This window comes from Delphinus delphis, chromosome 15, assembly GCF_949987515.2.
Source record: "Delphinus delphis chromosome 15, mDelDel1.2, whole genome shotgun sequence".
In the NCBI taxonomy this organism is placed as follows: Eukaryota; Metazoa; Chordata; class Mammalia; order Artiodactyla; family Delphinidae; genus Delphinus; species Delphinus delphis.
This window is the reverse complement of record NC_082697.1, coordinates 60,524,187-60,596,275: the sequence shown is the minus strand read 5'-3', so window position 1 is coordinate 60,596,275 and position 72,089 is coordinate 60,524,187. Positions and strand designations below refer to the sequence as shown.

Sequence of the window (72,089 nt, the reverse complement as noted above, 5' to 3'; positions counted from 1 at the left end):
AAAGCAGGTGAGTCAGACATTGGGATTCGGCCCATTTCTGTCTTCATCTCTTTTTCTAAACGCTCATTCACATAATAACCGAGAGGGAGCCACAGAGGAAGGATGTCGCTCTATAAACACCCTGGCCGGGCACTTTGGCAGGTCCCCTCTGGGAATGGATCCTGGTTCAAGCTGTATTTGACAGAGCGTTCTGCTCTTTTAGATTAGATTGCAAACTCCCTAAGGGAAGCGACCGAATGCTCAGATTTCTTCTTGGTTTTCCCCATTCTGCCAAGTACAGGGATGACTAGGGTTTCAGACCTTGAGCCATGAATTAAAGGACCCTTTTTAAGCATGGCCAGCTTTACGGTGCGGAGTATGCGTTCCAGGACTGGTGAGGCTTTGCTCTGAATTGCATTGAGCTGTATGCTTGAAAGGTAATCACCTCTCCATGATAGACCAGTGGGGGTGGAAACATCTAGAATAACTGTGAATAAGCATCAAGCAATGTCAAATCACTATAGTAACAACAAAAGCAACCATGGATTCTGCATTTGGCAAGGTCATTTGAGACACTATTCTTATCATTTTGTAGGGGCTTCCCTGGTGGTGCAGTGGTTAAGAATCCGCCTGCCAATGCAGGGGACACGGGTTCGAGACCTGGTCTGGGAAGATCCCACATGCCTCAGAACAACTAAGTCCGTGCGCCACAACTATTGAGCCTATGCTCTAGAGCCTGTGAGCCACAACTACTGAGCCCGCGCTCCTAGAGCCCGTGCTGTGCAACAAGAGAAGCCACCGCAATGAGAAGCCCGCGCACCGCAACGAGGAGTAGCCCCCGCTCGCCGCAACTAGAGAAAGCCCGCGCGCAGCAACGGAGACCCAACAAAACCAAAAATGAAAAACAAAAAACAATAACAAGCGCTTTGTAAAAGCTCATGTAAGCTTTCCAAAAACCCTACGAGGTAGGGACCATTATTATCTCTATTCTACAGATGAAGAAACGGAGGCACTAAGAGATTATGGCCCCTGCTCCAGGTCACACAGCTGGTAAACTGGGATTGGAAATCAGGCAGTTTAGCTCCAGAGCCCGGTCTCCTGTGGTAGAAATTGAGTACTTGGAGTAAAATCTGTTGGTTATACCGCCTGGTGCTGGACTAAGCCCATAACTCCCCATCAACATGGGACCCAGGACAGGCCAATGACAATGAATCTCAGATGTGCAATAATATTGCACATCTGCTGGGAATGCTAGGATGAAGAGGTGCTGAATTTGCCTCTGGAGAGGAGGGCAGCCTCTGGCAGTCCCATGGCCATCCCGGTGCACTGGGGGAGCCTGGATGAGAATGAAAACAGCACTGAGCAATAGCAGAGCTGAAGAACAGAGCCTGCAGACATCATTTGAACCCTGAATCCAGCTGGACCTGATGCCGTAACCTACTCCTCAACTTTGCACTTTCATGAGCCAATATTTTCCCTTTGCCGGGTAGGCCTGTCAGAGTTGATTTTCTATCACTTGTTGTTGAAAGATCCCTCACTGAGAGACGCTTGCCCATAAGAAAACATCATTTGGGTAAACTGACCACCCAGTGCCATCCAGAAGTAAGAGCTAATCCTGCACTCCCTTTCCTCACCCTGTTGGTCTCTTCCAGAAACACATACCATCCTGTGATCATGCACGTGCTCAATGGCTCCATTCTCCGTTTACTGAAATCCCAAATACTGCTTCCCTGACGAGGCTTCCTCTGTCCCATCTCTCAGAATTACCTACGGCCTCACTTGGTTGTCATGCTACGGAGCTTATTCTGCCTTGCAATACAGTTAGCTATTTACAAGTCATTCGTTAACATTTATTGAAAGCTTCCTCCGTGTCATATCCTCAGCTCAGTGCTGGGGATTCAGGAGGAATAAAATCAGCATATATCTGAAATCTTTCTCAGTGCCGGGCACTGTGCTTAGCGCTTCACATGCATCAATTATGCCATCACATCTCCTAAAAAACCCCCGCAAGGTAAGTACAAATAACATCTCCGCTTTACATGTAACAGGATGATTAATTAGGAAGTTACGGAGAGATACAGAGATCAAATAGATAGGAAATTGCAAAGGGAGTTACCAGATGAAGATACAGATTTTCACAGCAAACACTTTAGAATTAGGTTCACAACTCTAACCTCTCCAATTTCACAGGTCCCTAATCCACCAAGAGGATAAAAAAGAATCGACAGGTATTCAGAGAGGATTTTACGATGACTTTTTTGGGGGGCGAATACCATGTTGTCCTTCACTTCCCAACGAACACACACACAGAAGGTGGGCATGCTTAACCCGTTCTTGCACCTCAAGTCTCGTGAGAGCAGCTTCTTCAAGATACTATGGAGAGTTTGGCAAGAGGTTCCTGTATCTGGGGAGATGGAGGCTATCCCCTGAGCAATCCAGAGGGTGAGAGATGTGGCTAGAAAGCCAAGAAGAGGATGAGTATTTCCTAAAGACTATCAACGGACCTCACAGGAGCGAGCTGACTGATGGATCATCTTAGATTTTGTCTCACAGGGTGGCTGAGAAGGGCAATGAGTCCTCATCAGAAGAGGCTGGAGATGAAACACCAGATTCTTGGGCGTGTGAAGGGGCTGGTGGTATGAGTTGCATTAACCCATGCTGGGGACTCTCTAATACCCGTGAACATGACCCTCGGCCATGACCCTGTGTGGTACCTAAGCATATCCAGAGGATGCAACATCTTCTTTTGATTCTAATAGTCAAGTAAGTACAGGCATACCTCATTTTATTATACCTTGCAGATAATTGCATTTTTTACAAATTGAAGGTTTATGGCAACCCTATGTCGAGCAAGTCTATCAGCACCATTTTTCTAACATTTGCTCACTTCGTGTCTCGGTGTCACACCTTGGTACTTCTCGCAATAGCAAAAAGATTATGACTTGCTGAAGGCTCAGATGATGGTTAGCAATTTTTAGCAATAAAGTATTTTAAAATTATGTGTGTATGTAAATTATGTATGTACTTTTTTAAGACATAGTGCTATTGCACACTTAATAGGCTACAGTATAAGTGTACACATAACTTTTATATGCACTGGGAAACCAAAAAAATTCATGTGACTCTCTTTAATGCAATATAGGCTTTATTGCCGTGGTCTGGAACCGAACCCACAATGTCTCTGAGGTCTGTCTGTACCTTCCTCCCCAACCCTTATTTGTCCTGAATTTTCTCTCTTCTACCCCCTTGTGTGTGTTTGTTGGGGGAAGATGGTGAGTGTCTATTTCCCTCTTCCCTGAAGGTCAGTAGCCCATTATGATGGGTGGATGGAGGAAGAGGAAAAACAGGTTTATCTTTAAATATAGTATGAGGTATTATTAATAATTGGATGGGACATTCTAATTTTGGAAATGAGACTAACTTGTGACTTAGAAATCATAGGACTTAAAAAAAAAAACTACGAGTGAAAGGAAAGTCATGGTTCCCCCCTGAAGTTTCCATCCAGTGCCAAGATAAGGACTTAACCCACTGAAACTGCAGAGAGATAAGAGGAGGCAAAACTAAAGTTGGCTTCGTGATCTCATCCCCTAAGTTCTCCTAGACAGAAGGCCAGGCAGGTTAAGTGACCTACTCAGGGTCCCAGAGCCAGTGAAAAAGGCAGAAGCATGTTCTTAACCACATTATTAAATTATTTCCACCCTCAAGGAAATTACTCTCTCTTCTGTTCCTAACGGGCCTATTCTTTTTTTTTTTTTTTTTTTGCGTTCGCGGGCTTCTCACTGTTGCGGCCTCTCCCGTTGCGGAGCACAGGTTCCGGACGCACAGGCCCAGCGGCCATGGCTCACGGGCCCAGCTGCTCCGCGGCATGTGGGATCCTCCTGGACTGGGGCACGAACCTGTGTCCCCTGCATCGGCAGGCGGACTCTCAACCACTGTGCCACCAGGGAAGCCCCTGTACAGCCCACTTTGCTGTACAACTGAAACTAACACAGTATTGTAAATCAACTATAGTTCAATTAAAATTTTTTTCTAAAAAGAATATGATTCAAAGACCAGCAAATCTGGAGAGTTTCCTATTTCCATCTACCAAATGCTTTCATGATGATTACGATGATATTGGTATTATTAGCATGATCACTGAGACTCACTCAGTTCCAGGCACCAGGATGAGTGCTTTTTACATGCTTTCTGATTAAATCCTAGCAACCCCAGGCAATGGATCCACCTGTGCGTTAGCCCCACTTACACGGGAGGGCACTGAGGCTTGGAGGAGCACCTCACACAAGGATGCATAGGCAGCTAACAGAGCCAGATTTCAAACCAGGCCTGATACTGGAGCAACACTTCTAGCCAGGGTCCCTGGAACCTCACAGCCACCCTCCCCTCATGGCTGGGAGTTACCTGCAGGGAGTTTCCTGCTGCTATGCCTTATTCACTAAAATGGACCCTCTCACACTGTTTCTGTTGGTTTCCAATTAAAAAGTTTATTTGATCAGACCCAGTCACACAAGGCTGTCAGATCTTGAATTTTTTGAGAGCAAAAACATGGGACGTGCTTGGGGAATGGGCAGAGGGATATGATTTGTAGTTATGAAGGTGGTGACAGGACTGAGGGTCTTCTCTACTATTCAGGACATGAGTACATGGGACGTAGTCTAAGGCAGAAGCCAACATTCAGTAGAACTTGGTGACCACAATCTGGATCTCTCTAGACCTGTGATCTATCCCACTGTGGGATCAAGCAAAACCAGTGCTGAAGTTTTTCACCTACACCCACAGTGGGGATGTCTCCAAAAACTATTTATCGACACTATCTAGATGACAACTTTAGTGCAGTAGTTGAGAACACAGCCTTGGGAGTCAGATTGCCTTGGTTCAATACCTTAGCTATGCACCCTCCATCGAAGCACTTAGGTTCTGAACTTTGGTTTCCTAACCTGTAAAATGGTGATGTAATATCTTCTTCTTGGTATTTATGAAAGTCGTTAGTCTATTCACAAATATTCCAACTCCCCTTCCCCTCTAGGTACATGATAAAGTTATTATTATATTTTTCATCCCCTTTGAAGTTAATCATGACCGTGTAATTTGCTGGCCAGCAAAATAAGAATGAAAGTGATTTCTCACTACCAGAGGAAGCTTTAAGAATTGATGACCAGTTTGATTTTTAACTTCAGGTGTTTCCAGTAGCCCCCACCCTGAGGGTCTCTGATGAGCCCTGCCCCTCCTCCCAGTTCTAATCACCACTGGATATGTAGCAGGAGGGAGAAATATATCTTTGTTGTCTTAAGCCAATGAAGTTTAAAGATTGTTTCTTACCACAGAATAACCTAGCCTATACTGACTATTACAGGGTTGGTGGGAGGATTAGATATAAAAAAAATGAAGTTTCACTAAGATACCTCTGTACACCCACAAGAACAGCTATAAACTAAAAGAGAGACAATAGCAAGTGTTAGCAATGATGTGGAGAAACTAGAATCCTCATATGTTGTTGGTAGGAACGTAAAATGGTGCAGCCACTTTGGAAAACAGTTTGCCACTTTCTTAAAAATTTAATCATAAGCTTACTGTACAACTCAGCAACTGAACTCTTAAGTATCTTCCCCAAAGAAATGAAAATATATCTCCACACAAAGACTTGTATTTGAATGTTCACAGCAGCATTATTTTATACGACAATAACTAAGAAGTTGGAACAATCCAAATGTCCGTTATACACAAATGTGGTATATCCATACGATGGAATACTACTCAGCAATAAAAAGGGAACAAAATACAGATGGTCCCCGACATGATGTCTGACTTGTGATTTTTCGATTTTACAGCGGTGCAAAACTGAAATGTATTCTGTAGAAACCATACTTTGAATCTTGACCTTTTCCTGGGCTAGTGATATGTAACATGATTCTCTTTCATGATGCTGGGCAGTGGCAGTGACCACAATTCCTGGTCAACCATGCGATTGTGGGGGTGAACAACAAATACACTTACAACAGTTCTGGACCCAGACAACCATTCTGTTTTTCACTTTCAGTACAGTGTTCACTAAATTACATGAGATATTCAACACTTTACTATAAAATAGGCTTGGTGTTAGATTTTGCCCAGTTGTTGGCGAATACGTGTTCTGAGCATACTTAAGCTAGGCCAGGCATGATGGGTGGCAGGTTAGGTGTATTAAATGAACTTTCCGCTTATGAGATTTTCAATTTATAATGGGTTTATTGGGATGTAACCCCACTGTAAAGTCAAGGAAGATCTGTACTGATATATGCTACCACACAGACAAACGTCAAAAACATTGCACTAAGTGAAAGAAGCCAAAAGCCAAAGACTACATATTGCATGATTCAATTTCTATAAAATGTACAGAAAAGAGAAGTTTGTAGAGAGGCAGAAAGTTCAGTGGTTGCCTGGGGCTGAGAGTGGGAGTGAGAATTAACTGTACACAGGTTTGAGGGAGTGTTGGGAAGGGATGGGATAGTCTAAAACTGGATTGTGATAATGACTGCACAGCTCTATGTATTTTCTGAAAATCATTGAATTGTATGCTTACAATGGGTCAATCTTATGGTATGTAAATTCTATCCCACTAAAGCCATTAAGAAAAAACTGAGCACAACATCTGGCACATGGGGAAAGCTCAGGAAATGTTTGTTATTATTCATCATTTTAGGGATGAAATGCTAGGACTGAGCCTCTACAATGAATTAATTAGGAGTAAAGATTTGCACTTAGTGAAGAAGGGAGGTCTGGCAATTGGGGCTTGTCAGGGAACCCCATTCTTATATCCCCCAATTTTGTATGTCCTCTATGCTGACCACCACCTGTAACAGGCCAGTGGATACCTACACTGTCCTGCACCAAGTTCCACTTGGAGACCAGGGGTCAGGGTCAGGTATCCTAGCCCCAGACTATTGCTGTCCTCTGCTGACATTCCATGATGCCTTGAAACTGAGCCTTTTCAAAATGCTACAAGCAGACTTAACCTGGCCTGGCTGAAAAGTGTTTCACTCTCCATTGCACCCTATCCTCAAACCTGTATTGTCAACAACAATTCCCTGGTGGTGCAGTGGTTAAGACTCTGCGTTCCCAATGCAGGGGGCCCAGGTTCAATCCCTGGTCAGGGAACTAGATTCCACATGCATGCTGCAACTAAGAGTTCTCATGCCACAACTAAAGAGCCAGAAAGCCACGACCAAAGGAGCTGGTGAGCCACAACTAAGGAGCATGCCTGCTGCAACTAAGACCTGGTACAACGAAAAAAAAAAAAAGTTGGAGTGGGGGAAGGGCAGGAAACCGGCCTGGTACACGCAGTTGTCTGTCAAGTGCAGCTGTAGCATTTGCAGACCAGCTGATGAAACTCCAAACAATTATGACTTAGGCCTTAGGGCTCCCCAGGTAAGACAAAACTGATTCAGAGAGGCCTTGAATCCTAGTGGGTTAAAGTTTGAAGGGTCACAGTTACAGTACCACTGATGGAAAGATGGAGTCCAGCACTTCACTAGTCTGTTCAGGCTGCTATAACAGAATATCACAGACCGGGTGGCTGATAAGTAACAAAAATGTATTGCTCACAATTCTGGAGGCTGGGAAGTCCAAGATCAAAGTGCTGGCAGATTTTGTGTCTGTGAGGACCCACTTCCTAGTTCATAGATTGTCATCTTCTCCCTGTAACCTCACATGGTGGAAAGGGTGGGGAGCTCTCTGGGGCCTCTTTTATAAGGGCACTAATCCCATTCATGAGGGCTCCACCCTCAAGACTAATCACCTCCCCAAGGCCCTCCCTTCTAATACCCTCACAGTTGGGGTTAGGTTTCAAACTATGACTTATTTTTAAACTTATTTATTTAATTTATTTATTTTTGGTTGCATTGGGTCTTCGTTGCTGTGCGCTAGTTTTCTGTAGTTGTGGCGAGCAGGGGCTACACTTCATTGCAGTGCATGGGTTTCTCATTGCAGTGGCCTCTCTCGTTGCAAAGCACGGGCTCTAGGCACGTGAGCTTCAGTAGTTGTGGCCCGTGGGCTCAGAAGTTGTGGCTCGCAGGCTCTAGAGTGCAGGCTCAGTAGCTGTGGCGCACAGGCTTAGTTGCTCCGTGGCATGTGAGATCTTCCCGGGCCATGGATCGAACCCATGTCCCCTGCAATGGCAGGTAGATTCTTAACCACTGTGCCTCCAGGGAAGCCCCCAAATATGACTTAACGGGATATAAACATTTAGTCTCTAGCAACTAGAGACCACCATGGCCCTTTGGTTAGCATTCCGCAGGAAGCAACAGTAGAAAAGAGATAATGTGTATAGTAGCATCATCTGAACAACTGGCATTTTGGACCCATAGCCAGGTCCCCAACAGAGAAATGTGTTTTTGATCTTTTCTATTTCCAGGGCCTCAGTCCTAGCTATGACATTCTCACAGTGCATCCATCTCTCTGGCTACTCACTGGAGAAAAGATAAGGTTTAAGTGGTTTTGTTATTCAATAAAAATAAAAATAAAAAGAGCAATTAACTAAACAACTGAGATAAAAACTAATAAATCTAAGGATGGTAGAAGGAAATAAGGAAAGATAAAAGCAGACATAAGCAAATTAGAAAACAGAAAAACGATAGGATTGGTAAGATAAATAAAAAAACGAACTCTTAAAAAACCAATAAAACAGACAATCCTCTGGCAAGGTTACATGAGAAGAAAAGAAAAAATACAAGTAAATAGCCCTAGAAATATGAAAGGGATGAGAAACAAAGACATGAAAGAAGATTACAGTTAAAAGCACACTCTGTTCAAATTTATACTAATAAAATATTAACCAAAATAAGACAATATAATCCACTCAAGAAGAGGTAGAAAAATTCAAGACAAAAAAAGTCACAGAAGAAGCTGATAAAGAGCTTTCTGCAACTTTGCTGAAATGAGAACTCAGATGATTTGGGTGGGGGTGGGGGAGTGGGCAAATTCTGTCAAATCTTAAGGGAAGAGAGAATTTCTATATGACTGAGCTCGTTCCAGAGCATAAAAAATGTTTAAAAGTGTCTCAGATGATTTTACAAACTAACCCAGCTTTGGTAACCAAATCCTGAGAAGAGAAAAAAAGAGACAGAGACAGAAAACAAGAGCCTTAGACCAAACTTATTTGGGGATAGTGTACTGGGTTGACTATAGTGTCACCCCAAAATCCATATCCACCTGGAACCTCAGAATGTGACCTTAACTGGAAATGGGGTCTTTGTAGATGTAATTATTAAGATGATATCATACTGGATTAGGGTGCACCCTAAATCCGGTGACTGCTGTCCTTCTAAGAAGAGGAGAGGACACACAGAGATGCGCTCGGAAGGAGAAGGCCACGTGAAGATGCAGGCGGAGACTGGAAGGATGCAGCCACATACGAGTCAACGAATGCAAACGTCGCCAGCAGCCACCAGGAGCTGGAAAGATTCTCCCCTGGAGCCTCTGGAGGGAGCATGGCCCCAATGACACCTGGATTTCCAACTTCCGGAACTGGGAGAGAATAAAGTTCTGTTGTTTGAAGCTCCCCAATTTGTGGTGCTTTGTTATGGCAGCTCTCAGAGACTAAGACAGATAGGGATGCAGGTATTTTCCTATTTCTTTGGTCATTTGAGTCATTTTGAAAGGAAAGAGAATACATGGGCTGAATTTACTATCTGGGAAACAAATGAATACGGAAGTCCCTACATTGCTCCCTCCTGTGGGTCCACCCCGGTGGCCTCACGATCACCTGGAGGACTTAGACTCAGCAATGCTTTTTCCCCAAGCAATTATGGGACCTGAGCAAGAGTTTGATGGGAGGCCTGTATACCATATGGCTAGAGTGATTAAGAGATGAAAGTAAGCTAACTGTGCTTAAAAAGTGTTGCACTTCTACCTTGATGGATATACTGTTATAACCACTTGGGAAGCCAAGTTTCAACTGAGAATTCTCCCAGTCTCCTTGGCATTCTAAGATATTATTGAGTGGCATAAGGACAGTTGAACACCCTTTCCTCATGGTCCCCAGCTCCGTCCTACATCATAATGGGCCTATGGGAATACTGTGGACATTTCAGTCCACTTGTCCAAGCTTTGTCCACCCTCTACACAAGCAGCTGTCCCTGGGACTTCCCTGGTGGCACAGTGGTTGAGAATCCTCCTGCCAATGCAGGGACACGGGTTCAAGCCCTGCTCCGGGAAGATCCCACATGCCATGAAGCAGCTAAGCCTGTGCGCCACAACTACAGAGCCTGCGCTCTAGAGCCTGCGAGCCACAACTACTGAGCCTGCATGCCACAACTACTGAAGCCCACGTGCCTAGAGCCTGTGCTCTGCAACAACAGAAGCCACTGCAATGAGAAGCCTGCGCACTGCAACAAAGAGTAGCCCGTGTTCGCCACAACTAGAGAAAGCCCGCGCACAGCAACGCAGCCAAAAATAAATAAATAAATATTTTAAAATTAAAAAAAACAAATGCAAAAAAAAAAAAAATCAGTCATCCTTGGTCATTCTTCCAGGCCTGGGAGTGCAAACACGTGCCGTGCTGTCCTCCACTGGAAGAACGGACATAGGAAAGAGGCCTGCACAGGCCCTGGGTGCAGGCTTGGGCCCTTTAGGTAGAAGGCAGGGAGCACAGGGCCCAGGCATTCAGTAATCCAGAATTCCCAACCCAAACAGGCCTGCACCCACTTGTAGGACCTTCACCCTGTGGTCTCCTTACCTTCTGCGGAGGAGTGTGGCCAAAAGAGGGACAGAGCAGGGCCCTGTAAATCAAAGGCAGGAGCTGCCCTTGCCTGGGTCCAAGGGTGGTTTTGCTTAATAGTTTGTCACATTGCAAAAAAAGACCCAATTCTACAGTACACTGAAGACAATGGATACTTTATTAATAGCTTTATGAGACATCAGAGAAAGGAACCAAATTACAAACCACAGCAGACACTGTGAGAAATCTCGGTCCCTTCCCCCCAGAGTTCTTTCCCCCTCCTTCTCAAAGAGCCTCTAAAAAAGCAAGATTTCTGTACTGAGAAGAATCGAGCTTGAACATTTCTCCCTCAGCAAAACAAAAGCCGAATAATCATCCATCAATCCTCTAGAATGTCCGCGTGGCCATGGTGAAGCTTTACCACCTCGCCCTTCCCTCTAAGTGTCACACTATTTACCCAAGAAAACAAGGAGGAGATAGCGGTGGTCGTGCGATGGAGGCAATAGGTGAGTTTTGCTGCAAAAACAAAACAAAATAGACCTTTTCCCTCCTAGTTTTGTAACTCTTCAATAAGACAGAAAGTGGAATAGAACTGTATAAGAAAAGAATAACATAATGTGACTAATTACAGCTTAGTTCCACACATCACAAAGGCAAGGATGGTTCAATATTAGAAAATGTATGGATTCACCACATTCATCCATCAGAGAAGAAAACCATATCAGCGAATAGAATTCAAAGTTCTCTCTTCATATAATATTCCTGTTAGATTGGAGAGAGACGGAGGCTTCACGTGATAAAGAATAACTCAGGAGTCTACAAAATAGCTAACTGGTCAAACAGGATGAGGCAAGAATGCCTGGTATTTCAACTCAATACATTCTTATATTCTGGAAGTTCTAGCCAAAGGGGGTCATACTCTGAGCCTGGGTTGAACCTGACCGTCAGATATTCTATATTTGACTTGCCTGTTGTTTAAAACGTTTGAATTCATTTTCAACACTTAAAAGACTTACAGATTTCACATTTTAAAAAACACCTGATTTTTGGTATATCTTTTTTAAAAATCTGACCACCTGTCAACACCTGGCCTGTTTCTCAAACGGCACAAAATGGCTGGAGCTGAGTAAGAACTTCTCCCTTTAGGTAAGACTTGTGCTCTCCCGTTTGCCAAAGGCCTCACCGGGCCCAGTTCTCTCATTTATGTCACTTGCCTGGGCCCCATAGGCATCTGAATTCCTGAACCCGTACTGAAGCCGAGAACTAGAAAAAGAGGTATAAATGTGGAAAGGGAGACAAAATTATCATTTGGTGGGGGAATGAGCTACCTGCAACATCCAAAAGAAACAATGAAAAACCCTTAAAATGAATAAGAGTTCTGTAAGATGGCCAGTTACAAAATCCATAAAAATTAATATAGCAGAATGACTTGGGGTTGGGGGAGGTAAGAGAGTTTAGTCACCATGTGCAATAACAACAAAAAACTTTGAATTAACTTTGCAAGAAATGTGCAGGATTTGTGTGACTCAAACTTCAAGATACTGCTGAAGAACAGGAAATACAAGTAAAGTAAAACACACCATTTTCCTAATATTGTTGTAAGGATGTCCATTATTACCAAAATAACATAAATTTAATACAATTCCAATAAAAATCTAAACAAAACTTTTTTGGGGAAACTTGACCAAGAGGGTCTTAAATATTTGTCTGGAAGAATAAATGCTTGAGGATAGCCAGCTAGCCAATAAAAATGTCAAAGAGCATAATAATAGGGAAGCATCTGTCCAACAAATAATTAAAATTTATTATAAAATGCTAATTAAACTTATAAGATGTGACTATAGGAACAATCAGCATAACAGGATGAGACTCGAAAGCACAAAAACAGATCCGAATGTGCACATAAATATAGTACAAGTTCTACTTCAAATCAGCAGGTAAAGAAAACATTTTTCATAGAGTTACCATATGATCCAGCAATCCCACTCCTAAGCATATATTGGAAAAAACTCTAATTTGAAAAGATATATGCACCCTAATGTTCACAGCAACACTATTTACAATCACCAAGACATGGAAGCAACCTAAATGTCCATCAGTAGATGAATGGATAAAGAAGATGTGGTATATATACACACACACACACACACACACACACACACACACACAATGGAATATTACTCAGCCATAAAAAAGAATGAAATAATGCCATCTGCAGCAACATGGATGGACCTAGAAATGATCACACTAAGCGAAGTAAGTCAGAAAGAGAAAGACAAATACCATATGATATCACTTACATGTGGAATCTAAAATATGACAAAAATGAACATATCTACGAAACAGCAGTGGACTCACAGACATAGAGAACAGACCCGTGGTTACCAAGGGGAGGAGGAGTGGGGAAGGGGAGGATTGGGAGTTTGGGATTAGCAGATGCAAACTAGTACATATAGAAAGGATAAACAACAAGGTCTTATTGTATAGCACAGGGAACTATATTCAATATCCTGTGATAAACCATAATGGAGAAGAATATGAAAAAGAATATATATATATGTACAACTGAATCACTTTGCTGTACAGCAGAAATTATCACAACACTGTAAATCAACTATACTTCAATGAAATTTAAAGAAAAAGAAAACATTTTTCAAGAAATGATGTCAGGCAACTAGCTAGCCATTTTGAAAAAGTTAGCTCCAGACTTCCCATCATAAACTGACATCAGTTTCTGATGGAACAGAGATTTAAATGTAGAAAATGAAATAAGAATACTCCCCTACAATTCAGGTGAATTTTACATATCCTCAAATGAAAAGGGAATTTTTAAAATACCAAAACATATCAGATTAAAAAAATCTGAAATGCAAAAGCATAGAAAAAAAGATAAAAGACAAATTCAGAAAAATGTTTGCAATGTTTATGAAACTGGTTAAAACCCTCAACAGATGTAGTTCTTACAAAGACATAAGAGAAAGAATATTGGGTCAGTAAAAGGGGAAATGACACCAGTAGACAATTCACACACACACACACACACACAAAGGGCTGGGGAGGGGAGGTGGGGGTTGGAGAGAGAGAAACAAATGGCCAAGAAACAGATGAAAAAATTAATCTCAATAATAATTGAAGAAATACAAGTTAAAATAGTGAAATGACATTGAACTTAAGAGTACTTTGATAGAAGTCACAATGCTGCCATTCTTAGTGAGTTTGTAGGAGAATGGGTTCTCACATCCTGCTGACGTGAATATCAATTGATAAAACCTTTTTGGAGAGCAAGTCCACTGGATATATCAAAAAGTGAAAACACGTTCTTACTCTTTGATTAGGAATTCCCACGTACCAGAATTTATTCTGAGAACGTTATCATGGATGTGCACGAAGGCTTAGTGTAAATGAGACGCATGTCACCATTTCTTCTAATAGGAAACCATTGGAAACGTAAGGGTCGACAGCACAGAACTGGTCTGATAAAGTCTGGGGCTGATACGAGTGTGGGAGAGCAACTTGGATTGGTTGGTGGTGCTGATGCACATTTGATAAATATTTTAAATTCCATCCACACAAGGATATACTCTGTACCGCTCAAATAATGACGTGGAAGAACATTTATCACGTTGAAAAACTATATACAATAGCATCTATGGGAAGATTCCAAAACAGAAAACAGCCTAGGATACACGTCAAAATGCCAGAAATAATATCTCTGGCTAGTAAACTTAGATGTAGTGTTTTGCCTACTCTTATTTTCTAATAATTGCACAAGATTCTTAGTTTCTTTAGTAGAAGTTCTTTTTTTTTTTTTTTTTTTTTTTAAGTAATTGTCAACCCTGGTGGAAGCTACTCCTGGGTCAAGGATGGTCACATCTAGAAAGTGTCCATGGCTAGGGTCAGGGTACTGGTAGTGAGATAAAGGGTTACAGGCTTTCAGGAGAAAGAGATATGTATATATCAGGAGATTAACATATGAATATGTATAGAAAAATCCCCAAATGAGGGGATTATGGTTGTTATTTTCTACATTCTTTTCTATAGAGCAAATATGATGAGATTATGTGCTGTTTATAATTGGGGGGGAAGGGATGAACACAGTACAACTGGTAAATATTATAAAAGCCTACCAGGGCTGGGCTTCCCTGGTGGCGTGCTGGTTAAGAATCCGCCTGCCAATGCAGGGGACACGGGTTTGACCCCTGGTCTGGGAGGATCCCACATGCTGCAGAGCAACTAAGCCCATGCGCCACAACTAGTGAGCCCGTGTGTCACAACTACTGAAGACTGCACGCCTAGAGCCTGTGATCCATAACAAGAGAAGCCACTGCACTGAGGAGCCCGCGCACCGCGACGAAGAGTGGCCTCCACTCGCCGCAACTAGAGAAAACCCACATGCAGCAACAAAGACCCAACACAGCCAAAAATAAATAAATAAAATAAAAATAAACTGTAAAATGTCATTAAAAAAAAACAAACCCTACCAGGGCTATAAATCCTACCAGGGCCTGGCCTTGCCACCCCCCCATATCCCACCCCCATCCCTCCTTAGGTTGCTGTGCACCAGTGCCTGGGGTTCTGTTGCTTCCTTTTTCCCACCTCTGCTTTCCTAGTTTCTTCTGCCAGGAGAGACTTCTCATTTTTTGTATAAAATACAGATAAATATCTTTTAGATATTGCAATAGGAAAAGATTGATTAGACAATTTCAAAAAAATTTCTTAAATTAAAAGCTTTAGTTACATCTTATGGTTACCAGTGGGGAAGGGGGAGAGGGATAAGTTGGGAGATCGGGATTGACATATACACACTACTATATATAAAATAGATAATATGGGCCTACTGTATAGCACAGGAACTCTACTCAATACTCTGTAATGACCTATATGGCAAAAGAATCTAAAAAAAGAGTGGATATATGTATATGTATAACTGATTCACTTTGCTGTACAGCAGAAACTAACACAACATTGTAAATCAACTATACGCCAATAAAAATTGAAAAAAAAAGAAAATTAAAAAAATGCATTAGCTCAAAAAGAGTCATGTACCACAATGTTCATTGCAGCACTATTTACAGTAGCCAGGACATGGAAGCAACCTAAGTATCTATTGACAAATGAATGGATAAAGAAGATGTGGCACATATATACAATGGAATATTACTTGCCATAAAAAGAAATGAAATTCAGTTATTTGTAGTGAGGTGGATGGACCTAGAGTCTGTCATACAGAGTGAAGTAAGTCAGAAAGAGAAAAACAAATAACGTATGCTAACACATATATATGGGATCTAAAAAAAGAAGAAAAGGTTCTGAAGAACCTAGGGGCAAGACAGGAATAAAGACGCAGATGTAGAGAATGGACTTGAGGACACGGAGGGGGGGGAAGGGTAAGCTGGAACAAAGTGAGAGAGTGTCATGGACATATATACACTACCAAATGTAAAATAGGTAGCTAGTGGGAAGCAGCCGCATAGCACAGGGAGATCGGCTCCGTGCTTTGTGCCCACCTAGAGGGGTGGGATAAGGAGGGTGGGAGAGAGACGCAAGAGGGAGGGGATATGGGGATATATGTATACGTACAGCTGATTCACTTTGTTATACAGCAGCAACTAACACAACTATGTAAAGCAATTATACTCCAATAAAGATTAAAGAAATGTATTAGCTACAAAAGAAAAGATTGATCTATTTTATTATCTTAAGAACTTTTATCCATCAAAAGGTACCTTAAAGAAAGTGAAAAGAAGTACAGCAAAGGATTAGTATTGAGAACATATCAGGGACCGCTTTTATAAGAAAAGCACCAGCAATTGTAGAAAGATGGGCAAAAAACACACAGACACTCTTCAGAAGAAAGGAGGTGTATTTGGCCAATCAAATTCAAAGGGATGCTCACCATCAAAGGTAAAAATGCGAATCAGAGCCACAGTGAGGTACTGTTTCACACACAATCAGTCGGCAAAAATGAAAAAGCCCGAAAACATCAAGTGTCGGACAGGGTGTGGACCCATCACTTCTCACACACATTGCTGATGGGGGTGTAAACTGGGGCAACCATTTTGGGGAACAGTTTGGCTTTGTACTCTGAAATCGAGCACATGTGCACAACCCAACTTAACAATTTTACTCCCAGGTACGTGCCCAAGAGAAATGTTTGCATATGTGTAAGACCCTTACAAGAACGTTCATAAAAGTACCGTTTACACTATCAAGGATCTGTGAATGACCCAAATGACCAGTAACGAGAGGGTTGCTGGATAAACTGTGGGATGCTTATATCATAAAATATTATAGAGGAGCCAAAACAAGCCAAAGGCAGCAACATGCAACAGTAGATGAATCTTAACAGTGTAAGTCCTAAAAAATTGCATACAACACGATGTCTTTTCTATAAAAGTAAGAACAACATATATACACACATATAGACACATACACTTTTCTGAATACATATAATATATATATAAAACTGTGAGGCTAGATAAAAAAGAAAGCAAGGGCATACTGAACACATAAATCAGGATGAGGGTTCGCTTTGGCTTGGGAGAAGCAGGGAAATAGGCTGGGGGTAGATCTGTGTGGTTAGATGTAAGTTATAATCTTATTGTCAATGTTCTAGCTTTTTGGGGGGGCCGGGCGGTAGCTTCATGAGTACTTTCTCATTATTAAAAATAACAAACTAAATAAAGCAGGTCATACATGGATCAATGGCGACGTGTTTCAGGAACCAAGGATTATTAATTAGTTATGCACTGCTGTGCACCGGAGTCCAACAAGAAATAAAAAACCTATGTTAAACGAAAGTTAGAATATGATAAAGGAAACACAATTATTAACCAGAGGAAACATAGGAAGCTTGAATCTGGATGACAGGTTGAAGATTCAGTTTGAAGGCATAGATGGAAGGTTTGAAGCACCTATTACAAACCACATGCAAAGGTATCTCCTAAACTGCTCTAAGGAGTAAGTTATAGAGACCTACCTGGGGCTTGTCTTTCATTTTATAAAAATTCTCTTCCATTTCAAAACCACCCTCTGACACCATTCAGCGAAACCAGGGAATAGTCCAGAGACCTTCAGCAGCTGAGGACATTGTTTCCTTGACTTTTCAAGACAACTCAGCTCTCTCATCGGCTGGAAAGACTCGTCTCATGCTATCTTATTCCTACAAGGCATTAAATGTGAAAGAAGGCCTAGCTGGGCAGTTTGCCACGAAGTCTACTTTTACAGCCTCTGTAACCTATGCTCACGGCATCCCAGAACTCTGTAATGCATATCACAGTGCTTGGAAGGTTTGGTCATTTCCAGGCAATGAGTGCGTGTGTGTTTAATCCAAGTAATATTTACTGTAATTCCATTATTACAAATTCAAAAGTTGGCTCTGCTTTTCAGATTCTTTTAAGATCTGGAAAAAACAACAACCTATAACTCCAGCCCCTGGGCTGTGTTCTGCTTACCGTCTGGCACACAGTAGGTGCTTCATGAGTGTTTGTTGAGTTAACTGGCATTGTTTTCCAAATAATGATTTTGAAGACCCTGGATTTCAAGAGTAAACACTTGCTGAGTCATCCTTTCTACAGATCGTGTTTACACAGGCACACCTCGTTTTACTGTGCTTTGCAGTTACTGCGTTTTTTACAAACCAGTATCAATCACGTCTATTGGCATTTTTCCAACAGCATTTGCTCACATCATGCCTCTGTGTCCCATTTTGGTAATTCTGGCAATATTTCGAGATCTTTCATTATTATATTTGTTGTCGTGATCTGTGATCTTTGATGTTACTGCCATGACTCACGAAAGGCTCAGATGATGGTAAGCATATTTTAGCAAAGTATTCTTTAACTGAAGTATGTACATCGTGTTTTAGACATAATGCTATTGCACACTTAATAGATGACATTACAGTGTAAACATTACTTTTATGTGCGCTGCACATAAAATTTGTGCAGAAAATTTGTGTGACTTGCTTTATTGTGATATTTGCTTTCTTGAGGTGGTCTGGAACCAAACCTGCGGTTGCTCCAAGGTGTGCCTGTATAGCAAAAAACAGTCTAAAAAGAATGAATGCATTCATGAGGGGTATGTCAGGTAAATAGATGAAATTTGGGACTGTCTCTGGAAATTAAGGACACAGCTAGTATATGTGAGATCAGCCTCTGTGGCAAGGACATACCTTCAAAGTATATGTAGAATCCAGGGAGTCAGAAAATACACACACACATACACACAAGCACCTCCCCCCGCCACAGATTTAGTAACAGAGAGATGAGATTAAAACAAAGCCCTCCTATATTAATGACCTTCTGGTAAAGATGACAAATTTTCCAAATCACTTTGTTGTGTCCCTTGAATTTGTTCACCAAAAGACAGCAGCCGACATACGGAACTATGAAAGAAATAATTAAAACCTTACCCACAAGGTTATCAGCCAGAAGTAGGTATTATGGAGAGAATCTCTCTAGGAGGAGGAAGAAACAGTCACTTTTCCTGTCCACCACGGGCATGTCATCTGAAAGCAGAAAAGTATCACATACTTTTCAGAAGAAGATCGTGAGCCAGTCCCTGCATAAACTCATATTCATATTTTCCCAATTGAGGTCGATCACATCTAAAAACATCTGGGCCGCCCCTCCCTTCATTGTGGCTCTTTCTTGATTAGCCCCACCTGCCAAACCACTTGGTTTTTCTTTTTTTGTCATCTAAGCACACATGTGTTCCTTTCCCCCTAAATTAACTTGCTCTCGGGTTTGCTGGCGTCCAAGTGTTAAGTCATTTCACCTGTGTGGGATCTGTCGGCACCGCCCATCGGCGAAGCTCCTGGACGCAGTTATGCTGTTGGCTTGCTCTGACTTGTATTTGCTGAAATGGGAAGGCACCCAGGGCATAAACAGACGTCTCCAGTCTCGAGGCTGCCGGGGAGCAGGTGGAGGCAGGTGCATGGCAGGTCCTTCTTTCTGCCTTTGCTACCCAGCATCTACCCCCTCTCCAAATTTGTTGCCAGTCTATGCTTTACCTGTCTGTGCTGTCTTGGGTCAGTAAAAATAAATAACTCACCTACCAGCACTACTCTGGGCGTGTGGGATCAGCACACCAGTGTTAGGTGGTATGACATCATCATCCTTTCATGCGTGTACACTTCCTCTGTGTTTGCATCCAAATACAAAGCAACAGATGGGTATGGATGGGGTAGTGAGGGCGTATACCAAGAGCTTAAGGATAAATCACCATAAAAATGGGTTGGTCAGGTCTTTTCTTTTTCCACCAAACTGTTAACTGCGTTTATTACTTAAAAAAATCTTTGCGGTGTAATTTACATACAATAAACCGCACACAATTAAAGTGTATACTTTGAATGATAACTGGCATATGTATATGTTGTGACACTGTCACTGCAATATTCCAGACATTTCCATCAACTCCAAATGAGTTTCCTTGTGGATATGGCCAGTTTTTATCTTCAATTTGGAAGCCTTTTTGGTTTTGAGGGAATCAGATCTCACCTAGGAGCCCAAGGCTTAGCATGGGGTCACTGATAGTATTGAAGAAATTAATAGCAAAACACAGCACCCCCACCCACCACCCCCCACCCCTCCACCTCCCCAAATCCACCACTTCCGCAGGGAAAACAATCCCTCTGACCAACAAAAGACTCGGGACTTCCAGTATGACTCACCCTCAGTCCCGGAGCGCATACTCAGGCTCTGATAAGAGGCAGTCAGTCTGTCCTCCGTTTGTTTATGAGTCATGCTGGAAATCAGGCAGCTCCTTTTTTCTCTCTCCCATGTCACGGTTCTCTCCCATGTCACGGACAAGAATCAGAGGCAGATACACCCCATTCAAACTGCAGTCCTCCTTAAAGTGTCCGGTGACTCAATGGGGACCCCTACCGGTGGAGACAGAGAGGGCCACGTCATGGAGTGGAGGTCTGCCTTTCTCCCCACACTTCAAGGCCAGATCTTAGCGACTTGCAGATTTGCAAGAGACTTGGGAAAAAGCAGCTGAGTTTTCTGTGCATCCTGTTCACCGATTATTAGTGACAGAGTGGGGCGTGAGTCACAGCCTGCAGCCGGTGCCCACACTGGAGCGATTAACCACGTAATTGCTTCAGTGATGAACCTTCCCCCAGCTGCAACCCGCCTCCCCTGGTAGAGCTTTAGGCTGTGAGCCAACAAGTCTCAGTGGTAGGAATAGTGAAGGCCGGGGTTTAAAACGCCCAAGTTGTGATTCCTTTAGCCAGTGCCTTCCTGGCCCCGATTTAAAGTTCCTGCACACAAGTCCTGACGGGAGCAGTGGGGATGTTTCAACTAGAATTAATGTCATGATCAAGTCAACGTAAAGTAGATTGATTTGCTGTTTCAAGGTATTGCGGCAAAGTGCTCTGTTTGGAGAACAAATCACCATAGCAACTCAGCTGCCCCAGTTACAGTAGGCGCAGGACGACCAAAATAAAAATCCTTACCAAGTCACAGGATTGGCTAGTGAGAGCTGCTGAACAGAATATCAGTTTCCAGACGGCATGAGCCAGCACGTATTTTGGCTTCCTAAATCACTGAAAGGGACGCTTTAAATAATAATAAAACTGTCCAGCCAGGTTACAAACAGAGGGGTTCTGGGCCATCCCCCCTCCAGCTTAAACACAAGCAGACTTCACCGCCAAACAGCAGCATTTGTCCTTAAAACAGACTTCGGGAAAGGGCTCATTGTTACTCATTGGGGCTTGCCAGTTCCGTTCCAAGTTGGGAGTAGATGGTACTCTAAATGCTGGTTTTTAAGAAGAGCCAAATCAGTATGAAAACAGGTTTTATGTAGGTGTGAAAAGAAGAAAAGCAAAACCACTTTCTTCCCTCCACCCCCTGGACCCCCAGCACCGAGTTCTGGTTCCATTGATTATCTGTTCTCTCTCTAGCATCTTCCTTCTCTCACTCGGCTCTGTTCCTTCCTTCTGATCACCTACAAAATCACCGTGGCCGTGGGGCTTGCCCATTGTTCTCTGCATCCCACCGTCCAGGGCTTCCTTTGGCCCCTCAGTCTGGTGTGTGTCCTGGGATGCCCAGAGCTCTCTGCCTTGCTGCAAACTGAGGCCACCAGTGTTCCTACTGTTCCACTCCTGATGCTGTGGGTCACTCCCTTGAAATTCTCTCCTGCTTTTGATTCTGGTTGCTGCATGATTCAGAATCTTCTTTTTATAGTCTGTCTCCTCTATTGTCTCACTTCCTAAATTTAGGCATTTTCTAAAGTCCTGTCTGTTTCATACTTGCTTTAACCATTTATCTGATGTCTTCAATTCTCATTTCTAAGCAGTTGTCTACCACATCTTCAGCTGAGACTGTCCACCTGACTATCGGTTATCTCAAAACCAACTTGGTCAAAACTGAGCTTAATCTCCCCAACACAATAGGATCCTTCTCCAGACTCTTTGTTTCTGTTAATGGCTTCATCATTTCCTGAGGCTTAAAGGCTAAGTGTTATTTAGACTCTTCCTAGGCAGATATTTTCTTTGCTATGTTCCATAGACTGTCCTTTGATGCTTCTTCCATTTATGTCCTTCTTTCCATTTCCAAAGCTATCATCTGAGTTCTGGCCATCGGCACCTGTTGCTGAGGTTGTTACAACAGCTTCTGAAATGGTGTTTTCACCTCCAGCCCTTCCTTTGAGGTAGCAAGGTATGGTAGAAGGAAAGCAGGCTTTGAGTTGGAGTCCCACCTCTGCCATTTACTTCCACTGTGACTTTAATTTCTTAATCCCTGAGTCTTAGTCTTCTCACCTGTAAAGCAGGTATAATCCGTATATTTCAGGGTGTGAGAATTTAATGGGGTAATATACATAAAATACCTGGTGCACTTTAAGTGCTCAACTGATGTTAGTTCCTTTCCATTTCAAACTCACTACTGCCAGACCGAAATCTTAAGACAGACTTCTTGGTCACGTCCTTCCCTTACTCAAGCATTCGTTTTTCTACTGAAATGAGGACAAACTCCTTGAGCCTAGCACTTGAGAGGCTCCTACGGTATGGCCCCCGTGTCTTGTTCCAACTCTGCTGTTCACGACTCTTTCTTTAAACACCATTCTATTTCCCATCTGCTTCTTTGCTAGTGCTCTGGACTGGGACTTAAGTGCACTGTCTGCATCTCCGTCTGATGAAATTCTAGCTGTTCTTTAAGAGTCATCTTGAATTCTATCTTCTCTCTGAGGCCATCCCTGCTCCCTACCATTGGATATGACATCTTCCTCTGGCCCCTGGAGCACCCTCTCTTGTGGCATTTTTATTATTCTACTTGCTCATGTTCTTTGTTTGACGTCTCTTTACTGCACGACTGAATGTCCTTGATGGCACGGACAGTTACAGCACTGAACCCAGGGAGAGCCCTCTGCCTTCTCTCTCTGCCTTATGCAATAAACGCTTTATGCCAAAACCAAACCTGCCTGGTCACGCTTCTCTTGGTCTACCGAGCTTTCTTCTTCCCTAAGCTTCTGCCGGGTGTCACTTTTCCCAGAAACAAAGTTGCACAGGGAAGCAAATCTCTTACTCAGTGAAAGGCATTCTCTCATTGACACCAAAATTCTGGAGGTTATCATTACAGGAAAAGTGTCCCCAAATATCATCTCAAATATACCGCGTCACCATTTCATCAGACCCAGTTTATTTACTATTTTCATGAACCCCAGGAAATTCCCTTGTTTGAAATCACAAGTTGATTTTGTTTACCTGTCTCCCAGGCCCCCAGGGAGCACTGTTCTTTCCGTGTAGAAATACCTGCTTCATGCAAATGGATCCTTGGGAATATCTGAAACTTCTCTTTTTTCTCATTCATGAATCAAGTCTCTTTAACACTGATAATACGACACAGAAAAGGAATTCAGATTAAAGATTCCATTGAGCTTTTGTAAACGGAATGAGAAAGCCAGGGCCACTGAACCAGCATGTTAAAATGTGTCTATAGTTCTTATTTAATCAATTTATAGTTTTTAATATTAATGTCTTAGTTCCAAAGTACAGTTCTTAAATATATATATGTATATATATGTAATAAAATCCACCTTCTAATTTATAAGGTTTCATTTTAGGATGAATGAGGCTGGAAATATGGATTCATCATTACATGGGAGCTCATGTGGCAACACCATTTGCAAAGCACAATTTTCAAAAGGTTAAAAACATGACTCTCATACAAATAGAAAAATAACAGAAGTCAAAGATTTTTTTCAATTCAATTAATGAGGAAACCAGTAAGATGTCATGATTGATTCAAGAGAAAATTCAAGGACCTGGAGATTTGTAGTTGGTCAAAGGAATTCAGAATAAATTTGCTAACAAATGCAAAACTGGTTAATGTTCCACTAGGCAATATTCTTTGTGGTGTTACTGTACAAGAATCATTTGTAATGCTATCAGTTTTCTGCAGATTAACCCCTATTCTTATAAGCTTGCAAAATAGCCTTCCTAATCAGTCAGCAAAAGGTTCCCAGCCCTAGAAAATCAGATAATCCCCGGGCAGCAGAGGTCCCTAGGCAACATCCAGGTCTACAGAGTAAGGGTACTCAGTACTCTTTTGGACCGCTTTCCAAGTTTTGCATACCTGCTCTTGACACTTCTGACAGGCATGGAAACAAACCAATCTGCTTTTTCTGTATTTGTCATTAGATTTATGAAAGGGGACACAAAGCACAGTCTCCCACTCTCCACCGGCCCTCCTTTGCCCCCAGTTTTTCATCATGGGCTGTGGAGTCAAACTGCTTGAGTTCCAATCATGGTTCCATTTACTACTGGGTGACCTTGGAAAAATTACTTAACCTCTCTGTGCCTCAGTTTCATCACTGTAAAAGAGGACTTTAAGTAATAGTACCTTTATGGCTTTACCATGAGGATTAAATGAGATAAAGCACAAATGCTAATACATGTGAGTTATATTACTACTGAGTAAGGGTTCATCATTCTACCAGAGTATTCGGACATTAAAACATTTTGAGAAATAAACTGTCTGACACCTTATGTTAAAGAGGGTTTCGGTTCTACATTTCAAGGCAGAAGCAAAATACTTAAATCACTGAAATGAGTCAATTAGTAAACTAATGATTAACTTGTTTAAGAGGCTACAACAAATTCGCAATGTGTTAAAAGAGTAATTTACTTCTTTTAACTTTAAAAGGAATGTTAAAGGAACAAAAATGTATGAGTCAGGGGTGGCAGGAAATTAATCTTTGTTGAGTTAAGGTGTCCCAGGCATATACTTACCCCATATTCATTACATTGTCAACAAATGAGTATTTTCAGAAGGAGAATGGTTTTCCCCCTTCCTTAAGGACACATGCTACAAAATGAAAAACAGTAAAGGAAAATAACCAAAAGAAAAATACTCTGATGCCTTAGAAAGTGGGTTTACCAAGCAAGTCAAATGCCAAAGCAGTGGTTCAAAGTGCATTTCAGCTTTAATCGTTTACTCTGCGTAAAAAAACCAATTAAATATTCTCTGAATTTTAAATTATATTTACCAACACACTGGTAACTATAATGTACTGGGAATATATTCCCTTTCACTATACATGGTTATTTTTATTTTGCCCAGAATGCTGAGGAGAATACTGAATAAATACACGTTATTAAAACACACACAAACAACTCTGTTACAAATTGATGTAAATGGTTAGGTCTCCCTCCCATACAAATTTTGGCTTATATACCCTTACATCAAAAAAACAAGAGTGGTGTAGGCCACCAAATACCCATGGATAAAGATGGTAACTTAAGCACTGAAGTCCAGAATCAGACAGGAAATAGCTATAAACCAAAATAGAAAGCAAAATAATGAAGAGAAGTGACAACTCATGTCAAAGTCTGGGTAAATTTTAATATGCCCAAGCCTGAGAAAAGAATTTTCCTAAAATGTTGGTTCTTAAGGAGACGTTTGTAGGTTAAACTGAACACAAAAGAAAAGGGAATTTCCCTAAAGAAGTTTTCTGAGCCAAAAGAAAATCAAATTATGCTTGAAAAACTAAAGCAAAGACTAATAATTCCTGTCTTTCTCCCCTCACCCACCTCTCCAGATTCGCTTCAGTGTAGGTTTTCCTGCTGGAGGCCATTTATTAACTCTATATTCTGTTATCTCAACACAACTGAATCTAGACTTAACCCTCTGTGTCTCAGTGGGTTGATAAATGAGACAATTATTTTCAGTCCCTCATGAGCTGGGAAACTGCATTCTGGACGTGCCCAAACATACGTAGACATAAAGACATACTAAGCCTCAGATTAAAGAAACACTAACTACTGCCAAAAGGATATTATTTACGGCCACTATTATAAATGATTTCTTCTTATATAACTTTAAGAAAGTATCAAGAGAGACACTGTGAGTTAAAACTGAAAACGACTTCTCACAATATTTCATATGCTCAAAGTTTTATGCAAAAAACTTTTAACCTAGAATAATGTTGGTCTCAAGTTTTTAAAAAAGGTTTTTAAAAAGCTAAGCATGAGTTCATAAGTAAACTGGATGTTCGTGATTTTGAAAGAAAAAGGCAAAGTTAATAAAATGATGCTAGAAAATAAAGTGATATAGTTTCTTGCAACTGCATGCATTTCTAGTTCTTTGCCAAAGATTCTTAGATTGTAAAAATTTTAAAAGAATTTGGCAAAAGTAAATACATGACGGTTGTATTGAGAAGGCTTTCCACAACTGGAGATACTAAAATATATTTTAGTTGGGAGAGGAAGTGGCAGTGAGAGCCTTTCAACTATAATGACCATTTTAGAGTTCATTAGACATTATCGTTCATAATTCAAACACACATGAGCTGGTGCACTGTCTTAAGATGTCTAGTAGGTACAACAGCAAATAACAGAATTTGGGAGACAGAAGACACTGGCTCTCTAAATACAACTAAGACTGTTTTCTATGTTGTAGCAGATAACAAGGACTGTTTAAAATGGTAGCTTTGAGAGCTTATTTTTGAAAACTTAACTTGGAGTGAAACCCTTACCAAAGAATGTGCTGTTAGGATTTTCCTTTTACGTAATGAAAGAATAAAAGGCAGGTGGAATTATACCAGGAGAAGAAAACAGAAATTACATCTCTCAAGCAGAAGTGCTAGGATAGAGTGAAGCAAAATTATAATAACCATGACTATTTGAGGTGGTATCTATTTTAATGTACTTTTAACTATGACTGAATGCTTAAATAAATAAATGCATACAAAAGTGAAAGTTAACATATGTGCCTGACATTTTTGTTTTCCTATTCTCAAGGGTATATTTTTCACCCTGGGACAAAATTAGTAGCCCAAATCTTTATTCTGCCTTAAACTAATTTTTTGTTTCTTCTCTCCTCTCCAAGTCACTCTACAGAGTTAGACAATAACAAATATGGTTCCTTGATACCCCTTAATTCATTCTTGTGGTATCCTTGTATAGAGTTCAAAATCCATATACTTCAACATATGTCGACATACCAAGAAATCAAGATGAAAGGTTCGGTTTGGAGATGACAGTTGAAAGACTTCTGTTAAAGTTGAAGACCATTTTGCGTTACATGGTCCACTGTCGACTCCGAGTTCCAACAGTGTAACAAATAAAAACACGGCCGACAAAATGTGACCCTATGTGATGTGGCCAGCAGAATTGATGTCTGCAGCAGCTCTTGAGGTAAAAACTTACTACACATCACTAAATATGTGAATAATACCTAAGTTAATAATGTTTCAATATAAAAGTTTAAAAACTGCACAAAGATGCTGTGAATGTCCTGTACATATACTTCAGTAAGGACCAGGAGGAGGTTTGGAATGAGACTGTTTTCTTTATGGATTTTCAAATATATATATATTTCTTTAGGATTTTTATATATTCTATGCATTGATCTTCCATCTCCTTACAACCCTTCTGACTCAACTCATGGAAGGAAAATCAAATCTTAAAGGCTGTGGGTCCCTCCTTTGCTTGTGTGCCAGTCCCCACACAGAGGCGCAGGAGGCTGCTCTGGCACAGGGACGTGGGGGGCGGAGACCCGGGAGAGGACCCGAGCTGGGGGTCCCAGGACAGGTGAGGAGAGGCTGGGAAGGAGGAAGTCTGAGAGACTCTGCTGGGACTTAGGAGGATAAACAGCTATAAAAACGGAGCATTTTCAGGGCTCCTTCACCCACGCCATCCAATTCCGTAAACTGGTAATTCATTTCATGTTTTAAAAATACTGGTTTTGAACAATCCAGTTATAGTTATAGTACGTGCCTCATATCTTCAGGTGATCAGAAGACCGACTGGCCGGTTTTAGAGGTGGCTGCCTTTCTTAAATTAGCAGTAGGAAGTCCCCATGAATTTATCCCAGAGGCAGACAGGTGGGAGAAGCACGCAGCTGAGGAAAACCTGGAGGGGAGAACAGGTCGGCAATGGCAGAGATGTTCCCTTCTCAGTGTCCTGGGAGCCCCTCTGTAGACAGAGGGTAAGAACACGATGGTGCGTTTTCAGTCTGTGGAGGAAACCTAAGTTTCTGCATGTTTCAGAAATGGCCTTCTATAAACACCTGCAGACACTTTCCCTGATCCTGACACCTCATGTAAAAATGGAACGTACTAGACCTGGCAAGGATGGTGCAGGGAAGGAGGAGAGCAGGCGCGGGAAGTAAAAATGATTCCTGAACGCAAAGTTCAGAGCCCAGCCTTGGCCTCTGGTCCCCTGACCCAGGAGACAGCCTAATCATTCAAAGACTGGCAGAGAATGAGCTACTGGGCTAGTAATTAATAAAGACCTGTGAGGGCAGGCAAGGAGCAGCTGAGAAGCATAGTCACAGGATAGGAAAACAGGCACCACTGTTCATTTTTCCATTTTCCCTTTGGAGATGACCTCTGCGTAGGAGGTGTGAATGAAGTCATAGAGCTGCCTGGCATTTGCCGCATTCCCCAGCAAGAGCACCAGCTTGTCGAGGGACAGGCTTGCTAATTCGGCGATGTTCTTAATGTTGGTCATCAGGGAGCGACAGTTTTTGGCATTTACCCCTGGCATTTTTAACAAGAAGTCCTGGGGACCGGGATTATACTTCTCTGCCTCGGGGAGGGTCTCGGAATCGGCTGTCACGGCCATGGCCGTCGCCGCGTCCGGCTGTGGCTTGTTCTGCTTCAGCCCCTCAAACAGCTCTGCGGTGGCGTGCGGGGAGGGGCACCAGAGGATCCGGAGCCTGGGGAAGTGCAGCGTGAGGAGCGTGAGCTTGGAGCTGATGTCGTTGCCGGAGATCTCCTGATGGAAGGCACCTCGGGACATGAGAGAGAAAGGCTTAGTGGGGTCGAACTCGATCAGAAGCACCGGCCGCTTGTAGTAGCGGGACATGGAGATACACTGGCTGTAGAGGCGGCCATTGTTCAAAGAGCCGATCAAATCACTGACGCTCTTGCGCTCCACGCACATTTCTGGAGTCAGAACGTAGTCTCCGACCTCTAAGGTCACTGGCTCAATGTCAATGCCCCGACGGTGGATCAGAGATGGGAGTTCGCTTCGAAACTCGCGCATGTCCACAACGATACTTTGCTGGGTACCATTCTGTTCCTGGCCGCCTATGAAGAAAAAGAAGCACTTTAAGTAACGTCACTGAGGAATAACTCTCAAAGGTGGCAGAGCACAAAGTTAAAAATCTATGTTTCCGCTGTTAATCTCCGATGCCTGGTTACACAGTATGACATGTTATTCCACACTTTTCCGTATTATAAAAAGGTTTATTTGCAGTTTAAGGCTATTTCCCTTAAACTAAATAGAGCTGGTAGGAAGTTGGGGTCTCGTGGTACTTCCTTACTTAGAATTCACAAATACCAGCATTTGCCATTATCTTCCCTCTGTGGTTCCTCTACGGCAGCGGTCCCCAAGCTTTCTGGCACCAGGGACTGGTTTCGTGGAAGACAGTTTTTCCACAGACGGGGGTGGGATGTGTGGGTGCGGGGGGGCTGGCTCAGGCGGTGATGTGAGCCATGGGGAGCCATGGGGAACTGCAGAGAAAGCTCCACTCACCCGCTGCTCGCCTCCTGCTGTGCAGCCCGGTTCCTAACAGGCTGCAGACCAGTATCGGTCCGTGGCCCAGGGGTTGGGGACCCCTGCTTTATGGTCCCTCACTGTTGCACTGACCACACTTTACTGATCATCGTTGTCCCAATTCCTAGGACACAGTAGATGCTTAGAAATGTTCTCTGCATAAACTGCCTTGTGGACTGCTGTGAAAAAATTTGGAGCTTTTAGTGCTTGTATCAATGAGTCCAGAGACGGGAAAATGCGAGAAGCTGGGAAAAACAAGAGCACAGAGCTTCTCCCACTAACGTGCATATGAATCACCTGGGATGGAGTTAAAGTACCTACTGTTTCTGTAGGTCTGGAATAGGGTCAAAGACCCTGCGTTTCTAACAGGCTCCCATGTGATGCCAACGCTGCTGGTTGAAGGACTCAAAAGTGCTGTTGTAGGCAGAATGGTGGCCCCCTGATGATGTCCATGTCCTAATCCCTGAAACCTGCAAATATGTTACTTTACACGGCAAAGGTGACTTTGGAAATGTGATTAAATTAAGGCTCTCAAGATTGGGAGATTATTCTGTATCACCCAGGTAGGCCCAAGGGTCTTTATAATGAAAGAGGGAAGCAGGAAGCTCAGAGTTGGAGCTGCTGACCTTGAAGTGGGAGGAAGAAGCCATGGGCCAAGGGATGCAGGCGGCCTGGATAACCTGGAAGAGGAAGGGATTCTCCCCTGCAGCCTCCAGGGGGATCGCAGCCCGGCACACACCTTCATTTGAGCTCAGTGAAACCCATTTGGACTTCGGATTGTAAGATAATAATGGTTAGATAATAAATGTGTGTTGTTTCCAGACACTAAGTTTGTGGCAATTTGTTACAGCAGCAAAGGAAAGCTAACACAAGCGCTTAGAGGACTGAACTCGAAAGCGCAGATTTCTGTGAACAGCTTTCTGTGTGGTACCTACTTGCTCCAAACTACCTCATTCATATTGCCTGACATCCTGCTGTTCTGCATGACATGTCCACAGCCTATTTGAGTTAATAGGAATCTTCTTCAAAAGATACTCTGAGGCAGTGTTTCCCAGTACGGTCCAAGGACCACGTCCATCAGACGCTGACCCCATTTCAGATCTACTGATTTGGAATTGCTACGGACTGGGGTCCGTGAATCTACAGTTTTAACAAGCATCAGAGGTTATTCTTAAGTATGCTGAATTCTGAGACCCACTGCTTTAACTGCGCTGGACCCCACCGAAGGAGAAAAGGGCTCAACTGTATTGTTTTTCCCACGCCTCTCGGCTGAAAGCAGCTGCTGACATGGGAAAACAGGGCCTGGGGCGTGGGACATGGCTAACCCTGCACCATGGTGCACGTGGCATCCAGCAGGTCTTGGTGGAAGCCACTGCTGGGACGCTGCATGGCAGTGAGAGTACCACACACCTGGGATCTGGAAAAGCGCCAAGAAGCAACCAACAAACACAGATATGGAAGTGGGACCGCACCCCAAACAATCCTGAATCTTTATCTAGGGGCAAACTGGCCTCTTCAGGTAAAGGTAAGAACCTAATCACCATTTACAAAAGTTTCTTGGCAAAAGTACATTCTGAATCTCAACCAATGCTGGAGTGTAACTGATTTCCAATGCCGGTGCGTAGATCACAACCCCACTTATCTTACAGGTGAGGAGCCCGAGATCCAGGGAGGACACGTGGCTAGTAAACAGCCAGCTGAGACCAGGGTATGGGAGCAGACAGCCACGTTTAAGAGCTTATTGAGAAAAACCAAGCTTCTGCAGAGAAACTCCGGAACCTAACAGCCTCCTGCACAGGCAGCAGGAGTGCTCGGCAAAGGGCAGGACTCACCGGCTTTGCGTGTGTCGGTGGGAGCACCTGCAGATACACAGCCTCTTACGAGGTCGAGGTTCGTTTCGTCTCTGCCTTCTCTTTCTTCAGGGACAACCATGCTAGCCTTTTCCCTGGGGGTGGGAGAAAAACATCTTCAACATTTCTGAGCTAATTTCAAAATTCCAGATTTTAATCTCTTGTAAATTATAATATACAAAATGATCTACATAACTGTAGTGGTAAAAGAGAATACAGGAAACACTAGAAGTAAATATGCACAGTCAAGTGATGTGTAAAGGAAGCAGAAAGAGCTTCTTGGTTGGGTACTCCTGCTCATCTTCCAGAGTTAAAAAATACTGTTATTTATTTTCTATTCTGTATGTCCTCTAAACACTTTGCGGCATGAAATAAGCATGTGAAAAATGCCAGAGAGATTATTGAGACTTTTTATTAAAATGTGCTAAATGTGTTACTGAACATTGAAAAGGATTCAAATAATTTATATCCCAATATTTTCAGAGTAATCATAAATAGGATGGTTAAAAATCAATGATTAGGGACTTCCCTGGTGGCGCAGTGGTTAAGAACCTGCCTGCCAATGCAGGGAACATGGGTTTGAGCCCTGGTGCAGGAAGATCCCACATGCCACAGAGTAACTAAGCCCGTGCACCACAACTACTGAGCCTGCGCTCTAGAGCCCGTGAGCCACAACTACTGAGCCCATGTGCCACAACTACTGAAGCCTGTGTGCCTAGAGCCCATGCTCCGCAACAAGAGAAGCCCCCGCTTGCCGCAACTAGAGAAAGCCCATGCACAGCAACGAAGACCCACCTCAGCCAAAAAAATAAAAATAAAAAAATCAATGATTAAAGAAATGAAAACAATACATGGTTAAGCTTTGATTTAAAAAACTCCAGGTGGGAGGCCCCATTAAACACCCTCGGTTTTAAAGGAAAATCAAGATTAATATTAGAAAGCAAATTTCCAACAAAAGATTTAAACAAAAAAATCAACATCTCAGGTTATGTAGTAGAGCAGCATCAATTCACTCACTTGTGCGTTTACTTAAAACATTTACAGAGGGCTCCCACATGCTGTGCGAGGTATTTTGGATACAAATACGGTTATTTGTATCCGATAATTCCTGTCTTCAAGGAAGCTCAGTATCTTAAACCCGGTAGATTGACAAGCCTGTACAATCCTAACTCAGATTTGTAATCGAGAACCAGAATCATGGCAAGATCCTCAATAACCACAGGGAGAGGAGGCCAGGTGTGCCACAGTCTTATTTTTCAAAACCAGTAAAAGATGCTATCATCAGTTCAGGAAAGAGCAAGTACTGTGTGTTCCTCTGTGCCAGGCTGACAGAAAAGATGTATAAGGATGGGTCTCTGCCCTCGCTGGGCTTGCAAGTGAGTTTCACGGCAACGTGAAAACCGTGGAACTGACTGACTGCAATAAAAGAGGCCAGGGAAGGTGAAACAAGAGGAATCTTCATCAGCAACTAATGATTTCAACAAGGGCTCAAACAAAAAGGATTTTCCAATGAAAGGAAATAAAATCAGATGGAGCAATTCCCCAACCACTCTGGATATGTGATGTTTTAGGGCAGGGCACCACGAAGAGATTCCACCAGAGAACAGAAACTCCAAGTTTAAATTCTTTACTATTTGAAACAATATACAAATGCAAGGTTATTAACAGTATAACATTTTATGACTAGATCGCAAGGAGGCAGGCAATAGTTCCAGTTCTGTGCTCCCTCATCATTCTCAGTACCGCTGTCAAGTGTTGCTGATGAAAGATTCTTTGCAGTGACAATGGCTCTGGCAGCCACTCATTACTGCCCCGTTACACCAACTAGACTCCAGCTGGGGGTAAGAGGCAAACCGTTCAAAAAACTTACTGCTCTTAAATTTCTTTTTCTTTTATATTTGGGATCAACATGGGGGATTTTTTTTCTTCTTTATCTCCACTTACCTTACTGGCTAAGTTATCACACGTGAGGGCATCCTCATTTCCTGATTAATTTGTAACTGTGGCTGTAGAGCATAGCGAGTTAGAATGCAGACTCTGGGCCCATGTTTCGTGAATTGGAAACCACTTACTGGCTGTGTGACTTTAGGCAAGTTGTTTAATGGTTCTGTCCCTCAATTTCATCTGTAAAATGGGGATGATACTAAAATCTAACCTCAAAGAGACTGTTAAAAGGATCACATAATATATGTAAGGCACTCAGAAGAGTGCCTGGCACACAGGAAGCACTATATAAATGTCAGCTGTTATTATAACCGTGCTTTTCTTACACGTAGTAACCTCATCCCCTAATTATCCACGATTATGCTAAAAAACAGAAGATTTTCTTTCAAATGATTCCACAACTGTTTCAGTTAATACTGTTAAAAAACAGCTAGTTTACTATGAAATGTTATAACTGCAAACTGAATCTGAGAAAAAAATATATTCCTGAAATGAAACCAGGGTTGTGAAGAAAATAGTTAAGTCTTCCTAATCAGTAACTCAAATTAGTTTAACAGAAATTTGCCATACTTATATTCAGTCTCTTGCTTTCAACATTTGCATAATTTTTCAAGTTACTCTTTATGATAGACACAAAATAATAATTAAACAATTCAGGTCCCTATTTCCACTTAAAGTACTGTGGTTTCTTAATTTTGCTTTAACATCTTCAGTGATATTTGAATAGCCTGTACAACGTGATAACACAGGGAGGAGACACTGGACTAGAAGTCTCTTCAAATGGGCGTTTATTCAAGCCCTCATGCTAACCCATTTTGTGATATTTTCTAACTGTAAAATTTCAAATAAGCTAATAACCCTTTTCTTTGAAGAGTGGTGACCTCTCCAAAACTATGTATACTCAGAATGTTATTACTAATTTTTTGACGCAGGGAGCATTTTATTAGCAATACTTACAAGTGTAACTTTTTTTCTCTTTACTTGTCATCTGTAATCTACTGATCTCCGGTCCAGTCAAACAGTCCTTTCACTGCCAGTTCGCCTGATTCATTCCTCTCTGGTTATTTTAAATAGTAGCATTGCTTTTCTTCTTACAACATCACTCATGGAGGTCCTGGCAAAAGCACATTCCCTCGGTCTCACATCAAATTTTTCTCTAAGTCCAGGCTTAGTGCAAATGCTCTTTCAGCCATGCACCTCACATATATTTTGCTTTTCAAAACAAACACTTCTCAAATTCCCCAAGTTTTCTGGGAAAGTAAATATCTTAAGATTCTGAACGGCATAACTATCTGTGTAACATGGGAAGATCTAACATAATAAGTAGACAACCACCACTGAGAGTTTATAAAATTATGCCAGACCATAGATAAAATGACATCAAAACCTGGTATGAAAATTACTGTAGAGATTGAAACATAGGAGAAAGTCCATATCCTTGGTTCTGCTGAGTGAAGTTTCCAGTATGTGCCAGGCTTACCCGACCTTTGTCACTGAGCCCTTCGAGTGTAAAGTCACTTGTATAAGCCGGGAATGGCATGTGGTCCCCGATACCTGGCTACAATCCACTGACGGCACTCTTTTTCTGGGCCAGGTTCTGATGCACTGGAGAAGAGGCAGTCACGGGAAGGAGGCCTGGAGCATAAAACTCACCTACTCAGAGCCTACCAGGCCCCCCTTGGCTACAACACTGTGCAGGAAACGGTTAAGGGAGCAGGCCTGGGCTGCTCAAACCCTGCACATTCCCAAGAAAGGCCTGTCTCCTCAGCTTGTCTTCCCAGAAGCCCTTGGCCAGCTTCTGGGAGTTGAGGTCTGAGCTCTTGGAATACAACGCCTGATAAGAGGGTTTTTATAATGCCTGGGGCCACACGGCACCAGTGTGATCAGATGGTTTATGCCAACAGTGTGATTTCTAGCGAATACCTGTTTTTGCTCCAGGGAGCTGGAGTCTGTCACTTGAGTACTATGTCTATATGACTGACTCCCAATAAAAACGCTGGACTCCAAGTCTCGGGTAAGCTTTCCTGTGGACGACACTGAGCGTGTGCTGTCACACACTGCCACTGGGAGAATTAAGCACGTTCCTGCGACTTCACTGGGAGAGGACACTCAGCAGCTTATGCCGGATTTTCCTGGACTTGGCCCCGTGTGTTCTTTCCTTTTGCTGATTTTACTCTGTGTCCTTTTCCCTGTAATAAACCGTAACTACGAGAATACCAGTTTTTCTGACTCCTGGGGGTCCTTCTGGTGAATCACTGAGCCTGAGGGTGGTCTTGGGGACCCTCAACATGAACACCAACAACCTAATCCGAATATTTTAGCTCCACGTGCTCATTTGTGATTTAGAGACAGTTACTTTAATCAGAGAAGCCTTAGGCAAAGGATATTTTAAAAAGAGTGAAGAAGCAATTAGGAGGTACTGGGCCACATCCAGTAGCACCAATTCTTTGATGCCATTTCCTCAATATCTCTTAAATCTGTCCCCTTCTCTCCATCAACCTAATCTTGGCTGCCACCTGTTCTTATCAGACAATTGCAGCAGCTTTCCTGACTACTTCCCTGCTCTATCCATTCCTCAGTTTGATGCCAGAGAGAGCCTTTAAAAAATACTCTATGTCACTTTCCTAATTAGAACTCTTCAGTGCTATCTTACTGGCTACAGAGTCAAGTTCTAAATCCTTAACAGGCCTTGTGCACCTCGGAGCTTTCACACACACCCTTGTTCAACAGAACCCCTGGCCCACCTTGTCCACTTAGCAACCCACCTTGTCCACTTAGCAACCAGCACACATGCTCCACGGGTCAGCTTAAAGGTCATTCCTTCAGTGACACCGTCCCAGACATCCCACACTGGGTCAGATCTCTTTGACAGACTCTCGTAGGATACCCTTTTCTCTTACCTTTGTAGCCCGCCGCCCTCTACCCATGTCTATTTATGATATTATTCATAATCATTCAATGTTTGTCTTTTCCACTAGGGGATAAGCTCTAGGAGGCAGGACAGAGCCTTTTTCTGCACCACTGTAACTCCAGCACTTTAACATTAGCACAGGGGTTGGCTCATAATAGATGCTCAAGAAATATCTGTTGACTGTTTGAGTCTTGGGAGATGAAGGTCTAGGAGACACAGAGAGGCGCTAAAAAGCTCTAGATAAGAAGAGGTAGTCTGCATAATACCTGTTTTTTTATAACACTTTCTGGAATACTTTTTCAAAAAGCATATGTACACACATATAAACTATCCCATAGAGCACATTAATAGAAAATACATATCTAAGAAATGCAAACAGATTCGCAGACATAGAGAACAGACTTCACAAAGGGGAGGGGGCTAGGGGAGGGAAGGATGGGGAATTTGGGATTAGCAGATGCAAACTAGTATATATATAGGATGGATAAACAACAAAGTCCTACTGTATAGCACAGGGAACTATATTCAGTATCCTGTGATAAACTATAATGGAAAAGAATATGAAAAAGAATGTACATATATGTATAACTGAATCATTCTGTGTATAGCAGAAATTAACACAACTATGCTTCAATCAAAATTGAAAAAAAAATACATATTTTCATAAGCTGAAAGGACTGACCAATAATTGTAGGGCCAATAGCTGCAAGAATCCATGGCTAAGGCATGCCACAATCACAGAGGATAGGAAGGGAAGAGAACTGCCCACGAACCGTGCTGAGTTTCTTCAAAGGGACTCAATGACACTGATTCAATAAGCACTCCTGTTTCTGGGAACGCATGCCCTGGATGAACTGGGGTATCTGCATATTTTAAGCATATACTGAGAGCCCACAGCCAGTGTTGAAGGATGGCCGTCCATTTTGAAATTCTGTCTAGGTCCTGGCTAACTGCCACTAAAAATGATTTCTGCCCTCTCGCTGTCACTGATATGTTGCCAATGTCTGAGGCTTGAAAGACTGGTCTGGCCCAGCCACTGACAGGCCAGGCCATGGTCTCCTCCGGTCTAGCCTTTTCTCTGGCTCGGATCAAGGATGCCCTGTCCAGCCCCCGCCCTGGCTTCTGGGGCTCCTTAGAGAGCATCTGATCCATCTTCTCTCACCAAGCTGCCACTTCCTTGATAACATCCCTTGGGGGAGGCTATTAGATTTCTCAAATGCTTGCAGGAGTAAGAGGTAGCCATGTAGTTTGTGAATATCTCAATTAGAAACATTTTCCTTACATTAAACCAAAAGCTTTTTCTATTTGGATTTGGAACATTAAAGGCTACTTATTCTCAAAAAAACACACATCTGTTCAGACCAATGTCACACCTTTAAAAAAATATTTTTCCCAGAGTGATTCTATTGATCTGAACTGACCAGGTCATAAAAATATTTCCCAGTTGGGCTTCCCTGGTGGCGCAGTGGTTGAGAGTCCGCCTGCTAATGCAGGGGACACGGGTTCGTGCCTCGGTGCGGGAAGATCCCACATGACGTGGAGTGGCTGGGCCCGTGAGCCATGGCCGCTGAGCCTGTGCTCCACAACAGGAGAGGCCACAACAGTGAGAGGCCCGCATACCGCAAAAAAGAAAAAAAAAAAATTCCCAGTAAACAGTAAAACAGTCACCCACCCATGGACAATGGAAACTTTACAAGGGAAAAAAAAATGATTCCAAGGGAAGGGAGAAATCTTGTACATGGGGGAGGGGGAGAGAGTGTTTCAGTTCTATTGCTGGTGTTTTATGTTGTATTTCTTTATTAACATAAAAGCAGTTTTCTTCACATTTCTATTCTATTAAACCCCTGAAAAGCACCTGGAGATGGTGGAGAAGCAGGGGAAGAGAAAAGGAAATGTGTATTGATGTATATAAACCCTGGAGTGAATCAGACTACAGGTGTATCTTGATGTGACCCTCCCCAGCAGCTTCCTCTCTCCATCTTTCCTGACGGCTAGTAGATATTCCCCCACTCAGAGAAGCCTCTGGATCTTCAAAGGCCTTTGATTCCTTCATACTGATCTTCTATGTATTTACCTTATGAGTTTTTCAAAAGCTTCCTTTTCTTTCCGCAAAGCAGTGAGATAGCGCTGTTCCTCGGTTGAACCTCCGTATATAAGAAAGTAAACCCTGCAAGTTAAGACAGAACTCTTTTAGGCTGCAAACACATAATTTTTAATCCCTGGAAGGAAGAGCATGGCATTTGAAATCAGCAACCTAGAGTGTTCAAATAATAAATATTTGACTGAGAAGAAAAGGTTCCATTAATCACACACTTACTAAAATTAAGCAGCCTAAACCCCACCTGTTAAAGGTCTCATCACCACATGTTTTTTTTTTTTTCTTCTTTCATCAAAAGGAGGAGCAGAGTTTAGGTAAACACTGAAATATAACAAAGAGGGATAGAATAATGCTTTCCTCATAACTATAAACAAATCAGAAAACACAATCTTAGCGGCTTCTCTTTTTTCAAATTTTTTCTTTGCATCTCTGCCAAACAATCGTTTAAAAAGTTGGATGGTGGTTATAAAGGCCAGCGTATGAAAGTTCATGTTAGGGAAAAATAAACAAATGAAATCTATATGACCTTTACCTTCACAAGTAATTTCTCAGTTCCTTTTTATTCATGTCTTAACAGAACCGAGTCATCACACATTTTATATAAACAGACAGAGAAGACATGGATTATATCAAGCTCCTCAAAAAATAATTTGACATATTCTTTTCTCTTAGAAAAGGCCAGCTTTCCTATCTTGTTGGTTGCTAAGAAGCTGAATGAGGCACCTCCTCTGCCCCTTTTCTTCACCTTCTATCAGAGACATTTTCCCTTTTTAGCCCTCGATTTTTCTTTTGGTCTTCATTTTCCTAGTTTATATTTCTTTGAAGTGCGGGCAGGGAAAAAACCATTGGCCAAAGAGTCCAGAGACCTGAGCTCTTCCACGAATGTATCATGTGGCCAAGGGCAAGCCATTCACCATGTCTGGGCCTCAGTTTCCCACTGATGGATCAAGTGGTTGAACTCTGAGGTCCCTTCTGGTTCTGACCTTTTGTTTCTAAATATCACGCTATTCCATATTCAGGCAACAGAGAACTTTTGTGCACACAAGCTATCTCCAATGTTGATCAACAGCAAAGTATGAAAAATTTATCAGCCTATAATTATTTCACCAGCTTTGTCTCATCTCTTCATCCTGCGTTATTTCTGGTCCACCTCCTCCATTCACCTCTACTCTGAAAGGCTGCATTCGTTAAACTGGCTGGAGAGGTTTCTCTTGGCTCTGCTTTTGGTTCAGGCTGAGTTCAGGATATTAACCTTGAGGTTTATTTCCCTCAGATAACTGGAGAGCCGGAACACTATATTCTTTGGGAGGCATCGTTTTCTCATCTGATATTTCTTGAAACTCAAGAATACATGGTACAATAATTCCCCAAATACTTTAGTTTTATGTGGCTGTAACTTAGAGTCACTTTTTCAGATTTACAAGAAAGACGTTTTAGAATTATGAAATTTAGCTGAGTCATAATTACATTAACATTTGGTAGAAGGTAGGATATTGTAAATTTCCTAGGCTTGTTCAGAGACGGTGCCCCATAGGCTACAACTGATGCATAAAGAATATGGCACAGAACAGCAGAAGAGCAAGTAACAAGAAGGGGGGCATTCCCTCAGATTCCTGGATCCACTACAACATTCGACCTCCTTCCCATGCGTACTTCCCACACTGGTACTTCCCAGACTGATCAGAATGCCAAATAAGGTTTCATAAACTCAACCAACATCATAACAATGTAACGTTAAAGATAAGAAAGCCCATGGGCAACTGGTCTATCTGTGCTAAATCCTAAAGAACTGCAAAACTGAAGCCCATGCAATCGCAGTTTATATTCCTTACAACTTGCCTCAGGGGCTTCCCGGGCCGACTTGCCCTGTAAATTTCAAGCTGACGCACGAAGGTCAGCTCTGCGTCATACAGGACCACGTATCTTGGCTCCACCTCGTGCAGCACCCGTGTCAGAGCGTAGGGGTCGCTGCAGCCCAGGAGTGGGTGGATAATGGTGAGGGGGTCTTTTATGATTCCATACGCGGCATCAGAGGACACGTTTAAATCAAACTCCTCGTGCTTAATTTCTTCTAAGCAGCTTTCGGGGCTACTGCTTAGGTCTCTCGGACAGCCCTCCTCGATACCCCCCTCCTCCTCCAGTTCTTCAGATTGTTCCATCATCTGAGTTAAAGTCAGCCTTGGTTTCTTCTTTTTGACAGCCCTCTCTTTGGCAGAGGCCCTGTCTTTGTTTCGGAGGCCTTTGGGCCTTCTGTTGGATTTCATAATTCTCTTTGAGCCATCCTCCTTCCTAAACCTCATCCACACGTCTTCGGCTTTGCTGTCCTTCTCAAAGGTTTTCCTGTACAGCCTCAACAAGAAGGCCTCTGCTCCGACAGCGATGCACTCTCGCAGCTGGGAACAGGTCCTGTCATCACTTGCGCAAATGAGAACGTGTCCTAAAATTAGAAACAACGTTATGTCCTGATTACCGCACTTGTCGCCCTACCCCACGCACCCCCTCGTCCCTTCCCCCCCAGAGACACAGCTCACCCCTTGGCGCTAAAGATACTTTACAGTTTGTTTAAAAAGGGTCTCGGATGCTCATCAAAGGCTTTCGCCTCCCTGGCAGGATTACTTAAATCTTCTGGGTAAAGGTGAAGCCAGAAATATTTAGAGTCTTACGAAAGTATAGCTGTGGTATAATGGAGGCTTTAAAGAAGCTCTTTTTAATTAATAATTTTCCAGAGGATCTGGAAATAGATCTAGAAATACCAAAATAAATTCCAAATGGATTACAGTCAAATGTTAAATGATACATCATGGAAAAAAAGATGACTATTCTCCACCTCTCCATATGAAGATGATTTTCCAGGCTTACAAGCAATGGAAGAAATTTCAGAGAAGACTGATATCTGTGAGAAGATATCAACTGATCAATCAATTGACTGACTCTATGAGAATAAAAAACTGCATTAAAAAAAGCTAAAGACAGGCTGCTCCCAAGCCTTTTGAGGTGGATCACATTTTGCCTATGGAATGTGCATCTCTAAATAAATCCACTTCTTGCCTAAAAAAAAAAAGCTAAAGACAAAAAAACCACTTTATGTAACTATGATAAATGTTAGTGTCTTTAATATATAAAAAGTTGATACAAACTGAGGACACACTCTAAACCAGCAAAGGAAACTAAGACAATTCACAAAAGAAGAAATGCATCTGAGAAAAAACTGAGCTCCCCAAGCATCAAAATTTGAAACAAGATCACATTTTTCTCCAATCAAATGAATAAAATTGTTATACATATGTAATATATGTAGATACACACACAAATATATACAGAATCTCCAGTTATTACTAGCTGGGTAAAAAAAGATAAGCTCTTATACTTTCAAAAGAAATGAAAATTGATAAAAACTTTCTATAAATCAATGGGGTAATATGTCTTGAGAACTTTAAAAATGTCAGTATCATTTGGCTCATTAATTCTATATCCAGAAATTATATCTACACTATAACTTTAACAATGTGAAACAGAAAATACACGAAAGAAAACCAGGAAGGAAATATGCCAATGTTAACAGTGGCTGCTAGATGTAATTTTTCCCCTTCTTTATTCTTTATGCTTTTTTTCTAAGTACATATGTATGACTCTGGGTCTTAAATCACAGCACCATAAGTTCTGGGATAATATCACAGCATAATTACTCATATAAGGATTATGTGCTTGCCTTTATTGCTTTAAAGGAGTTCAAAGTCTCAACAGATTTTTTTTTTTTTAACATCTTCACTGGAGCACAATTGCCCCACAATGGTGTGTCAGTTTCTGCTCCACAATAAAGTATATCAGCCACACACACACACACACACATCCCCACATCCCCTCCCTCCTGCGCCTCCCCCCCACCCTCCCCATCCCACCCCTCCCTCCAGCTACCCATCCTACACTTGGTAGTGTGTATACATGTCCATGGCACTCTCTCACCTCGAACCAGCCCATGCCTCCCCGTCCCCGTGTCCCCAAGTCCACTCTCCATGTCTGCGTCTCCACTCCTGTCCTGTCCCTAGGTTCCTCAGAACCGCCCCTTTTTCTTTCTTTTTTCTATATTCCACACACGTGCGCCAGCACACGGCACCTGCTCCTCTCCCTCCGACCCACTTCACCCCGCATGACAGACTCCAGGGCCGTCCACCCACCACAAACAGCTCAACTTCGTCTCCTCCCGTGGCTGAGCGACACTCCATTGTGTATACGTGCCACATACTTCCCTCAATAGATACTTTTTTAAATTTAGTTTTATTTTCTATCTGGTTTTATTTTTAAAACTTAATTCAGGTTCAGTCTACAGTTCAGGTTCAGTCTACTAGTATACTTGTGTTTGAAGAGAGTAGCCCCAAAACTTGAAATTTTTTTAGCACTAGGTCAATGTCATTCTATAATACAGTTGAGGCTTCTTTGAAAAGACACTTGCTGAGAACCTAAAACTTAAGCCCATTAGCTTTCTCCTTGAGGATTCCAAATTTAAAGCCTGGTGAATATATATGTAGAGATTTTGCTGCATCTTTTTTTTTTTTTAATTGAAGTATAGATGATTTACAATGTCCTGTGAATTTCTGCTGTACAGCAAAGTGATTCAGTTATATACACACACACACACACATACACACACACACACACACATTCTTTTTTATATTCTTTTCCATTACGGTTTATCACAGGATATTGAATATAGTTCCCTGTGCTATACAGTAGGACCTTGTTGTTTTTATCCATTCTATATATGATAGTTGATTAGTTGCATCTTTAAATAGAAGTCCTGAGAACCCAACCAGTAAAACAACCTGCTTTCATGAATATACAGTGATTCAACCTGGAGAAAATCACATCAGATGAACAGATAGGCGCTTGTCACTAAGATTTCAGTGTTCATGGGGCACTTACTCTTCTACATTTGATAAAGAAGATAATAGTATAAATTATTTGTAAAGAGCTAATCAAAAAGACTCATTTGCTAGATTTTGAACGCAAATACCATTATCTCCTTTTTTCCTACCTGGACCACCAAGGGCTTCACTCTCCTTATTCTCTGCCTCAATTTCTTTCAATACTTCCGAGAGTGCCTCCCATTTTGGGTTGTTTTCTAGGACCAGTTCCTTTCTTGTTTCTGTATAGAAATAAAAGACAACCTCATTCTATGTGATAATATTTATCTATAAAGTATTCCAAAGGCTTTTAAGACAACAGATAACACAGGCATCACTCCATAAACCCACTCCTTTGTGCGTCTTTCATAATACTCTATAGATAGAATCTGCTTCTTTGAGAAAGGTCTCCTTACGGTCTAACTGAAGACACCTCAAACCAACATTAACACAGGTTCCATAATGCCTTGAGAGAAAGTGATATGAGTGGTCACTAATAAGAGATGATTATGTGTTAGCTGTCAACTGTGACATTATATATAAACTGCTACACAAAATAAAGGACTTGGTATTTATTATTTCTAAAATAACAGTATTTATTATTTCTAAAATCCCTAAGATTTTCACAATCTTGAACATGGGATATAAGCAGACAACAATAAAACTTTTATTTCTGTAAGTACTCAAACATATTACTAACGTATTTAATTAAGTTTTGAAACAGACCTTTGAACTAGGCAGAAAGTAAACATTAACCCTATCCCATGCTTTAAAAAACCAACGATATTTATTATACTTACTAGATGAGTGTGAAATAAAACCCATTATTTGCCTCATTCTAGTATTTATGTCCCCTAAAAGCTAAAAGGGATGTTAAAATGTCCCACTAAGACTTCAAGTGCCCAAATAGTAATTATTCCAAAGTTAAAAAAAAATCTATAATTCTTATGTAGTAGTAAGAATACTCTTTTTTGCGTTTACGTCTTAGTTGCGGCATGCAGGATCTTCCGTTGCAGCACGCGGGCTCCTCACTGTGGTGCATGGGCTTCTGTCTAGTTGTGGCGCGGGGGTTTTCTCTCTCTAGTTGTGGCACACGGGCTCCAGAGCGCATGGACTCTGTAGTTGGCGGCACACAGGCTCATTAATTGAGGCGTGTGAGCTCAGTTGTGGGATGCAGGCTCAGTTGCCCCGCGGTATGTGGGAATCTTAGTTCCCTGACCAGGGACTGAACCTGCGTCCCCTGCATTGGAAGGCGGATTCTTTACCACTGGACCACCAGGGAAGTCCTAGCAAGAGTACTCTTGATTGATATTTGGCATTTGTTATTTGAAATCCCCTGGCAATGAATCCATACCAAATACTTTTACCATACATTATATATGTCACACGCAGTTACACATTCTTCACACAGCCGAAGGAGATTTAAAGTTATACTGTAACTTGATAAGCATTTCCATACCAAATACTTAAATAAAAGACATTTGAAGACTTAAGCATACAAGATACCTTGCTCTTCTTTAATCTCCAGTTTTTCAGGCAGTTTGCCTTTTTTACTCATTTTGGCATCTGGAACATGATAAACCCTTGCTCGAGCATTTATAAACATTGAGGTGCTGGAGTCAAGAAACAGCCAACCTAATAAGTTTAAAAAAAAAAGCCTTCAATTTATAGTTTACTTCAGAGAATCTCTGAAGGTCACATGACCTGTTTATCAACCGGTCACCAGCTTATTCATCCCCCAACCACACCTTCTCCCTTGTTATGGCCTCTGTCACTGTTTGGCTAGACCGTGGTTTTCAAAGTGCAGTCTACAGACCCCTGGGGGCCCCCAAGCTGTTTTTTCCGGGGGAAGGGGGGTCTGTGACCTCAAAACTACTCTCATAATAATACTAACTCATTATTTGACTTTTTTCCACTGTGTTGACATTTCCAGTAATGGTGCAGAAGCATTGGCAGGTATGGCTGCTGGCGTCCAAGCACAGATGAAGGCAGTGGAACCCAAAGCGTACTAGCAGTCAATATGTTCCTCAATGCCACACATTCGTAGTTTATGACTCGAGAATATTCCTGGTGAAGCAGTTAAGAAACATTATTTGTATTAAATCTTGGCCCCAGGGCCCCTGGACCACACTTTAGAAAACACTGGTTTAGCCAGACAGTGAGAAAGATCATGGTAGTGGGGGAAGGATGTGACTTGTAAAAAAACAAGATGGCGGACAGCCGCGTATGTATGTTTCCCTACAAACCTCTTCTCATTCTTCAGCTGATGAAACTCCATATTCCCTTCCTGTTTCTTCAGGGAATATTAATTTTAAGTTCATAACAACTAAACTTCCAGAACACAACCTATTTCTAAGTTGGGGACTGCCTGTGATATACACAGTCTTTTCTAGAAATAAAATCTCTTGTAATGGATATGAATATTTATTATTATACAGAAGTAGGTGGAAACATTAGCTATCAATAAAACCTACATCCTTGTGCTGTGAACATAAGACGTAATTTGAAATCTTACTATACCATGTAGCTGAATATAGCACTCCCCACACCTGATTCCCCCCAAAAATCCAGTACTTTATTCAAATGAGCTCTTAGGATAAATATTAGTATTTTTATCTCCCACCTGAATTCTGACCAAATGCCTTCTCTGTTGCTTTGAGAGATTCCAGAAGATTAAGAAATGTGACGCAATCATACTGAGAGAGATATTGCAGCAAAGTTCGTAATATCTTCAAATCCTGAACCAAGGATTTAGTCTTGGCTCCAAGCTGGTGCCACAAAGGATCCAGATAATGGCGGATTGTCTAAAACAAGAAAAAAATTAGAACTGCTAGAAGATGTTCAATATAGCTATAATTAATACAAATTATACTTTCAACAAACATTATCCCTTGTATACATAAAAATGGTTAAACTGGTAAACTCTGTTATGTATATTTTGCCACAATAATAAAACATTATCTCCCAAGGAAGTGAATAGAAAATTTAAGTTCATAAGATTCTAAAAATAATGTTTAATTTTTCAAATATGAAGCAGAGTGTCATCACTAGAATCTTTATGATCAGATAGAGTCAATTCATAGTTACCCATATTTACATTATTAGGAGAAAAAAGGCCTGATAAACATCAGATGATCATTTATTTGCTTTTATGAAGAATGAAAGCATGTAGCTCAGATACATTCAATTTCTGCCAAGTTTGGTCGAGACCCCATCCTGGGTGGATAGAGATGTGAGATCCAGCTGCACGAGGAAGCAGAGGACATAAACTAGAGAAACTACATGGAATCAAATTAAGTAACAGTGGACCTTAGTCTGTTGGTATAATAAAATATTTAGTTTTTTTCTTTAAGTGTGATTCATGTATGGGAAAATATTTGTTAAATTAACAACTAACTAAATTTGAATACTTTTTAAGATCCTGAAAAGTTGCCTAAAACACAGAACAGCTTTATGTATGTACTATGTAGGTATCTACATATCCACAGCTATATATATGCACGTTTCCTTCACAAGCTGATTCTGTAACTAAAAGGGATAATGTAGCATGATCTGGAAGCAGTTTCACTACATGGCATCTTATCTAACATATTTAATACTGAGCAGGAGTAATATATATTTGGATGACCAAATAATCTATTGTCCAAACTGGAACTCTTGTGAAAATGAAATGACACTATTAATAATTACTCCAGGATAACAGGCAGATACTGGGACTGTCCTAGATAAACTGGGACATATTACTCTTTTGTATATCATCTTTTGTAAAAAATCATCTACATACCTCTTTTGTAAAATCATCTACAAATTTTCTAACAAGTGCAAATTATGTCTTGGTTACTAAAAGAACGCCTAAAACTATACTTTGACTTTCACTGGCCAGGTGATGATAAACAGAAATTTAGTGCAAAACATATCTGGTTATATTTTGGTTTTCTAGGAACATACACATTCTACTAAAAGAATGTGAGAGGGTTTTTTTTTGGTATACCATGCACTAAATTATAATAAACTCTACTTTAAAAACAGAGGCACACAACACATGGAATTACTTTTATGTATCATTAGTTCACAGTAAAATGACTTTGGAAGAATCAGAAAAATGAGGACTTAAATTTTCCTTTTTAAAAATCAATATGCATTACTTCCAGTGACAAAGAGGTTGATTCAGAGTTTGAAAGAAAAGAACTTGTTCTACCAAAATATGAAAAAAAAGCTGCCTGGAATTTTTTAAAAGTCAGCATTTTCTGTATGTACAATTCAATCTTAGACATTTACATATCAGAATTAATATTGATCTATGATGAAAAAATTAGTTAGATAAAAAGTCCTTGCACTAAAGTCTTACCATTTTCTCAATTCAGAATGCAATTTTAAGACAGAGCAAGTTTCACATTCCTCAGTAATCAAAACTCATCCAAATTATTTTTATTCCAAATAAGAGATCATAAATTTGGAAGGATTCTTATGTAAACTCTTCTATCTGTAGCTATCCAAACGTTGCCATTTCAGAGCAAAAGGTTATTCATCGTCCTCTTACATATACTTAAAATAAGAGATAATCACCATATAACTGCAAAAGTAAGAGTTGTGCTTATATGCCAATCAATGTATTCTACTACAAATTACTTTCCAGTAAACCAAAGAAACTATATTTTAAATCACCTCCAATTTAATTTTAAAATAACAGCAAATTCCTATTAAGAACATTTTAATATTAAAATAACTTGCATTCTTAAAAATTACAACATAACAAATGGTGCTTAAAAAGGAAAAGAAATGAAGAGTACCTTGTCAAAAGGTTTTCCAATAGCATTTTCTAAAGATAAATCTTCAACTTCAAGCGACGGGTTATGGCATTTCAGTTCCTTTAGACATGCATTTAGAATGTCCAGAATAGCAGTCTGTATAGCAAGCATGGCAGGTGTCATAGAAACGTGAATTTCTACGACTTCGGGCTTATGCTGTTCTAAAAATGAGTTTACTGCTACATGGAACCTAAAGAGACAAACATTTTTCAAATATTTCTAGAGTTGCAAGAGCTATGTGTTTCCGGTCTCAGTTTAATACTCTAATAGCTCTTTGTAACTGCAATTAAGAAACAAAACGGAAAGCCAAATGACAGTGTTTTCAGGAATACTTTCAACCTCTATGAATAGAAGTATTACTCAAATAAGGCAGGGATCAGCAAATTATGGTCTGCGCTAAACCCAGTGCCCGTTTTTACAAATAGTCTTATTGGCACGTAGCCACGCCCATTGTTTATGTATTGTCTGTGGCTGCTTTCACACTGTCACGGCAGAGTTGAATAACTGTGACAGGTGCGTGGCCTGCAAAGCCTAAAATATTTACTCTCTGGCCCTTTACAGGAAAAGTATGTCAATCCCTGAAGTAAGGTATAATCAAAAAAGGAAAAAGACTGCAATAACTACTCTCAAATACCATACAGTATAACCAAGATACATATTAGCATAGGTTGCAAAATGTTTTGAAAATTGATACCTTATGTTTTTCCTAGAAATTTACATAGATTTTTCAAAATCTTGGTGCTTTATTTCCCTCAAAGTGGAAGTTGGAATCTTAACCAGTAAATCTGCAGTTCACCTAAAGCTGTTGTATATGTGAGCCTCTAGATCCCTGCGTGGTTTCACTAAATGTACAAGAAAGTGATAGCCCTGGGTTACCAGAAAAATAACTATCAATCCTCTCTCTCCTGTTAAAAGAATCACAAATGTGGTGACCATTTATTTATATTTGGATGTACTTGTTATGAACCTGACTAGCATGTATCAAGTGCAATGACAGTAAATTTTACATTATAGTGCAAAATTAAATTACGGCAGGTTCTCTCGCAGAAACTGGTCACATAATGCTATTTACCTTGGCCACAGATACAGCTTCCTTACGAAAAGATTTCTCATCACTCTCTCCACATGACAAAAGCCGGTGTCAAAGGCAATAGCGTTGTCTGTGAAAGCTTTAATAAAACCATGTTTGTTTTTCTGTCGGAAGAGGCGCAAGATGAATGCTTCTTGACAAGACTCGATTATTCTGTGAGCTCTGTACACCAAGATGCCTGGGCGGGGGGTGGGTGGGGAGGAGGGCGGGAATCAAAATTTAAAGTACAGAAAAGACATGTCATTTTCATGCTCGCTTTCATTGATTCATCACAGTTTTCTTGAATGCCTACTTGAGCATGGGCAAGCTCTGTTCGAGGTTGGGGATACAGCCATGAACAAAACACGTAAAGCTGTCCTGTGGCATTTACAATAAACAATACAAATAAGTAAAATATTTAGTAGGTTAGAAGGGATAAGTGCTGAGGAGAAAAAACGATCAGAGGAATAAGAGAGGGAGTATGTGTGAGGGGTGGTAGTTTGCAATTTTCTTATTTAATCTTTTAAAAAATTGAAGTACAGTTGACGTACAATATGTTACAGATGTATGATAGAGTGATTCACAATTTTTAAAGGTTATACTTCATTTATAGTTATTATAAAATATCGGCTATACTCCCCGTGTTGTACAATATAGCCTTGTGGCTTATAATAGTTTGTACCTCTTACTTCCCTACCCCTATCTGGCCCCTCCCCTTCCCTCTCCCCACTGGTAACCACTCATTTGTTCTCTGTATCTGTGGGTCTGCTTCTTGTTATATTCACTAGTTTGTTGTATTTTTTAGGGTTTGCAATTTTAGATAGGGTTACCTCACTGAGGTCTTAAGTGAGTAAAGCCTGGATGGAGACGAGGAGGTGAGCCTTGTGACCATGTGGGCCAAGGGAGTTCTGGGCAAGGGAATGACAGCAAAGGCCTGGGGTGGGGCATGTCTGGCCTGGTGGAGGAAGAATTTCTGAAAGCAAAGCAGGTCACTCTTCTTTTAATATATGAATCAGATGTGAACTATGCAAAACAGCTGCCTTTCAGAAGTTTGGGCAACATCTCCATCACTTATTAGAAGAATTCAACTTTCAGAATCAGAGTATACTCAATTGAAAGGTAAATTAGTCCATCTGAAATAAAAATCTTTAATGAATATGCTTAAACATCTGTATTGTGGGGTGGATGTGATAATGACACCCCTGAACCACAAAAACAAGGACGATCATACATGTTTCCTTAATTATAAAATCAGAGTACTGGACGAGACGATCTCTCATATGTGTGTATGATATACACATGCCATTGTGGTGCAGTGGGATTCATGGAAAATTAGGGAGAGACATGAGATGACATGAGAGTGCACAGATGTCATTTCTGGATCAAAAACTCAATTATTCTATGACAACTCTCAGTCTTTTAGACCTAAACCAAGCCAGTTACCATATATATTTGCTATAAATGCACTCACATGTTTTTGCTCCCATGCTCATCGCTCCTAGGATCTGGAAAATGACACCAATAGTAACCCAAGACTCCTAGTAGTTCAATAGATTCAATTCAGCTTCTACTATTTTGGTGTTTAAATTTTAGATTGAGGTGGATGGAGCTAAAATTTATTCTAGCTAAGCAAAATTGTTTTTCAAATATGGTAAAAATTAACAGTGCTATTTAGGACTTTGTATACAAAAGATTTTCAATAACACCAGAACGTGTACATAACTAATCTACTGCTCATAAAATATTCCGTACCTAGCAGGTAGGTTTTTCCAAGTACTCTATTGGGCCAGAGTTCTTGGACTGAAATATGACAAAGTTAGAAATAATAAAAATGGACTTCTAAAGAAAAGGTGAATCTCAAGTTAAGAAAATGGTGTGCTCCAAAAGGTTGTCATTTCTTTTGGAATCTAGAAGAAGGAGGAGAAGAGAACTAATATTCTATCCCAGGCACTGGGGTTAGGTACTTTTATAGACTTTTATTTCATTGAATCCTCACAATAACTCCATGGGGTAGGTATTACTATGAGACCAGGAAAGGGAAGCAACTTGATCAAGGTCACTTCGCAAGTAAATAGGAGACCAAAGGTTCCAAATCATGAGTGTCTGAGAACAAAGCCATGTCCTTCCTGTTAAGTGACATCATCCAAGGACCACACCGCCCCCTTTAAAAAAATACAAGCAGGTTAGGTTTCTGGGGCAATTCTAGTCCCACATTTTTATGCTCCCACAACACTCTGTATCTCATGCTGCACTGTAATTACTTCTCTACACCTGTCTCCTCCACTAAATTGCTTGAGGATCAGAACATCATAAGTAGTAATCAGAGCATGTTTACTATGTGCCATGCGTGATGCTAAGAATTTTACATACATTATCTCAGTTCATCCTCACAATAATCCTAGGAGGAAGGTACTATTACTGTCTCCAATTTACAGATGCGAAAACCGAGTCATACAGAAATGAAGAAACTTGCCCAAGGTAACACAGCTGGTAGCTGGTGAAGGTGAGCTCAAACCCAGAAGCCGCCTAACTCAGGAGAGCACCCTACCGTCCTGTCATCTTTCTGTCTTCAGCACCTACCTCATTCCTGCCAAATAAGGGACGGTTAGTAAACGAAATGTTTACCAACATTTAATGTTAATAATGTTGAATGAATGTAAAGCTGAATTATGCACTGGGTACACAAATCTAACATGTAACTTTTTTTTAAAGTTTCCCACGGAAAGCGTGTTCTGAGTTCTGTTTAGAGATGTCAGGATCTGTTTTAACAATGAAAGCATCCTCATGCCCCATTCTTTTGAAAGTACAATCTGGGGAGATATTTTCACAGTTCTCTCACTATTGAGGAGTTGTGTTGGCAGGGACGCCTAGGGTGGGGTATGGTGGTGACATTGGGTAGTGACAGGGGAACAAGTTAGGGCTGGTACATTCAAGATTTTCTAGGGGGTTACATGCTTCTGGGACACTCTGGTCCGTAAGAGCTATGATGAAAGTTCCTACAGGGGCTGGGGGGTTGAGGAGGTAGAGGATGATCCCGGGGGTGTAGCATTTGAAGAAATTCATTTCTGCCACTCATTTACATTCCATTCAGCGAAGCAGCAGTAACAGCTCCAGCTTCATTACTGGCTGGGACTTGATCAGAAACAGGAATGGCATTTTGCCCTTTTTAGTTAGGAACTACCTATAAACTATACTTTGGATATTTCTTTGATTCAGATTGCTCTCTGCCTAATTAGGTTGAAGTATTACTGGGAGACACAGAGTAATACTGACATCTAGTGGTCATTTCAATACATTTTTTTTCATTTTATCAACTGAAAAAATAAGGAAACATAAAGCTAAATTTATAAGAAAGCAGCAAACAGTAAAAGACTTTACAATGTATCAAGATTTCTGGCTATAAAGAGCCAATTTTTTGCTATTATTTATGATTTACTATGTACCAGGCAGTATGCTAAGCAATTATTTATTTTACTTCATTTAATCCTTGATAACTTCACAAGGCACTATTTTCTCAATTTAAGCAATGAGAAAACTGAAGCTTGTGAAAATTAAGTACAGTAGCTTGCTTGTAAGCAGTGGCATTACCCTTCAAAGTCAAGTGAGTCTGACCTCAGCTGTACTGCCCTGCCAGTGCTTATAACAATGAGAAATACAAAAGTATAACAAAACTTTCCAATAATCAGTTCACCACGAACCATATAAAACATTCATTCATACATTTATGCATTAAATATTTCTTGAGAGTCTTCTAGGTTCAGGGCAATGTGATAGATATGGTAGGAACGACAATTATGAATTCCACAACCTCTCTGCCCTTCGAAAGTTCATTAAAAATTGTCGTACATACATGCATCACTCACCCAATATATATGTGTTTGGTACCTACTATGTACCAGTTACTTGTCCTGGGATGAACAAGTTGTTCCTTACTCTTAGGAAGCTTGTCATCTCATGAGCGAGACAGACAAATAAATAGGCAAATACAGTGTGGTGTTCTGAAGTGCTCTGACTGGGGAGAAGCATGAGGAAATCAGAAAAGGTTTCCAAAAGGACAAATAATCATGAAATATGACTCCTTTTCTATATTAATTCTGGCTAAAATTAAATCATTCTTCTCAAAATAATTAAGCAACTAATTGGTTTAATTTCAATCATGGGAGAGAGGGGGGATCAAGATGGTGGAGCAGGAAGACCCTGAGCTCACCACCCCCCACGAGCACATCAAAACTACAACCACATACGAAGCAACTCTCTCCAAGAACGACCTGAAGACTAGTAGAACGGCTCTTTTACAACAAAGGCTGTGAAGAAAGAACCCCATGGAGCCTGGTAGGAGGGGAGGAAAAGAGATCTAGTTGGGACCCACGCCCCTGGTGGGCGACCCAGCAAAGGAGGGGGATGTCAGAAGCTCAGGGATCCTCCCTAAAGAGTCAGGGGTTTGAGCCCCACATCGATACTCCAGCCTGGGGTCCAGCACTGGGAAGACAGGCCCCCTTGGCTGGTTTGGAAACCAGTGGGGCTAACCAGTGGGCTGTAGGAAACCAAGACTCCATTCTTGAAGAGAGTGAGTAAGCACAGACTTGTTTGCCTCCCAGTCTCAGCAGAGGCAGCAGACTGAAAACTGCCTGGTGCTCTGGTGGCCCTGCCTGACCACCCCAGCCTGCACTGAGCTCTTGCTCCAGCCGTATCCCCCACCAAGGAAGCTCTGCCAGTGGACCCTGGGAGAAGACGCGGCCTGTGCCCTCTTCAGATTCAGCTCTCCCACCAAAACCACCGGGCACACGCAGACTGCACAGGGACACTCCCACACAGGGACATGGATTCAAGACTGGGACAGGTAACTGTTTTGCCTAACTTCATAGGGACAAACAGAGAAAGTTAAATAAAATGAGAAGACAGAAGAATATGTTCCAAACAAAAGAGCAAGATAAAATCCTGAAAAAAAACCCTAATGAACAGACGTAAGTAATTTACATGATAAAGAGTTTAAAGCAAGAGTCATAAAAATGCTCACTGAACTTGGGAAAATAGAGGAATATAGTGAGAGCTTCAACAAAGAACTAGAAAAATATTTTAAAAAACCAATCAGAACTGAAGAATACAATAACTAAAATGAAAAATACACTAGAAAGACTTAAGTCCTTACTTAAGTAAATTTAAGAAGACTGCAATTATATCAAGGATATTTTCCAACCACAACAGTATGAAATTACAAATCAATTTTGGGAAGAAAAATGGAAAAATACAAACACATGAAGACTTCATAAGATGCTACTAAAAAGCCAATGGGTCAACAAATAAATCAAATAGGAAATTAAAAAATACATTGAGAGGAATGAAAACAGAAACATAACTTTCCAGAATCTATCTGATGCAGTAAAAGCAGTTCTAAGAGGGAAGTTTATAGTGATACAGGCCTACCTCAAGAAACAAGAAAAAACTCAAATAAACAACCTAATTTTCTATTTAAAGGAATTGATCCTTTAGCCAGACTCATCAAGAAAAAAAGAGGAAGGGCCCAAATAAATAAATCAGAATTGAAAGAGACAAACTTACAACTGATATCACAGAAATACAAATAATCATAAGAGAATATACTAAGAGTTATATGCCAACAAATTGGACAACTTATAAGAAATGGATAAACCCCTATAAATACACAATCTTCTAATACTGAATCAGGAAGGAATAAAATATCTAAAGAGACCAATTACTAGTAATAAACTGAATCACTAACAAAAAATCCCAACAAAGAAAAGTCTAGGACCAGATGACTTCACAGGAGAGTTCCACCAAACACTTTAGGAGAGTTAATACCTATCTTTCTCAAACTATCCAAAAAACTGAAGAGGATAGAACACTTCCCAACTCATTTTATGAGCCCAGCATTATCCTGATACCAAAACCAGACAAAGATACTACAAAAAAAAGAAAATTAGGGCCAATATCCCTGATGAACATAGATGTAAAATCCTCAACAAAATATTAGCAAACTGAATTCAACAATATATAAAAGGATCATACATCATGACCAAGTGGGATTTATTCCAGGGATGCAAGGGTAGTTCAGTACTGAACCTTGATTTGTGGATATTGAACCATTAACAAAATGAAGGATATAAATCACATAGTCATTTCAACAGATACAGAAAAAGCATTGGACAAAATTCAACATCCATTCATGATAAAAACTCTCAACAAAGTTGGTATAGAGGGAACATATCTCAACATAATAAAAGCCATTTATGACAAACCCACAGCTAATGTTATACTCAACGGTGAAAGCTAAAATCTTTTCGTCTAAGATCAGGGACACGACAAGGATGTCCACTCTCACCACTTCTATTTAACATAATATTGAAAGGTCTAGCCTCAGCAATCAGACAAGAAAAAGAAATAAAAGGCATCCAAATTGGAAGTGAAGAAGTAAAACTCACTATTTGCAAATGACATACTATATATAGAAAACCCTTAAGACTCCACCAAAAAACGATTAGAATATATAAATTCAGTAAATTCAGTAAAGTTGTAGAATATAAGATTAATATAGAAATCTGTTGTATTTCTATACACTAAGAATGAGGTATCAGAAACAGAAATCAAGAAACAATCCCATTTACAACTGAATGAAAAAGAATAAAATATCTAAGAATTTAGGTATTAAATTAAATAAATTAAACCAATTATAAAGTTAATAAGGAGGTGAAAGATCTGTACTCTGAAAACTATAAGACACTGATCAAAGAAACTGAAGACAATACAAATAAATGGAAATATATCCTTTGTTCATGAATTGGAAGAATATTGTTAAAATGTCCACATTACCCAAAGCAATCTACAGATTTAATGCAATCCTCATCAAAATACCTATGACATTTTTCCTAGAACTAGAACAAATAATCCTAAATTTTGATTGGAATCACAAAAGACTCTAAATAGCCAAAGCAATCTTGAGAAAAAAGAACACTGAAGGTATCATGTTCCCTGACTTGAGACTATACTACAAAGTTACAGTAACCAAAACAGCATGTACTGCCCCAAAACCAGACCCAGAGATCAATGGAACAGAATAGAAAGCTCCCAAATAAACTCATGCACATGATCAATTAATCTACGACAGAGTAGTCAAGAATATACAATGGGAAAGGACAGTCTCTTCAATAACTGGTGTTGGGAAATCTGGACAACTACATGTAAAAGAAAGAAATTAAAACATTTTTCTCACACCATATACAAAAATAAAGTCAAAATGGATTAGAGACCTAACTGTAAGACCTGAAACCATAAAACTCCTAGGAGAAAACATAGGCAGTATGCTCTCTGACATCTGTCTTAGCAATAATTTTTGGATCTGTCTCCTTAGGCAGGGGAAACAAAAACAAAAATAATCAAACTAAAAAGCTTTTGCACAGCAAAGGAAACCAACCAACAAAACGAAATAGCAACCTACTGAATGGGAGAAGATATTTGCAAACAATATGTTCAATAAGAGATTAATATCTAAAATACACCAAAAACTCATACAACTCAACATCAAAAAACCAAAGAACCTGATTAAAACATGGGCAGAGGATCTGAATAGGCATTTTTCCAAAGAATACACACAGATGGCCAACAGACATGGACAATGAGATATCACCTCGCACCTCTCAGAATGTCCATCGTGAAAAAGACAAGAGATAACAAGTGTTTTTTGAGGGTATGGAGAAAAAGGAACCCTTGTGTACTCTTGGTGGGAATGTAAATTGGTGCAGCCACTATGGAAAACAGTATGGAGGTTCCTCAGAAAACTAAAAGGAGAAGTACCATATGATTCAGCCATTCCACTCCTGGGTATTTATTTGAAGAAAACAAAAACATTAACCTAAAAAGATATATGCACCCCAATGTTCACAGAAGCATTATTTACAATAGCCAAGATATGGAAGCAACTAAAGTGTCCATGGATAGATGAATGGATAAAGAAGATGTGGAATATATATACAATGGAACATCACTCAGCCATAAAAAAAGAATGAAATTTTGCCATGTGCCACAACATGGATGGACCTGGAGGGTATTTTGCTAAATGAAGTAGTCAGACAGAGAAAGACAAATACTGTGTTTTCACTTTTATGTGGAATCTAAAAAATAAAACAATGGAAGAAGTACAACAAAACAGAAACAGACAACAAACTAGTGGTTACCAGTGAGGAGAGGGATGGGGCGAGAGGCAAAAGAGGTGAAGGGGAGTAAGAGGTACAAACTATTAGGTATAAAATAAACAAGTTAAGGATGTAATGTACAGCACAGAGAATATAGTCAATATTTATAATAAATTTGTATGGAGCATAATCTATAAAAATACTGAATTACTATATACCTGAAACCAATATAATATTGTATGCTAACTATACTGAAAAAAATTGTTTTGAAAATTTCAAATCATGGGAAAAAATATTCTTTAAAGAGGAAAACCAAACTCTTTTAGGAAATATATAAAGAATATTTATAAACATTTCAAATCTGAGTAGTTTCTAAAAGCAAATGCCTGTCAATTACTAAGTATTGACTGAATATGAGCTTAGAAAACAAGGAAACGTCAATCTTACATTTAGTTTCTTATTCAGGCCATAAATATTTACTAAGCATCCAAAATGTGTCAGGTATTGTGTTAACACCTGGAAGCACAATGTTGAACAAAAACATCCAATGCTGTTCACAAGAAGGTTCTAGTTTAGAGTTTAGCAGAGGGAACAGATACATACAGAAAAAAAAGAAAGTGCAAACGTATATACAAATAACAATAAGGCTTCAAATTCTTACCGGTAATTAAATCTGAAGGTATTCTATCAGTCAAGAAGTCAACCACAAGTATTCGACTTGTTGCAAATATCACACCGCCTTGTGTGTACACCTCATAGCGATTGCTACTTGTGATTTCATTTGTTACTCGGCGAGGGAGATGTTCAACTCCTTCTAACTTCAGCTGATTGATAAAATATTCCTAAATTAAATCAAACTTGATTAGTAGACCGTTTAATAGAGGGCAGTTTTTATTAGGTTACCAGTATTTGTATTTAAAGTGATATGCTGCCTTTTTCAGAGATCATGAACTTAATAATAATGAACATACAAACTAAATTACTTTACGATGATCAACCAAACAATCGACATTTATCTAGGGTTTTGTTTTTGTTTTGGGGTTTGCACTAAGGACTCACTGCACTTGAGATGTTATTAGCAGTTTAACGACAACAAAAGACTTTTAAAATCCTGAGTTGAAAGACTTCTGCTACCTAGAAAATACTGCCCACCAGAGGCAACTCTGCAAGCAAGTGTAAATACCATGTGAGAAGATAACAAGGGAATCCTTTCCCCAGGTGGTGTTTTAGACTATTAGTTCTGTCCTGGTCCACCCTAGAGGGGATTTCATCATGTCAATGGGACCCTTGGTCCTTTAAGTTTGATACCACCTTTCCTGGGGGGGCCCCGTATTGTGCTAAGCGCTAGTCAAGCACTAGGGATACCTAGATGGATCAGTCAGGGAGTGTGTGGTCACTCTTCTCAGCTGGCATTTTCCTTCTGGCCATCCGCTCTAGATATCTAAGGGCTCATCAGAGTCGTCAGATCAAGCTGTGTCGCCTGTCACTACCCCTCAGCAAAGGTGTATCCCTCTTCTGTCTTCCTCAGTGTTCTCCACTCTCCCTAACCCAGGTACCCTTCCCCAATACCCTCAGCTTCCAGCTCCCTTCCCTTCTGACCCTATGCCCCTCTTCCCACAGCCTGGGTGAACCCCCAGTCCCTCCTCTTCCCTACAGGGTTCTCCCCAACCTCAGCGTCTCCTTTCACGTCTCCCCATTCCCTTCAGAGATTCCTCCATCCCCATCACTGTTCCCTTTTAGAGACCTCACTCCTCTACCTCCAGCCAGTCCCTTAATACCCAACTTCAGGACTGCCTCGTTATTCCCTTCCACATCCTCCACCAGACAACTCCCCACCCTCTTCAGAGACCTCCAATCCTTCCCACCTCCACGCTTCTCAAATGACTCCCCTACTCCTCTCAGAGACCCTCCAACCCTTTCAGGTCCTCGAACCCGTGTCAGGGTCCTGCGACCCCGCCCACCGTCTCAGCGTCCCCGCACCCGCGTCAGGGGCCTGCATCTGTCTCAGGGAACCCTATTCAACGCCTTCCCGCCCGCGTCAGGGACCCGCATCGCCCTCAGAAACCTGGCCTCCGCGCCGAGGCCTGCGTCTGCTACGAAGGCTCCCAGCGTTCCCGGGGTCCCCTCCCCCAGCGCGGGCGGCCGCACCTCCTCGGCTGGCTGCGTGTTGAGCACCAGCACCAGGCACGCCGGGTGGCAGTGCAGCCGGAGGAAGTGGTAGAGGAGCCGGTCTGCGCCGAGGCCACGGGCGCACACCACCAGCCCGTCCGCGTCCAGTAGTTCCAGCACCAGCTGCCGTTCATACTCCAGCAGCGGCGCCATAGCTGTCTCTCGAGCCGGCAAGCCCGGTTCCATGGGCGCCCTTCGGCCGCCGCGGCCGAACGTAGCCGAAGAGAGCCGAGTCCGAGACGAGAGCGAGCAGAGCGCGGCCGAAGAGAGCCGAGCCCGAGAGGACACGAGCCGGCCGAACGCAGCCGAAGAGAGCCGAGCCCTAGAAGACGAGCGAGGCCGAACTCAGCCGAAGAGGAGCCGAGAGGAGCCGAGAGGAACCGAAGATTCGTTGAGTCGCGGGGAGGTGCTAGTGCTCCCAACAGGTGTCTTTTCAGGCTTCAGGCTGCGCCCCAGAGTCTTCAGTTATTTCACCTTCTCTGTACCTTCGATTTGAGAGTCAGGCGGCCTAGACCTAGACCTAGACCTGGACCTAGAACATAAGCTACCACCAAGCGAGAAAGGAGAATTAAACCCAAGGAGCTTAGTTCCCCGACCTTGACAATTGAAAAAGTTAATTGTCAATCTAAGGATTGCGCCTAGAATTGGTAGCACCTGCTTCCCAGGGTGAGGTTTGCGCCTTTCTTTTGCAATGGGCCCCTCTTTTTAAAAAATTTTGAATAAGCAGCATAGCTTACTAACTTTAGGCTCTTGTTTCTCTCGGAAAGTCTTGAATACAATTAGCTATGTGAAAAGTCGCAATCAGGTGTTCCAGCGGCCGCCGCGTCCCGTCTTCCACTAGGGGGACACCTTCGGTAGTATTGGTTCTATACCTAGAAACGCCTGTTAATTTCACTAGAGGAATTGTTCTGTGTCGACGTCCCTTTTCCCCAATCTTCATTGTTAGAAAATTAAAAATACTTTATAAGTAAGCAAAAATAAAAACCACTTCTTATTCCATTACCCAGAAATAACCACTGTAACATCATGATATCTACACTTTTAGTCTTTTTTTTTTTTTTGGTATATAAAAGCTCTCTCACCACATAGAATTCTTTTGCTCATGTAATAAGCAACCCTGACTTAAATCCCGGGTTTGTCACTATCATTTGACAAGCCTCTGAACATGGTATTTAATATTCTTTTACAAAATCCGTTTATATGGCTGATGAGATTTCTGCAATGAGGATGTACCATACTTATTTACCCAGCTCCTTATTAGTGGACATTTAGTCTGGTTCTGTTCCCCCTGTCATATTATAAGTAATATTTCACTGAGTATCTTTGGACATAAATTCAACCACGCTGCTGAGATGCACTTTAGAAGTGGATACTTACTAGGATAAAGAGAACAAACATATATAAGGCTTTTCATTATATTCATAGTGCCACATTGCCCTCTAGAAAGCCTGTACCAATTTACATTCACATCAGAAGTTTACAAGAAGATCTGTTTCTCTACCTCTTACTGCTTAATCCAGTGTTTTACATTTACATTTTTTCAAGATTAAAACAGTATATAGTAGTTCCTAAATGCTGGTCAAATGGAAAAGACTGTCTGGAGACATTCTCCATACAGTAGTTCCTATGAGACAGATATGAATCCCTCAACTTTTGCAACTGAGAAATGGAGGCTCAGGGAGTTTATGTGACTTGGGCAAGACCACTGAGCTAGTTAGTGTATTTCTTAGATTTAGTTCAGGACATGATAAGTAGGGACTCAACATATGTAGGGTATGCATGTTGAAGTGACAACGCTGAAATTCAAACATGATTCCGCAGCTGTGATATGCAAAGTAATGGCTCTCCAACGATGTCCATGTCCTAATCCCTGGAACCTGTGAATATATTACCTTATGTGGCAAATGGGACTTTGCAGATGTGATTAAGTTAGAGATTTCAAGATGGGGAGATTATCTTGGATTATCAAGGTGGGCCCAATGTAATTACAACAGTCCATATAAGGGAAGAAGAGAGACAAGAGGGTCAGAGTCAGAGAAGGAGATGTGACAAGAAGCAGAGGTTGGAATGGTGTGGAAGAGGCCACAAGCCAAAGAATGCAGCCTTTAGTAACTGAAAAAGGCAAGGAAATGAAGTCTCCTGTAAAGCCTCCAGAAGGAACACATCCCTGCCAACCCATTTTGGACTTCTGACCCCCAGAACTGGAAGATAATGAACTGTTTTAAGCCACGACATTTGTGGTAATTTGTTATGGCAGCAACAGGAAACTAATACACAAACATTCACTATTACTACTACACTGAGCTCTAAAGATGAAGTCCCCAGCTGGTGAAAACAAAACAAAACAAAGCAAAATAAAACAAAGCACATGGGAGTATATAATGAAGCAATAATATTGGAGGGTGCTTGGTCAATATATATAGAAATTAAAAAAATATCTGTTTAGATCCATATACACATGATATTTACCCCACAAATGTTTATTTGGCACCCACTATGTGTCAGTAAACAAAACAGGTAAAATCTGTGCCACCATAGAACTTATATTCTAATGGGGAACTTGTGTATGAAGGTGTTTATTCATCATATAATTTTGTGAACTATCATTATTTCTCAGGCATTTCTCCTGAATTTCCAATACTAGGAGACTAGTCAGAACTTCTTCCTGCATCCCATAAGTGGGATATCATACAACAATTATAAGCTGTAGGTGACAAGATACCCAATCCATGCTATTACATACTAAAAAAGTAATTTCAAAACAATGATGCATAGGATGGTCCCATTTGTTTAAAAAACCAGCCAACAGATATGATTTCCTTATGACTGCATAGAAAAGCTCTTAACAAAAGGAATTACTTCTGGGGAGTTGAAATGGGTGGTTTGTGTAGGGTGAGACCTTTACATTTCAGTTTACTCCCTTCTGTTCTGTTTGACTTTCTTACCATGAACTTATATTGCTTTTATAATGAAAAAAAAAGAAAAAACTTCCCAGGTACTAAACAAATACGTCATCAGCACTGCATAGTATTACCTCGTGAATTCTAGATTTAATGTGTGTGCTGGCCCACAACGTCAAAAGTTGGTATCTGGGGAAACAGAATTTTGTAAATTCTAACAGGTATCTAGACATTGTAGTTTTGTCCATGGGCAAAAGTTTTCCACTTAAGGTAAAGGATTCTTTTTTTCCCCCTATGTCACTGTCACAACAATTCTTCAAACATTTCCTTATTTTTAGATTGTTCTGATCAACAGAGCCATCTCCCCTCCAGATCACTTCGCAAGTTTCAGTTTTGCCCACAAGGACACAGCTCAGGCAGCGGTCCTTTGGTCTTTGGCATTGGGCTGGGAGTGAGATTAAGCATCATTTTCCTCCTGACCGGAGGTAGAAACCAACACACCTCAGTTAACCCTAGCTTGACTGCTGTACGTAGGCCACTGTAATTTCTCTTAGCAACCTCAGTCTTTCACATACATATGGGGAATGCCTACTAAATCTAGAGAATGGGGAAAAGATAAAGAGAACTTTTCCTAGATTTAGCTCCTCTGCTAGGGCCAGATCACCACTGGGCCTCTTAGAGCTTACTTGTGTGGTCTAAGCGTCCATTCAGGCTGTAAGTCAGAAATGAGACAGGCCTGGGACCTGGTCCCAGGTCCCTTTGCTGCAGTGTTGCAATGCTTGCACCTGGACATACCTCTCCTCCAGCAACAAAATACAAAGAAACTATATGGGACTAAAAATAACTGCACGTATGCACAGTTAGGGCAAATTCTGAACAAAGGATACAAAGAGACCAAAAAACCCAACTGCCACTTCTGAAGAGCCTGGAGCAAAAACAGGGTGTTGGGAGCAAAAGTAGGGTACTGAGCATGCCCCCTGCACTCAGCATCACCGGAGGGGTGGGCAAAACACCTAAGCCTGCCCTCCTGCCCAATCCCTGGACACACCCCCACCCTCACCCCATGTAAGGATCCAGCTCCCCCCCACCCCCTTGGGGAGCAGCAAGCAAGGGAACCCGTTGCTTGTTCTCACTCCCCCCTGCTGCAGCAGGGGCCCCAGTAAAGCCTTGCCTGAATTTCTTGTCGGGCCTCTGGTCAATTTCTATTGATTGGGGAAGGCCAAGAACCCTGGTCTGTATCAGAAAGACCTGGGCTCAAAAACCAGCACAGCTTCCTACCAGCTGTGTGAACTATGTAAGTTATTTAACCTCTCTGTGCCTGAGTTGCCTCATCTTTAAAATGGGGCTGATGTAAAAAAGAATGAAATAATGCTATTTGCAGCAACATGATGGACCTAGAGATTATTATACTAAGTGAAGTAAGTCAGACAGAGAAAGATAAATACCATATGATATTACTTATATGTGGAATCTAAAATATGACACAAATGAACTTATTTACAAGACAGAAACAGACTCACAGACATAGAAAACAAACATGGTTACCAAAGGGGAAAGGGGGTAAGGGATAAATTAGGAGTTTGGGATTAGCAGGTACAAACCACTATATATAAAATAGATAAGCAACAAGGCCCTACTGTATAGCATGGGAAACTATTGGGTTGGCCAAAAAGTTCGTTTGGGATTTTCCGTAAGATGTTACGAAAACGAACTTTTTGGTCAACCCAATATATTCAATAACCTGTAATAAACCATAATGGAAAATAATCTGAAAAAGAATATCTATATCTATATCTGAATCACTTCACTGTATACCAGCAACTAACATAACATTGTAATCATTGTAAATCAACTATACAAAAAATAAATAAATAAAGTAAAATGGGGCTGATAATACAACCTACCTCATGGGGTTGTTGTAGAGACTAATTGAGCCAAAGAATATAACAGGATATGAATATTCAACTAATTTAAAATCAGAAACTTAATGACAACTGCTTTAAGTAATCCAACCCCTTCTAGGACTTGAGGCACACATACTCTAAGTATGGAAACCAAACATTCTGAGGCTCCTCCCTGCCCTTCAATAAGGGGAAAGTAGCTTGTGGTTGCTAATCTTTCGGGTTCTGGCTTTAAAACACCTTAAGGATGATTGTGAGAGGAAAAGAAGATATTTACATGGAGGAATGATGAGGGTGTTGGCTCAGAACTTGAGGGAAGACTGACTGGGGGTGTGGGGAATGAGGGGCAATCAAGGAGGTTTCTAGGGAAATCCTGGGACTGGCTCTCAGAAAAGATGTCCAGCCCACTGCCTGGAAGGACAGGACTAAAGGAAAAGGCCCACGAGGCCATGAGTCACAGGAACCTCCCACCCAGAGCCTACAGCCTTCCCCTCACCACTCAGTCTATATGGCAGGGGTGGGGTTTGCAATCCCAGCATCCTGTCCATGGCTCAGCCAAGCTGGCTCATGAAATGAATCCTCATAAATAGAATTACAATATATCTGTGGTGTTAAAATATCATGGGGAAGTCCATTAGGAAAAGTAATGTCTTAAAAGGTAATGAACAAAAAGATAGAGAAGCACTGCTCTAGAAGGTGCTTTTAATCATCACACAGGTTAGGACGGCCAATCAGCTAGAGAAGGCAGGCAAGTGACTTAACCATTGTAAAAATAACTAAGTGATACTTATTGTAGGCTTGCTACATGCAGACACTATGGTCAGACTATTACATGCCTGTGCAGGGCATGTCACTAAGCACCGTCCCAGCCCCAACTCGCTCTGTTCTGCTCCTTCCTCCCCTTAGATGGGAGTGGGGGCTCCCTCCACCACCACGATCCCCTTCCTTTGAGATCAAGGTGTCCTGGGTTGGTGTCCACTGAGATAACAAGGTAGGTACTGCTATGTTCACCTTATTTTACAGGTGAGGAGAAGAAGACATAGAAGTTAACTAGCTTGTCCAAGGCTACCCAGCTAATCGTGGAGCATGGAACACAGTCCACCTAACTTCTAAACCTGTGTTCTTCACACCTACTGCCTCCTTAGATGCTTGACACTGGAAGGCCTTGAATGCCATCCTGAGTTGTTTAGATTTGAACACGTGGCTCAGATGGTCCCCATCCTTTCCACGCTTAAGCATCCCTTTAACATAAACTCAGAATACTCTTGGATGGATCCTTCAGGAAGGCAGTCGGATTTTTTATGTCTGTTGGTTGGGACAATGCATTTAAAAAGTTACTATGAATTCAGCAATGTTTTCATATGACATTATTTCATATAGATTTTTGACTTATTAATTCCAACAGCATCTACAAACATTTGAGAAACTTTAGTATATGACCTCTATTACTGATTCTGTCTGTGGGAAATGGTTGGTACACACAGGACTGCGGAAGCAGTTGCAATACCTGTAGAGTTCTGCTCACGACCTAAGATCCGTGGGAGATCCATTGGTGTGTATCACACATATCAATTGTCTGAAAATGAAATCACCTGTGTACTAATGCTGTATTGTTAAGTCCACTAAAAGAAGACAGTATTTGGTTGACTAATTTTTACTCATAGAAGCAGAGGGAGTTTAATCATTAAACTAATCTTTTCTCTTGGAAATAAGGACTTTTGATGGATGGTAATTAAAATAAAAATATTATTGCTGCTTTGACAAGCCATTCATCATTAACAGAAAAGGAAAAAAAAAAGTAAGAATGATGTGGAACACAAAAAGCAATTACCTGCCCCTCTGTGCAAAAAGTAGCCTTTTGTGAAAATGATAGTGGTTCCTATGGGTTAGCAGTTAACCTTTTGTAGGGATTTAGGAGGAACCCCATGGAGGCTTTCCCACGGGGAAAATAATACTTAAATCCCGCAAGTTTTGTGGAGTGTGTTTTTCCTTATTTTTGGAGACATTCTTTTTCCCTTACTGCACCCTCTGTCTTAGAATGCATTCTGAGAAGAGGCAGAGGGCAGTGCAAAATAAAAATTCAGGGCATCTTGTTAAAAAATTGAGAATTTCAAGGTGGTGACCGCAGAGCATTCTATCAAGCATGGGGCCTTCCTGAGCCTGTGTGACTGTACATGCCTTGGAACTGGCTCTGGCAAAGAGGTTTGACCTTGCAAATGACAATGTTCTAAGAGTTATCTGGCTTTGTTAGTAGGCACTGATGACTCTGCTGTTGTAATCCATTTGCCTGATTTGCAGTTAGTCTTGTGGGGGAAAGTTGGGCTAGTGATGGGAGGGGCCATTTCCCTGGGGACCTATTCACAAGGGTCTTAAATGTAGACTTCTGATGTTTTCTCCAAATGTGGTTCTACCTGCCATCTTGTAGAAAAGGGCAGGGATGATAGAAGAAGACATTAAATTTGGGTCTGATTATTGGACCACATTGCCTGTAGCAACTTTTGACTTAATATTAAAAAGAAATAAACCATGTGATTTTATTGTAGGACCTTGTCATTGGGGTGGGGCCTGTATACAGACTTAATTTTGTAATTTATAAGTAGTACATAGCTATCATTTTAAGCATACTTGCAATAATACTATGATTATCCAAAAATCCCAAATAATAATATTTTACTGTAAAAAATCCCCCCAAACCCTGTGGTTTTTTATTAATCAAAAATAATTGATTTTGTTGAGTGAAAAAAGCAAGGTGCAGAACAATGTATAAAATATGCTACCTTTTGTGTAAGATAATTTTTGTGAATATAGATTTATGCTTGAATATACATAAAAAAAATCTGGCAGGATATAAGAAACTAAGATAGTTGGTTTTCTGTTGAAGGAAATTGGACAGATTGGATTCAGGATGAGAAGGAGATTTTTGTTTTTCATTGTTTATCTTTTAATTCTTTTTGCTATTTTGAATCATATAGTTTAAAAAAGTATTAAAAAATAAATAAAATTAACAAATAAAAATGTAATTCAATAAAAGCTAAATCAGTTATTATACATTGAACCAAATTTTGGGGTTAAAAGCATTAATTTAGTAAATAAATGAATCTAAATTATAGCCATTTGAAAAAAAATCCCATTTTGTCACTTCTTCATGGCCTGGTCCATTCTTGACCTCTGAGATGCTTGATTTGGAGTTTGCTTCTTATATTTTTCTAAGAAATGCCATCGGGTGAAGGTACTTTCCCAATAAAAAATAGGTTTAGGGAATTCAAAGCTGGCTCATTTCAAAAGTAGAATTGATTGTTATTTAACATAAATCTAATCAGGCCTAGTTTTGCCTCCACAGGGAGATATGATATACAGCATTGACATTTGGAGTGAGAATGATGTTTAGAAGTCAAGACAAGTGCTTGGAATAACAGAAAGGAGGAAATAGTATGATAGTTTGTGTATCATTTTGGTGGGAGAAATGAGATTGTGAATAGCTTATTCATGGAGATTATTCTTTAGGACTAATAAATCAAAAGGTTGGTTCTTTACCCAATCTTGAAAAAAGAATAAATGGCCTTCTTTCTCTCTTCTCTCCTATGTCACTTCCAGATAAATCCTTGAATTTTTTAACCATATCAAATTTTATCATACACTATAGTCAGTGCAGTGGATGCTGTGGTGTGCTTCCTCATACTCCATTCAAAGCAGAAATATTATTTCCTCATCTGCTGGAAATGTTGGAGGCCAACAGTTCTCATCTGAGTCTCTAAGTCTTGCTCTCAGCTGAAGAGAGCTGCCTCATCCCTTCTCCTTCCTGGGGCTAGCCAGGTATGATTGGAATGGATATATTAGGTGTTTGCGAGAGCCCCGCATTGCTTCCCTGGCCTGTGGAGTAAAAACTACTATAGTGGGAGCAGGCCAACTGCAAGTGTCTAAAATGACCCTTCTCTCTCACTTCAGCCAGAATAGTATATAAAAAACAATATTGCAGGGGGTGGCAATCCCCATCATACCTTCATTTAATTCACTGGTCTGTCCCCTACAAAAGTCAGATGAATCCTGGTAGGCGAGAGTGGATACTGCAAACTCAACAAAGTAGTAGCCCCAGTTGCAGCATGGGATGCTTTTGAAACCTACCTGCAAATTCTTTGACACTCTTCCATCAAGAGGTGCTGTTCAGATCCCCTGTCCTTGAATCTAGAGGGGGCTTTGTGACTATCTTGATGATTAAAATGTGGCAGAAGTGATTCTGCTGCATGACTTCCAAGGGTAGTTTAGTAAAGGCCATGTTGGTTTCTTTTGGGACACTCACTCTGGGAGCCTTCAGTTGCCATGTAACCAGTCTGGCTACCCTGAGTCCACCGTGTCAAAACACTACTTCGAGATATGGGTGAGAGAGAGGGAGGAGAGGGGAAGAGAGAGAGAGAGAGAAGAGAGAAGAGAGAGAGAGAGAGATTGAGACTTGCCTGAGCAACCTTGGATGTTTCAACCTGTAGCTATTTGAGTCATCCCAGCCCAGGGACCAGACATATGAGTGAAAAAGGCTTTGTGATGACTCTGACCCCAGGCGCTGACTAACTGTAACCACATGAGAGACCCTGATTGAGAACTGCCCACCTGAGCTGAGCTGATCTCCAGAATTAGAGCAAAATAAATGCTTGTTATTGTTTTAAGGCATTGAATGGTTTGTTACAAGTAGGTAACTGGAACATAGCTGCTGTGCCAGATATGGTATCTTTTGCTGGAGGAGATCAATATGACCTCAGGTACATGGCATGTGACTACTGATGGAAGAAATGTGCTGATTTTCACCCCTATCAGAAAGGAGGACCAGAAACAGTTTGCATTTACTTAGGATGGACAACAGTATACATTTATTTTCTTGCCCCAGTCTTGTTAACTTTCCTTCCCTTTGTCAAAATATAGTCCCAAAGGTCCTTGGTCATCTGGACATCCCATAGAACATCCTATTGGCTCACTCTACTGATGACATCATTGACATACCAAATGGGCAAGAAGTGGCAAGTACTTTGGAGGCGGTGGTATGATATCTATGTGTTGTAGCCTGTTTGGGCTGCTATAACAAGATACCACAGATTGGGTAGCTTATAAACAACAGAAATGTATTTCTCACTGAAGAAATCCTTGGGTGTCTTTTGATACTCATTGGCCCAATTTTGGTTGGCCTGAGAAACACATGTGACCAGGTGCTCAGACTCCTCAGATAAGAGGGTGTAAAGCAGCTGCATAGCACAGGGACATCAGCTCGGTGCTTTGTGACCGCCTGGAGGGGTGGGATAGGGAGGGTGGGAGGGAGGGAGACGCAAGAGGGAAGAGATATGGGAACATATGTATATGTATGACTGATTCACTTTGTTGTAAAGCAGAAATTAACACACCATTGTAAAGCAATTATACTCCAATAAAGATTTAAAAAAAAAAAAAGAGGGTCTAGATTGCTCCACCAGATAAGCCACCTTGACCTGCAGAAGTGCTAGCCATGGGTGAGGGGAATCTAGAATGGCTGGTTGGAGGAGGGGGCAAAAAGAGAAGCAGTTTTGGCACTGGGACCTGCTTTAGTGATGGGGGCCATAGTTCATCACATTAATTATCCTGTGGAAATTTGCCCCAGGAAAAGAGACCCAACAGAATCCTGGAGAAGCTGCTCACAGACTTAATTATGTGAAACACATGGATCTGACAAGGGGTAGACTGTAGTGGATACTTTAATGTGCTGACCAGATCACTCCCTTCCAGGACTGAAACATTCATTCTCTCAGCTGCTGGGAATATTGGCAGTTGTAAGTTCTTGGCTGAGTTCCTTTCTAAGAATTGCCTTCAGCTAAAAAGAGGTGCTTTGCTCAAGATTACTCCCTGGCTCTTTACAGGGGTGGCCACAACTAAGGACTGGTTGATGCAGGGGTCGGAAATTCTCTTGCCCCAATTCAGGCCAACGCAGCTCCAGAACACCTTATAGGATCAGCTGAGGCCTTTGTTGTGACCGCATCACAATTCAACCTCTCCTTTTGATCAGTCTTGCTTTCTTTACTTCCTTATAGGTGTTGAGAACACCCCAATGAATTTCCTGTATGGAAATCTTTTTCTCAAAGTCTGCTCCCTGGAGAATCTGACTTGTGACAGACAGGAAATGCATTTACCAATTATTAAGCACATTTTAACATTATTATACGTATGTTTAGTGCACAAAAATGGGAAAACACAGAACAGTAAAAGGAAGAAGAGAAAAAGTAACTGTAACTATTTTTTGTAGATAGCTTTTGCTTTTGTTTGAATGATATTATACTTATCATATTGCTTTTCACCTAACAATATAATTTGGAGATCAGTGTAAGATAGGTGCTTGAGGGTGAGCAATTGAAATTGATTCTGGTTTATTAAAAAGCAGAAAGCTCTTTGTTGAAAGCTATTCCATGGTTCACAGAATTGCCAGGAAGGCTAGAGAATCAGGTTACTAAGAACAGAAACCAGGGAAATTAGGAACCAAGACCATAGGTAGAGCTACTCCCCAGGAGGAGTATGAGCCACTGTGGCCACCACTGGATGGTGGACACATTCTCCTCTGTCTCTGTTTCTTTGTATCACTTGTTTCACATCCAAAGCCCAAAATGGAGATGTCTGTCCATATCCCCAGCTGCTAGGATGTGGCAAAAGTGTGTAAATGGCCTTTTCATGGTCTGCAAAGAGATGTGACAGCCAGTCTCTGTCTCCCAGAAGTTCCTTTTCCTGCTTCCATCCTGTCTGTTAGAGGCTGTCCTCATGTGCTTGGTGTCTTTCTAGGTCTTTCCTCTTGGGAAGTGTTGTTTTTTGGGAGAAGGATCCACCAGGTTTCTACCTGGGGACACATGAGTCTGGTTTCCAGAGCTCTGGGACTTGGCTGGGAGGTTTCTGCAGAACAAAGTTTAATAATGGTCATGCCTTGCCTTTGGCTTTAGTGAAACTGTTTGTTTCCATTTTAAGATATTTCTTCTGGTCCGGGGTAGTTTTCGTATATGTTATTTCTCCTTTTTAGTAGTTTATTTAAACTCTGGAATGGATGTTGGATTTTATCAAATATTCTTAAGCGTCTATTGATATGATCATATAATTTTTTTCCTTGATTTATTGAAAAACGTTGAAATTTAGATTTCCTAGTAACAATCCGTTCTTGATTTCCATAGGCATTTTAGCTAATTGGATAACAGCACTTTTGGAAAGTCTATAACAATGTATCTGTGTAACCATAGTAGCCAAAAAGAAGCCTCATTCCAGGAGGTTCAGCCCAATGTACTCACAAAAGCACAGGCCCTGGAACCAGAGAGCTGTATCTTTGAGTCCTGCTTCTGCATCTTACTAATTATATGGCTGTGGCAAATTTCTTGACCCTCAGACTTTTCACCTGTGAAATGGGTATACAGAAAGGAAAGTTAACTCATGGAAATGTTTTGAGGATTAACTGAGTTAATCTGCTGCATAGACAGAGCTCAGTAAATATTAGGCAAAAGATATTTTTGAATGAAGTGTATACCTGCAAGAACACAGCAACTTGGTAACCATAGATGTCAAAAGACAGTATGGAGGTAGTTTTGTTAGTGTGAGCTGAAGCTTCAAAGAGCTATATTTCATATCAAATTGTTAGCACTCTGAGAAAATACACGTTTCTCCCCCAATCATTTTATTCACCACACATTTTATTCCTAACACCAGTTGCATATTAAAAAATATTATTAA

At 41.1% G+C, this 72,089-nt stretch overlaps 1 protein-coding gene across 1 annotated transcript; it reads right to left on the bottom strand.

The window, feature by feature from the left end:
- Positions 1-24,911: 24,911 nt before the first annotated feature.
- ERCC4 (ERCC excision repair 4, endonuclease catalytic subunit) lies at positions 24,912-59,761 on the bottom strand. Its single transcript, XM_060031766.1, has 11 exons — positions 59,555-59,761; positions 58,068-58,248; positions 49,263-49,458; positions 48,173-48,380; positions 46,006-46,186; positions 44,889-45,017; positions 43,514-43,624; positions 40,321-40,918; positions 38,458-38,550; positions 31,511-31,623; positions 24,912-29,209 (listed from the first exon to the last, which is right to left on the bottom strand). Exons 1-11 carry the CDS (start codon positions 59,759-59,761, stop codon positions 28,476-28,478), a joined length of 2,751 nt encoding a protein of 916 aa, XP_059887749.1. The 3' UTR covers positions 24,912-28,475.
- Between the last annotated feature and the right edge of the window lie 12,328 nt (positions 59,762-72,089).

Bases quoted from the DNA above. Each gene is read 5' to 3' on its own strand.
- ERCC4 (XM_060031766.1), bottom strand. From the start codon at position 59,761: ATGGAACCGGGCTTGCCGGCTCGAGAGACAGCTATGGCGCCGCTGCTG. The intron at 46,187-48,172 runs GTACTCTTCATT...TTCTTGTTTTAG, and splicing joins TTGGAAAACCTTTTGACAAG to ACAATCCGCCATTATCTGGA. The intron at 29,210-31,510 runs GTGAGTCCTGCC...TTTTCTTCATAG, and splicing joins CACCGACACACGCAAAGCCG to GCGGCCAGGAACAGAATGGT.